General features: G+C 39.6%; 2 protein-coding genes across 3 annotated transcripts; both read left to right on the forward strand.

The window, feature by feature from the left end:
• The first annotated feature begins 22,041 nt into the window (after nt 1-22,041).
• Nucleotides 22,042-34,779, forward strand: LOC132987553 (protein FAM171B-like). The gene is made up of 8 exons (XM_061054665.1): nt 22,042-22,375; nt 28,190-28,423; nt 29,832-29,924; nt 30,118-30,276; nt 30,639-30,809; nt 31,942-32,058; nt 32,258-32,381; nt 33,440-34,779. Exons 1-8 carry the CDS (start codon nt 22,195-22,197, stop codon nt 34,341-34,343), a joined length of 1,983 nt encoding a protein of 660 aa, XP_060910648.1. The 5' UTR covers nt 22,042-22,194; the 3' UTR covers nt 34,344-34,779.
• A 2,791-nt stretch (nt 34,780-37,570) lies between these two features.
• On the forward strand, nt 37,571-40,897 carry LOC132987063 (uncharacterized). Of its 2 annotated transcripts, none has more exons than XR_009675576.1 (6): nt 37,571-37,727; nt 38,586-38,622; nt 38,855-38,977; nt 39,816-39,934; nt 40,033-40,067; nt 40,380-40,897. XR_009675576.1 is itself a non-coding variant. In XM_061053851.1 (6 exons), the coding sequence occupies exons 2-6, from the start codon at nt 38,589-38,591 to the stop codon at nt 40,665-40,667; spliced, it is 609 nt and encodes a 202-aa protein (XP_060909834.1). In that variant the 5' UTR covers nt 37,573-37,727; nt 38,586-38,588; the 3' UTR covers nt 40,668-40,897. The 2 variants fall into 2 exon arrangements, 1 of the variants encoding a protein (XP_060909834.1); XM_061053851.1 differs by having other exon boundaries at nt 37,573-37,727; nt 39,816-39,944.
• Nucleotides 40,898-72,089: the final 31,192 nt, after the last annotated feature.

A 72,089-nucleotide genomic window follows, 5' to 3' on the forward strand; every position in this document is an offset into this window, starting at 1 on the left:
CAGCGCAATAAATCGGATTTTCAGTGTAGCCAATAAAGGAGGTGACCTGCCTCAGTGCAATGTTTAGTTAATGGATTTTTAAAACGGGGACGTGCAGAGCAGTGGTGGAGGCAGTACCAGCAGACGTGTGGTGACATCAGAGCAACTGAAGGAGCATCAATCACCGGACAGTTCAGCTGCACTCTCTTCTACAGAGCATCTGTTTTACAAATGCAATCAAACTTACTTGTTCTAAATGGAAGATTACAAATGTTTTGTGTTCACAGGCAACATTTTGTTCATGAGATTTTCTTACACAGCAGAGAGTAAACAGTGGTTTGCATAAGTGTTACAATTAGATTAATAACTAAATTAGATTAAACACTCAGAGCCTGAGTCATGAAAGGATTGTGCCAGCTTTTGCGCCGGCTAAAACCTTGCAAGTGAGATAAAAAAACACCTTCTAATTCACAGAACACGCACAAAGGGTTAAATTCTCCCCTAACTGTGCTGCAGAGCAGACACCGTCTCTGTGTGCCAGTGTTGTTTATGCAAATAGAAATTAGCCATTATTATGCATTCATTGGTAAGAAACTGGCCCTTTCTACGCTTAATAATAAGCCCTATTGCAAAAAGCACCTCATTCAAAACTTCTGGCGCTAACAGCTACGCACAGATAGAAGAGCAAAAACCATCTGTTGAGACTAGGTGGTGATTGTGCCGCAGTATAAGAGATGACACCCCAAACTTTCCGGTGATCAGGGAACATTTCCTCCTCTGGATGACTTAAATATAAGCTGAGAGGAAAAGGCAGCAGATTTAGTAAATTAATAATATCTTGCAGCTATTTTTTCATCTAACATTGAATCAATTCATCAGTTTGATGTTTTACTGTCACATTACAACACATTTAATTGGTGTTAATACAACGCTCAGCTTGATAGACAAGATCTGGGCGGACAGATAACATTGCACCTTACCAGGGTTCAGTTGCTCAAGGCACACTCTTGTTATTCTTGGGATGACATTGCACCATCTCATTTACGACACAAGAGTGTTTTCTCTTCCTCCATTATGTATTTCTGTACACCCCAAAGCTGTTTGAGAATCATGTGTGCATGGAGTGTTTGTATGTCTTCGTCATATATCACAGACTTTGTATTTTAACCTTAAAGCTATGGCTGTTCCCGTAGAAGAACACCTTTTCTATAACACAAACTAAACTACTGAAATGCACAGCGATTGCATTTGAACATTCTTTTGAGACCCCTTCCCCTGTGTCTGACTACAAATGACAAAAATGGTGTATCACAGGATTCTCTCTTTTCCATATGCATCGTCATCATTAAGACACTGCAACATCTGTGTCCTGACCATGCATATAGAAAATTAAAGAAATGTACTGTTTGTTGCACCCTAGCTCCTGAAATTTGTGATTGTTTGTGCATTCAGGGGGTATTTCAGTTCTGATAGACCTGCACAGAGTACATTTCTGAGTCTATTTTTTCGCCATAAGAAGCATGCATCAATGGTTTAAAGAAGACTGTGATGTTATCTGTATGGTACTCTCACCCTCAGTTGTCTCATACTGGTTTTCCCTATAGGTGATCAAAAATATATTCACCTTTATTGATCCTATATGCAAAGCTTGTATCCTCTGAACACTGTCACATTTGCACCATGGCTACATCTACCATGTATTAGCCATTAGCTTTAGCATGTTTAGACCTATGATTAGCAGTGGAGAGAGTATGAGATGTTCAAAGGATGTATAAGTCTGTATAGGGTGTCTGACAGGAAATGCCATTCTCTCCCATCTTAAATGTCATCGCACCCAATCAAGGCCTCAATGCCATCTTTGGTATGGCGGACAAAAGAATCTGGTCACTGGAATGCTTTCAGTTCAGCATACTACACACACCAATAATGTGAACGAGGCTGAAGATGCCTCTGATTTCTTACAAAAAACAAGGTCACTCAACCTGTCATGACAAACAGAAAATTAAAGCAGCACATGAAGTAAAACACATTATGCCCCATTAAGAGTAACTAAACCCTAAAACCACTTTTGTCAACTATAAACCTCTATATTTGAGTATTAAGTAGTGTTATGGATCAATTCAAGTCCAAATCTCGACATTTGAGTACAAAGTATTGAAATTCTAAATATTGTGTTAGAAATGTGCATAGTGTCTGCCCTTCCGTTTGACAAAGTCTAACGGCTGTGTGGAGTGAATGCCTACGTCACCAAACCTATAAAAGCCTCGTCACCCGACTCAGCGAACTTTGGAGAGTCAATTATAATGGATTGAGTGCCAGACGTTGCTCTCCCGGTGCCGACAACAGGAGGACAGTCACAGCAGCTGCTGCTGCCAACTTGTGTGTGTGGGGCAAACACTGTATCATCTTGCGGCTGATAACGGCGCGAAGGAGTGAGTGGGTTTGGGCTTGAGTTTACTCGAAGTTGATACAGTGACATTCTAAATGCACTTTTTGAAATTCCAGGGTAGAGCAGTTCAACTTTAATAAAGGCCTGGTGGAGTTTTCTGAAGTTTTGCTGCAGATTGCTCAAAAGAAATAACATCATAACAACGGTTAAATTCATAGCCTTGAGGTTTCAGCATGGGAGGAATTTTTGATTCAGTGTTAACCTCAGTTGTCTCTTTGGTGTCCTTTTCTATTTAGAGCTTTGATGCATCCTTGTGTGTATCATGAATGTAGAAATTCCACTGGGTTATTACCTTTCAGGGTCATTTTGAGCCTTCTATGAGTGAGTTTTCCAAGTCTAGCTTTATGTATGGTATACATGATGTAGAGAGATAAACAGCATTACCATCACTTCTTGTACCATTCAATTTAACTCTTTCATTATATATGTACTCAGCAAAGAAAATAATAAGGTATGTTTAATGATACACAAACTCATTCAGAGTAAATACGGATGCAACACAAATCCAAAATCCAATCCCCTACATCAGGGATGGACAACTTTGGTCACAGCAAGGGCCACATTCATTTAATTCTCATTGCCAGGGGGCCAAATTGTAGAATACAAAAACGATTACAGTCAATTATGTCTCAAATGTAACTTAACATATACCAGGGATCAAATATTATTATGGACATATTTCTGGTTGTCATGATTTCATGGCAGATTTTGTCATATTTTCTTCATGTTTCCAATTAATTGATATGTAAAAATTGACCTGAGGGTTGATGGGGGCCACCAGTTGCCATATTTTAAAATATAATTAGATTAGCCATAAGGACAGACCACGTGTCAATCCTTAAAACCTGACTTTCAAATCTAAACAACTGTTACAAGTGGAATTTTAAGCAAATGTAGAGGACCAAATGGCATCAAAAAAATAATTTAACGAGCAAAAATACCAAAAAAGTAAAACAAGCCAAAACATGATTTTGCTTTTATCGAAGTGTTTTCTGTTTTCCTAGTCGTCTCCCCCCCCTTGTGTTTATTTCTCTTTCTTTCAGTCAGTGTGTGTATGTGGCAGGAGGCGTGGCTGATTCACTGTCTCTCCTCTGGAGCTGCAGCAGAGGCACACCTGTTCTCAATCACCCAGTAATCAGCTGCTCCATAAAAGACTGGTCAAGACTCCGCCACTCTGCCAGGTAATTACGTCTGTTTTTGATGTCCGGTTTTGCATTTCCTAACTGAGGTAATCAGACACAGAAAGGCAGGAAGTAACTCTGTGGGGGAGTTGAATAGACCCAAATGCAGACGGACAGGCAGGGCCAAGGTTTTTTTTTTGTTGCCAAAGTTGAAGAGACATGAGCTTACAAAATCATGTGACAGGCAAAGGTCAGAATTGGAGAAACAATCTGGACAGGACAACTTATCCAAAGGGGTAAGGCAGTCGAGCATCACCCCATGGATCAGGCTGAAGGTCAGGTAGACAGGCAGCCCTGTCCCTGTAAAATAAGTTTGTAAAAATACTTAATGGATTTCATGTTGACATTGTTTTGATAACATCGTTATGATTGTACTTTAAAACCATCATGTGTTCCTGAGAGAAGGGTTTGTGTCAATGGTGAATGCTTTATAAAGTTATATGATGTTCAATCTTCTTTTTGATTTAAACATTGCTCATATTATTATATATTGCCATTTCAGAGTCAAGTTTTTGATGGATGGACAGGTTGACAGACAAATGAGCATCATCACTAAATTTAAAATGACACTGCAACTAAAACCAAAGATATGAACTTTCCCCAAAGTGTTTAAATTTAGTAAAGAATATTTAAAACATATCACATAAGCTTTGGAGTTAAACACTTAGTTGTCAACGCAAAGTCTGAGGAAAAAAAACAAACCCAAATGGGCATATCCACATCCGTATCGCTTGAGGTAAGGGAGAAAATATGATTCTTGTGTTGCAGTTTAAGCATACTGACCCTTTGAAAAAACATATTTTTCATGTCTTTTTTTTTGCCAGCAAAGTTTGTGACACTTCAGTGATGCTAATTTGGTTGGGTGTGTAACCTTGGCCAGACAACGTTCTGTTTTATAATCAAACTATTATCAGATTGCAATCCATCCAACAGCTGTTGGCCTCTAAGAGGTGGCCTTGAGGATTTGAAGGCACCGTGCCTGCTTTGAATCACGCCAATGTCCATCAAATTAAGGCCACAGCAGAAACCAATCCCACTCTACCTCTCTCTCTCGACACACTCTGTTAGTGGCAGATCAGAGCACAAGGATCTGGAAATTGCATTTGAGGGGAAGGCAGGTCATCTGCTATCAGTGTGCTCCATATTCATATTTTATTATGATATGGCCGACCATAGACACTCTTTGTGACAGAGAATTGATTTGAGCTTTCGCTTCAGTGCATCCCAGTACAGCGCATTATTTTAAAGACATGATTGCAGCATTAGATTATCTGTGTGTCTGTATGCAAATTGGAAAATGGAAGACAGTTGAATAGAATGGCATTCAATTGTTCTGACTGCTGTGTTCAACAGAGCATGTGAGAGTATTTCTTAAAGCACTAAATAAGATAATCCCTCCTAACTCAAGTGTATCCAGTGTTAATTATGAGAAGTTTCAGAATATAAACCCGATCACAATCTCAAGCCGGATGCAAACCTTTTCCAAGAGTTCATTATTTATTTTTTGTCAAATTAATGTGAGTGTTCGGTTGGAAATGCCAGTCTGTTGGCAGGTGAGTCTACCACAGTAAACAGACAAAAGTTTGCTACTCCTTGATGAAAGACTCTTCTAATTCAGCTCTAGCTAACTTAGCTATCGTTCTGACCGAAGATGAGGCTGTTTGCCGTCACTTCTACTTTCTTCATACAGCTCAGAGAGGAGATACATCAGCATGGATCACAAGGTTATTTTCTGAGGTACAGCCGGGAGTCAATTGCATAACAATGGACCCAAAAGACCCAAACAACACATATACAGGGAAAATAAAATAGGAACATGTACAGAGCCTTGCGGTACTCCATGGGAAATTGCCACAGAGAGATTAAAAGGCCGCTTATTATTCCAGCAGAAGCTGATCTATGAGTTAGTAGTGATCGTGTTTGGCAAAAAATAATGTTACGAGTTTAGAGCCAACAGCGAAGCGCAGGATGGCATTTGTAAACAAAGAGGAAAATAGACCGGCAGTACTTTCTCTGGTCATAAATAGATTTTTGTTTGTGACAAATACCATTTTTGACATGGACTGGCCATCTCCTTTACTCTCTATCCAGTCTAAGATCCTTACCATCTATTATGACACCCTCTCTTTGTTTCTTAATCACCAAAAAAAATCACAACCCAGTGTGGTCTCTATGCCTGCTCCAATATTTCACTTATTGAACCACAGGTTGGATAAGTCAAAAATCCCCAGCGAAAATGATCATGATTGGTCTTACCTCTTCTCAGTCACCACAATGATTACTCCTAAGTGATGCTGTGACAGCGATATTGATTTACCCAGATATTCATCATCCAATCACTTCTTTGCTTCATGCAATCGGACCAGCTCATCCCCTTCAAGAACGTTAACAAAGCAGGGAGCAGGCTATTTTTAGATGTCCTGCTCGCACAGCAAAAGGGCATCTACAAGACATAAAGCCCTTTTTAAAAACGTGTTTATCCAATTTCTGTCATTTCTGTCATTTTGAATTTTCTATTTATTTTTCATTAAATATGCTCACATAAGTCTACGTAAATGGATGTGATTCTCCTATTGAACACTTCCCTAAGAATTATTTCTGCAGCAACAAGACTTCATACCACTGGAAATTCAAAAGCAAAGCGCACCATTAGATGCAAGTGCAGCAAAATGCAACATTTTTTTTCAGGATATATGTTCAATTGATGCCACCATCTTTTTAATGACCACTTACTATGGAAATATTTCAACAGCAAAATGCTGTATTCTGTGAAAAATTGCAAACAGAATTCTATAAATGAGACATATAGTGCAACAAAGCACAAGCTTAAAGGTAAATCAACTCTAGTGTTTGTCACATTGGATGCAGTGGTTGCAATACAGACTTAGGTGGGCGAATGACCACAAAAAATAAAAATAAATTATGTGGCTGTGAATCCTCATTTCTTCAAACCTTCAGCACTTTATTGCATGCATCCCGGCTGATGACTTGATCCTATGCTCTGAAGAAGATGATGCTCCCGGATGCTTGAAATCATATTACCTGGAAGGAGCGCTCTTGCAATATCGATTTAATCTGAGAGGCTACTATTTGTCATTTCAACTTAGGTAACACGTCTCGTTGGAGCTCATCTGGAATACAGATGTAAAAAGTGTGTTGCCATCATCACATTCAGTGCAAAAAAATCTAGCTAATAGTGCAGTGTACATGTACATGTAATGAGACATGGTTCCAGCAGGAGTAATAATCAGGGCACATAGCTGCAAGGATATCAAGTACTGACTAGATTATAAAAGGACACGTTGAGTCTCTTAAGAAAGTTAGTGCTGTTACAAATATGAAACTGTCACCTTTTTTTTTTTTTACTTCTAAGGGCTTCAATACCTCTAAGAATAAATGTTTTTGAAGAATAAGGCCTTGATATGAATATTTTTCTTCCAAAAAAACAACCCAATGAAAAGTCAAACCTCACATTGTTTTTTTCCTTGACACAGGCACTGTAGTTTTTAATCACCAAAAATGGGTTTTAATCATTGAATTTGATTCAAGGACATGAACTGAAATATAGCCAGACATTTTTTCCTAAAAAAATATCACTTGAAGCTGTATTTATTGATCTTCAAAAACAATGGATTAAATGACTGCATGTAAAAGGTAAAAGGATCCCTCATTGTCAAGAATCAAAAGAAAATAATAAACAATTAATTGTCTGCTGGACTGAAGAGCCTTTTATTGTTGAAGACCACAATAGATAGAAGTCCTTTGAAGGCCTTGGGCAGTCAAATTGAGGTTGAGTTTTTTTTTTGTCTCCTACTATTGTAAAGTGTCCTTGGGTTTCTTGAAAGGCACTATATAAATCCAAGCTCCAAAATTATTATTATTATTAACAGAGTTTGCAGTTTCCAAAAGAATGTTTTCGCTGTCTGCCAGCTCATTTATTTTGTGTTTTATAGACCACAACCTCATTTCTTGTTTTCTATCTAGTTCACTCTTTCTGTAGGGACTTGGACTGGGAAACGGGGGGTTCACCGGTTCAAGTGTTAGGTGAAAGTATGGAATTAGATTTGGTTTCTGGAGAAGTACCAGCTCACTTCCCAAGCACTGCTGAGATGCCCTTGAGCAAAGCACCAAACCCCAAACTGCTCTGGTGCTCTTTTGTGTGCAGACCTTCACTCTCCATTAGTGCCATTCATAGGTTCCTGTTTAAGTGTGTGTGTGTGTAATCATGGTTATGTGTTGTGTAGCATGAGTTCAAAACAGAGTTCATAAATTGAATTTCCCCTCTGGGATTAATAAAACATGGAAGCTGCTCTTGCTCTCAGTCTTCTGACTGACTGTACATGTATGCTATCTGCACAGCTCCGAATGGCAGACTATAAAAGCAGATACTTGCTTGCTAACACGGTGTAGAGTCTCTGAAATGACTGTTTACATTTTACCCTGGAGATGGTGGACAACAAAACAGAGCTTTAAAAATAGTGAGTAAATGACTTATATTCATTGTTTGTAAAGCTCTCACTGTCCAATTAACTGCTTCTTAGAGTTAGAAGCGTACATTTATAAAATGCTAAATATAACTATGGTATTTGCACTCCCGCTCCGAGAACCTTAAATTAATTATTGTTATTTGCAAAAGTCTTAATATCAGACGTGCTGTGTGGAGTGTTTGCATTGAAAGGCTGGAACAAAAGGGCCATTTGGGGCTCTGCTTGTGTATCCATTCACTGCTCCATAGCTGTCAGCTGCCTCATATTGATTTAATATGATCCCATGTTAGCCACAACAGGCGTGAAAACACATATTTTAATAACATCATGCACATTAATTTTGCACTCCATTAAAGCCTGTGATGCATAGCGAGCGGCTCGGCAGTTTGGAACATTTCCATCCTGAGCCGCACCTGCTGCTGACCCGTTTCTCTGCCCCATTTGGCATGTCGCCTATCATTTCCAGGGAATGAAACTACGAGATATGTGTCACAACAAAACTGCTGTGGTTTTGGGTCCAACCTTATAATACACACGGAAGGATTTATTGATTTGGCCCCTCAGCCTTGAAGAGATAAACAGAGGGAAGAACACTTACCTGGTGCCAAATTCTGACCAACAAAGAAATGAAGCAGGAAAGAGGAGCTTTGTCTGTTCTGCCCTGTTTTCCCTCTGGGAAGTTGAGCAGCTTGTGATACCTACACAGGCCAGCCATCGACCCCCGCTGGGTCTGTGGAGATTGTTCATCACAGAGTGGAATTAATCACACCTAGAGACTCTGACTTTGACTCTATTTCAGGTCAGGAGAGACCAAAAATAAAGACAGAACCTCCAGTAGCTATCTCTCTCATTTCACTTACTGTCTGAAAAAAGAAGCACAGGGAACCTTTCAGGATGTTCCGCATTAATAAGCCGTTATTTTTGCCATGGGTAAGCCTCTTTACACCATCCACTTATAGCAAAGAGGAAAACAACACATGAGTGTCTCTGGTTTACTGGGGATCATACAATGCATTGTGACATTCATTTAAATGTATTTCCGAATTAGGTGAATATTGGTAATGCTGCGACTCGACAAAATCCAGTAAGCTTATTTTGCTTTTTTTATCTGCCCTGGAAAAACATGCACAGACACTTGTCCTGGTTACTGAACTGTGGAGTTGAAGGCATTACAAGTCCAATCTCCAAGTGGAATTATTTATAGAGCTTATACTGCTGGCTCCGCTCACTCCATGTTGTCTAATGGCCTGATCAAGCAAACAACTCAATGGAAATGTCTCCACGACTAAACTCCATCGGGGTGCTGCCTACTGTAGTCTTCATTTTCGTTGGAAGAGAGCAGAATTAAGTGAAATAAAACCAAGCTACATACTCTTGGACTGAAGAATGAAACCGCTTCCTTGTGTGGCCAATGCGGAAGTGCAAAATCCTGCAGTTTGCCGAGGGTCCGCCTGAGGCTGGCTCCAAGAGCACCGGAAGTCACAGACAATACAAACAACATTCAAAAAAGCCAGTTTTTGCAGGTAAATGAACTGCAGAGTACATCTGTCACATCATGTCTGCAGCCTGGTACAAAAACGATATTGGTCTGATTAGTAATTGTACTCATGGGCACACACATCTGTTTCGATTTTATGCACGATACCTGTTATCCATAGTTAGGGGTGTAGCTGACCTGATTGACAGGTGAGTGCAGTATAATGGTATAACCCGCCTCAGCTCCAGCTCGAAGCCTGTCGTTAGGTTGACTTAGGCTGAGACAGGATTTCCAGCATGGCGACTGCTGCTGATGAGCCTCTGGAGCCCCCTGCCGTAACAGATGGGTGACGTCACTTAGGGTTCCTGACATAATAACCAACTTATCGGGAGAAACAAACATGTTTACAGCTTGGTAGGAAAAAAGGTGTTGGTCTCTGTAGCTGATTCCCTCATAAATGATAGCCACAGGTGATTTATTTTTCTGTAACTCACCCATTTTGCTTTAGAGCTAACAAACAGATTTGACAAAATATGTTCAGTTCACAATTCACTAAAAATATGAGACAATTAATGCTTTCAGACACAACATTTAACATTTAAGAGCTGTTTAGAAACAATTTTGGAGCATGAGGAAAAAGTCAATCAGCTGGTTGAGGATATCAAACAATGGGACACCTTTCTTCTGCCTTGTAACTCTATTTGTGAGATCTTCTATATGACACTCATGAAACTTACACTTTGTCAGTCTAGGAAACCTTCCTAGCTATAATAAACACTGTTTATTACAATCAACGCACAGGTAGACTAGTGGTTAGCGCGCGCCCCATGTATGGAGGATGGTCCTCAAGGTAGGTGGCCCGGGTTCGAATCTGACCTGTAGCTCCTTTCCCCGCACATCATTCCCCACTTTCTCTATCTACCCAATTCCTGACTCTATCCACTGTCCTGTCACTAAATAAAGTCATAGCAATACGTAAGGTCTTTTACCTGCTTTTTGTAACATAACAATGAGTAAGGTCTTTTTACCTGCTCTAGAGTAAGGTGTCTCGAGTTGTTGTTATGAGTTGACGCTATACAAATAAAAATTGATTGATTGATTGATAAAAAGCCCCCCAAAAAAACATTTAAAAAAACAACAACACTGTAATTAAATCCTTGTTTTCTTTTCATCTCTTGTTGATCACTTTGACATTTTGGCTCAAAGTTAGTCCTGGGTGTGCTGCTGATCTCGGACTCGGCAGGGTTTGTCTTTCCAGGACAGATTGTTGACAGGCTGACAGATTCCTGTGAATGGAAAATGGAAAGCGCAAATGGTACATTGGCCTGTGTCCCCACACTGGTGTGTCTCATGCCAGGTCACTCAACGAGACTCCATCTCCAGCTGAATTTTCCATTCTTTCGATGTTTTTCTGTTTTTACGCTTCGTATTTCAGAGCATTTCATGATTTTGTGATTATTTACATTTGAGTTAATTGCTTACATTTTGGTTTGTTGACAGCCTTGCCTCACAAATGAACACTGTTTATATTCTTAATTCCTTTTATCAATAAGCAGACCTGCTGTCTGGACTTTTCCTGCGTAACATTTTACTCCCTTGGCAAATTTTGGTCTTCACAAGTATTTGTTATTTGTTCCGATTGGTGCTTTGGATTGCATTATGCTTCTGTTTTTAGTCAGGTTTACGTTTTCAGACCTTTCTCATGCATTTGTATTCTTTAATTTGATAATGTTTATGTATTTATACCTCTGATCACCAGGCCAGCCCGCATAAATGGCTGACCCCTGAACGACCCAGTGAATGGGCCCTCCCAGGATATGATTTAAATCAATGTATGCACATTCGATCAGTACTGTTAGCGCTAGCCTCCTGGCTAACATTAGCTCCCTCCCTCTGCGTGGCTCCTATCAGCCTTTGGAGCTGAATGAAATAAGTTCTTGTTGGGGTGAAATGTTCTATCCAGCTCCTTCCTTCTTTCGTTTCTTGCATCCTAACTTTGTGCAGGTCCTCAAATGGCAACATAACTCGCATAACAGTAAAGTTCACTGGGCCTGCTGATGTCAGTACCTCTCATATATCATATCATTTTAAGAAGTGAGGGGTTTACATTTTGAAACAGGCTACATTTTGACTGAAGCAACAATACATAACGTGTGTTTTGTAGCTTTAAGAGGTCATGGTGAGTATTTAGGTGTATTTAGATGGGCCATGTTTTTTTGCTACCTCCATGGACCCTCCCCATGTGATTGGGCCCCAGAAAGCTTTCCCTTTAACCCCCTTATGGTCGGCCTTGCCGATCACGCAGGGGTTTTGTCGTATAATAGATATTATTTTTCTGTTTTGTTGTATGCAATTTGTCAGTGGGCCAATTTTGAGCTATCATACACCATTTGTAGTTATGTATAGTAGTTACCCCAGCTGTTTTCAGCAACATTTTACCTTGGGGATTATATATCTCATTGCATCTTACTACTTCTGAAGGGTAGCTGCATGACCCATTAGGATTACATCAGCACGGATGAGAGGTTTAAAGTGGAATAACCATGGTATCAATGGGAGAGCAATTGCGACAGTGTGATTGCAAAGTAGGAGTCATTAAAAACATATATGTCTGATGAAAAAAAAAAAGAGGTTGAATCGTTTGTCTTTGTTGATAGCTTTTTTCAGCTTTTGGTTGTCACGATGGCACTAGAAGAGAGGCCAATTGGAAAGATTGGATAGAGCAGAGAAACAGCTGAGTAGAAGGAATATTCTCACAGAAAGGTGGAGCAGGATTTTAACATCCTGACAATAACAGTGGAGCATTGCAATAAACCACAAAAATCAAAACTCCAAATGTGCTTGGAAAGTAGTCTTCAAGACACAATGGCTGTTTCATAAAACTCATCTGCCAATATCCATTCCAAAGCCATGAGAACTTGTGCTTTGGATACCTCATAGGTTGTGTTATAATACTTTTTTCCAAATCAATGTTAAAATCCATTACTACTGTGTATATGTTTCATGTACACAGTAGTTGGGTCGGACTGTCGTCATGAATGTCCGAAATATAACTTCAGCTCATGTAACAATGCACTCTAATTGCCTTTGAATTTAAGATATGAAATGTTAACCAGGGCTGCACGGGTTAGCGCTGTTGCCTCGAAGCAAGGAGGTTCCTGGTTTGAATCCCATCAGACATGAGCCTCTCTGTGTGGAGTTTGCATGTTCCCCCCGTGCATGCGTGGGTTCTCTCCAGGTAACCATTGGTTCAACCATTTTTTAGACCCATAGGAAGTTAAAATAATCACTTGAAAGATATTATTCCTCCAAAAGTCTCTCAGTTTGGTAGCTAGGAAAGTGGATAGAGTCAGAAACCAGGGAGAGAGAGTGGGGAACGACATGCGGTAAAGGAGCCACAGGTCGGATTCAAACCCAGGACGCCCCCTGCACATGGGACTCGTGCCCTATCTGCTAGTCTACCGGCTCCTCTAGGCTACCCCTGCCTGCAACTTGGTCATTTGTTCAAAACAATTAATATAATTAATTAATTGATATCTCTCTCTTTCTGCAACCCCAACAGTCACAGCAGATGGCTGTTCAACATCAGGAAGGAGATTTTTCTCCTTGCCACTGTAACTTTGCTAAATGTTGCTTAGCGCTGTGCTCATGATGGATTAGTGTTGGGTGGGTCTTTGTAAATAATATAACCTTACATAATCTTTTAGGGAAGCCAATCAAATTATCCCTCTTCAGCTAACCTTTTATTTCGCCTCACTGCCATTGGCAACTATAAGTGAGCATTCAGGATGTAAGCATTCAGCTTGTGTGACCTCGTGTGCTGGAAAGTTGCCCATGGAATTTATACTGCAGACTTGCTAAGAAGAAGTGAGACTCAACACTATAGAGCAGAGTCCATCCACTGACAAGAACTGAAAGCTCCAAATTAAGTTTCAGCCGGATCAGCAATCCTTTCAGACTACAGAACATTACAGACATTTAACCCAATCCTATATTTATCAAAATGTATTGTTTCAGACTTTTGTTTAAGACATTTACATAGGCTGTTCTCACTGGTGAGCAGCCCTCTCCTGGCAGCCCTGCAGCGTTCGGCCCCCCACCTGAGAGCTACCCAATCAGAACAAAGAGGGCATGTGAGGGTGGTGGCCCAAGTCCCAAGTTTTTCTGACGCCAGTATAAGATAAATACAGAGTTTATGAAAGCTGCAAATCATGCAAAAGCTACTCTATAGGTCTCACAGACTGACAACATGAAAGGTGGAAATAAGTATAATATAGTATCTTTAAGTGGATGGATGTTGCCTGAATTAAGGCCAGCAGACCCCTAATTTTATTTAAATAATAATTTCCTAAGAAATAGGTACATGTGCAAACTTGTGAAATAAAAAATATTATTACATTTCTTGATATATTACAGCTTGTATGGTACTTCGTTTATGTTTTTAAAAGTGATATTTCTCCTTAAGCAAAGCATTCAATTAAACATTGAAAGTGTATTTTTTTTTTAAATAACTTCTTCTTTTAATTAATTAAAGTATACAAAATATTCTTTAATATTTATTTGTTGGAAATATAACAACAGGGCTAAAGTAAAATTTTACTGCTGTGGCATGGGTAATAGGCTTCTGGAAACTGTGTGAGGTCTTGGCTGGTTACAGATTAAATACAGTAAGGAAACAGTCCCTGACTTCTCAAAGGCTTTATGGAAATGAAGCAGCTGTTTTTGATAATGCAATAGAATGAGATTCTGCATGCTGCTCTTGGGAACGCAGCTTTCCTAGATTTGCTTCTGCATCCATACCAATCTGGAGCTGATGCTCTCCACACCAACTCTATCAATCATTCAGAGAGCATATCAGCTCTGCAGCGAGGTAGTTTGGTCTAGGACTGCTTGAGCAGAGGCATTGGCAATACAAGGAAAAAAAACACCAACAATAAACGTCATGCTCAGCTTGTCTCCTTCTTCCCTGCTTATCTCCCAATGCAGTTCATTTCAGAAAAACAAACACAATTTGCAAAAGATTTAGTATTTGTTTCCTCCAGACTGAAAATAAGCAGTTTAACAAACAATCAACAGGAGTTTTAATCAGCAGAGGCCTCTGGGGGAGGGCTTTCATTTCTCAGGCTGGGACAATCTTAATACATACATCTCTACTGAGAATCAGTGCAAATTTACCATCTCTTGGAGCCTGCAGGGAGATTATTAGTTAATGTAAGAAGGGATGCTGAGTGCCTGTAATGAAGTTTGTGCACTGAATTTGCGATATTCTTCAGGGAAGAGACATTCAATCATTTCTGCTGTGCTGGTCAAATCCCTTCACCCAGCATACACTTTTATCCTAAACTTTGTTGCAGTACACTCGGCATGCACGATTTCACTTTCCGGAACAAAAAATGCTTCAATCCATGCTGCACTAAGTCAATAAATTATAAATCAGAGGAGGAAATCCTCCCCTTTTTTTACCCTGGAGCTCACATACCTTACCATCAGCCTGCCACAGGTTTAAAGTCGTGTCACGTCCTGGTGTCAGAGAACAGGATGTGATGGTGGTTATTGATGGAGGAGCACTGCTCTTTTACTTTGGGGAAACACCACTTTCTTGGCAGTCTAGTTGCAGAGTCAGCAAAAACGTTCCTACGTGCACGTCCACAGTCTGAGGTGGAGTCCAGGACATCCAGTTAAAGACGCTACTGCAGGCCAACCCCACAGATAAATATTTAATCTGTGGCAGCAGTAGGTAAGAGAGAGAATCATCTTTGGTGAATAAACAGGTTAATGATCAATTATATGATAATAAATTGCACTGTGCAACTGACACAAACATAATGACAAAAGATAAGAGTTTATATCTCTGTTTGTGGCGCTGTCAGGCTGCCCTTTTCCTCAGACAGACAGGGGACAGTTTGAGCTTTCAGTGTACACACAGGAATACTTCTTGAATGCAAGTCAATTCTCTCTTTCAGGGTATTTAAAGGTGTAGAGAGTATTATTGTAAAAGACAAACATTTAGGCGTACATACAGTGTGACACATAGAACTCTTTACCTGAACCATTCAGGTACAAAGTGTTGTGTTTTTTGTTGACACTGTATCCTTCCACCTGTTTGAAAGCACACGTGTGTTGTTGTGTTCATGCACAATATACAATATCGCTTCTCTGTCTCCTTCCGTTGTACTGAACTAAAGCCAGAAAGCCTCCTTGATTGGCATTATTTTTAGACAAAACACACAGAAGGTAGCTGGCTGGTTGAAGTATGGAATTGTCCCCTTCTGCTAAAGGCAGCACGGCTTAAACTTACTGATGAAAATGTCAACATGTTTCTGAATTTGCTTTTATTTGAGTTGAAAATAACAAATCTGGAAAAAAAAATACAGCTTTGTTAAAACTTGGCAAGTGTTGTGGCCCCAGGTTTGATCATGTAAACTTGAAACGTCCCCACCATCAGCTTATCTAATGCCAGCTTTACATTCATAAACATCTTTCTTGTCCATGTGTGTCCATGTTGAAGGTTAGTCTAAGATTTATGATTGGCCCGTGCAGTAGTTAAAAGGCATTGCCATAGCAACGCCTATTGTTTATCTACTTTTTAACAAAATTTTAGTGAAGTCAGAGACTGAGAGACTTTAATATGTTATTAACACAAAGTTAGACACAACTGAAAAACAGCCTCGGGTGAATTATACCCGATGGCGGTTTGTTTTTGTTCTTGGCATGTGAGGCACCTGTCTCTGAAGGCAAGGGCTTTATTCACCGTGTGACATTGTCTATCACTCTGTCATGTTTCCTGTTTCACACTCTCTCATCACTTTGTTGCCTCTGGTCCGTCTCCGGTATTTTAAAGAGAGCACAGCTGCACAGCCGGACATTAATCTGTTCCAGCGGCTGCAGACGTCACCTGGCAGACTGTCCTTTTCTTAAACATAGCGTTGATAGGCTATATTACCAGAAGATGTGTGAAACAAGTTAACATCTTCAAAAAATCCCTCACAAGTGATGTTAAAGGTCTTAAGGTTTGTTTAGTAAGGTGTGTTTTATGAAGCCTAACACTGACGCTTATATGACCAAAAAAAAAAAATCCTATTTCATCCTGCTTCTCTCCTTTTATCCATTTATAGAGCCTTACCCTCTGGCTTACATCAGTCGCCCTTCAAGTGCAACTGTAATGTAAAGAAAATATAGATTTTTGTGACCTTTTCACCCTTCTCATTGATAGACACCATTAGATGAAGCATAGAAGAGCTCAATACTCTTAAGAACCTTTTTATTCAAGTTTGAAGACACAGATATGATATAGGCGGGAGATGTACTTTCTTTTATTAACGCTGCATCTGTGCAGGTCAACACAGCGGCAGCAGGGTCTTCCATGCCAGAATGTTTTGAAGACGAGCTGATAGACCAAGTCTGCATTTTTCCACGTCTTTACAATGTGTTATTACCACTGCACTGCAACAAACGTGCCTATCTAAAATGCTGGCGACAGTATACGTTTTATTTTGGGGCAGCTGTGGCTCAGTAGTAGAGACCAGAGGTTCGATCCTCCTGCAGTCACATGTCAAAGTGTCCTTTGGCAAGAACCTGCACCCCAAGATTCTCTCGCTACTGCATCGATGAGTGTATGGGATTACTGTATCCTGACGGACAGTTTATATAGCAGCCTCTGTTGTAAAATGCTGTAAACGTGTAACGTGAAATGCGTTAAAAAAGTGCTTTGAGTACTCAGAACTCTAGAAAAGTGCTATACAAGCTCAAGTCCATTTACCATATAACCATCCATTTGGTCAAAAGGAGTGGGGTGAGTAATTGTCAATGGTGTGAACTGTCCACCAGTCGCCTGAGCTGGCTACAGAAATTTGTCATTCACAGATCTCTAAATGAATTAACTTAACCCGTAATCTCCTCCAGTGTCATAGATGTGTTTGAATTCAGGGGCTACATCCATAGACTGTAAATAATAGTGGATGAAACCTTAATCACGTCACCCATTGGTTACAGCAAGAGGCTTTGGAAGCCCCTCAATGGCGGTCTCCATGCTGGAAATCCTGTCTCAACCTAACTTTCAGTCAACCTAACGACAGGGTAAGAGCTTGAGCTGAGGCAGATTTAAGCCTCTTGACAAACCGTTACATCGTATCTGTCTGTCAATCAGCTCAGCCTGACCATGCACAAGTCGTATCCTTTCTAAAATCAAAACGGATGAGTTATAAACAAAAAAAAAATTGGCAACATCCTTCAGAGGGTGCGTTTGAAGACAGATTACGTAACAGAGGCGTGTTGAAGGCTCTTCAAATGCGTTCTACTTTCCACAGGTCCGTCCGTTGCATCTTCCCTGGCCAAACATATCCCCAGACTCATTGCACACCAATTCCAAAGAGCTAGCTGACTCTGAAGCGGCTGAGTAACACAGCCACAGACTGCTTTCAACTCTGTCAAATAGCGACCAATGCAAATGTTTAAAAACAAACCAAAAGGGGCCTTGAAACGTAAAAATGATCGCCCACATAACAGGTTAATTACCATGACTTTAGTTATCTTTGCTAGTTCCAGTGCAGCTGTCGAGGTTGCTCGGCGACAGGGGCAGCGCTTAGAACCAAAAGCTGGTGATGCACACGGTAAATCCTCCATAGACCAGACCATCTCATTTCAGATCTGCTTGAGCTGTCTACACAGGCTATGAAGGTTGGATTTTTTTGTAGGCTGGGTCTGAGGGATGCTACCCCTGAAATTAGACAGCTTCTGTCTGTTGTTTACATCCTGTATGTTCATACAGCCTGACCTCTTTGGCGCGCCCTCTAGAGGTATTCTTAAGTAACACACAAAGTACATAGACAAGTACATGAACAATTACATTCATGATGGAGCTGGTTGTGTACCTGAGCGCAAGGTTAAAAACCAACCAGCTGTATGTGGAAAGTGACATTAATTATTATTAAATATTAAATTGAATAATTTGCAGGGCACCTTTGACTGAGTGCTTAGTTTGCTCACCCAAAGTGCATTAGCTGTAATCATCGAAGTGTAGAGCCTGGGCCAAATCTTACCAGTGTCTCCTTTCTTGCATGTCATTCTCCTCTCTCTCTCTCTCTCTCTCTCGCTTCCCGATTTATGACTCTATTGTCCTGTTTCTCTGAAAAAGGCATAGAAAGGAAATCATTTACGTGTTAATATTTAGAAGCTTTCAGTGATTTTAAGACAGAGCTGATGCTATTTTTCGAAGGTAATGGGCTGCTAATTTTAATGATTATCCATGAACAAAATGTATATGTCCAAAGTGAATTATGGACAGAAAAGTCAAAAAGTTTTTTTTTTTTTTTTATCTCACTAGAACAGAAAAATATCTTTGCTTTATTAACAGAATCTAATAAACCAGGCAGCATTGTGTTAAGACAAACAGGGAGGAAGTGTGCGTGCTTAGATAAGATTAATTGAAGAAAGCAGCCAGGGATGGAGCTCGGAGCAGGCACAGATTTCCAGGGTGAAAGAGAACAGATTTCCAAAACAGTCCCCGTTGATGCAACTATTTATGTGGTGAAATGAACCATTACTGTATCTAATTTGTGGCAAATTGATCCTGGAGACTGAGGCTGTCATCCATCCTCCTGCTTGTGTGTTTAGTCTCCGATTTATACTTTGTCAGAGGGGAATAGAGCTGGGAGGACAAATGTGTCAGCTCAGTGCCTCTCTGAGGCCGCTGTCACAGAAGAGCTATGAGGTGGAGGAAGCCGGCCGAGGAAGGATTCACTCAGGGTTCTGGCGACAGGAAGCTCGGCGGGCGGACATCAGTGAGGAAGCCAACCTTCAGGTGTAACGTGAAGGAAATAAAGTGAAGCTGGCCATGAATGATATGAAGTGTTGAAAGGTCATTTTTTGGTGAGGTGGTTTGCAGACCACAAATATAAAAACACAAAGGATTTAAAAATAGACAGGAAATGTAGAATCATGTCAGACTGTTTATTATCAATGCACATACAACTAAAACGACACAAAGAATGGGTTGAAGCCCTGACCAACCTTTCACTCTGAAGCTTACAAAGCACTTATGTCTTCCCTAACATTAACCGTCTTTTTTTGCCTAATTCTAAAAAAAAACGACTTCTGATCTTTATGCTAGAAAGTAAGAGCTACCATCTGACCCTCAAGGCTACCATGTCTCCAGGTTGACTTCAGTGCAAGATGTTTTGAACTGGGTGAACAAAAAGACACTTGCATTATAGACCAGCGGAACAAAAATGTATTTTTTGCATATAGACTACACAGAACTCCATGGCTAAAGACGATCTGTTCAACCAGTACAGAAACCCATCCACATCAAAAACCTTTGGCTTTGAGCACATCTCCTCTTCCATCAGAAAAAAAGAAAACTAACCTCCTGGAGGTCTTTTGGAAACACTCTCAAGAGGATCTAGATTTTGCTTTTATTTAGGTAAGAGCTGTGTTTGCTGTAATCTCTAACCCATGTCACTGTTTGTATTCTCTATGATGCTCTGAATCAATTTTTGTGATAATAATATTTTTTCAATTAATATTGTGGACATCGACAACGTCAATCTGCAGGAGTTTTATACAGTATGTCTATTGTCTACACTATCTCTGGATCAATATGCCATATTCAAGTTGAAGTATCAACGCCACTATAAAAAGGCCTGTTATTCCATCGGGTCTGTAAGAATAGTCAGTATTTGTTTACAGATATTAACATTTTTTAAAAAGGACACAAACTACAAAATAAACTGCACAATGCTTTAATAGTCTACCAATACAGTTACAGTGGAACATAAAACTATTGATATCACAGTTTAGATCAATGTCAAACAGAAAATAGGACTTAGGATAGGATGTTAAACAATAAAACCTGGTGCTAATTTCCCCCTCACGTGTCAAACCACAAGAGTCAACTCATGTTTTAGTTTCAGACTGTTGGTCTGAATGTGAAGCTCGAGTTCACAGGGTTTTAAAGCGTAAACCATTCAGTTAACCCGCTCATAAAGTGTGTTCACATTACATGGTTACACTTTGATTTGATGCAGACAAATCAATATATGATCAGACAGGTGACAAATTAAAGAAAAAAAAGGCTGAATAAATGAGTAAAAAAAAGATAATGCATGCAGATGTTTCCACCGGGATCACAGGGGGTCACGGCATAGCTTGATTAGTATGAAAATAATTTCACTCACTCGATCTCAAATCAGCTGACACCTATCAGAAATGATGCAGCTTAATTGAAATTGTATTCATCCCTCAGGTCAAGTTTATCTAGCTGTTCTGGTCAAAGTATAGAGGAAGACGTTTAAAAAATAATGCTTTTAAATTTAAAATCTTTTCTTGATGATGAGGATCACAACATGAGAAAGAGGTAGACAGGAAACAAGTCCTGAGGGAGAACGTACATTTTCTCTGTTCTGTCCTTCAATGCAGGAGTTTAAACTGTGAATAATTATTCAATCAACACTTAAATCATTTGTCAGACTGAAAGAGAGGCAGAATGTACAGGCTAATTCATTTGTAAAGTATTTCGTTTTCATTGGACCTTGAAAATCAATTAGTAGCCGACACCACAACACAGTAAACAGACATCTTTGTGTCTAACACTTCTGCTGTAATCATGACTACTAGTATACTTAATGTGAACTGCTGCAGGTAGAAATACCACCAATTATACTGTAAACATCACCACGACTCATAATCACAAGTCCACCGAATACATCCCTTTAGTGTCTCTGTTTGTGTTCCTATGCTACATTACTACCATCTAGTGGTTGAAATCGGTAAGTGCATCTTTTGTGTTATAGCAAAGCAGTCTACAGAAAGTAAACTTAACTGTGATATGTGATGGTTTGCATGGACTTTAGTGATTAATTATGATTTAAATGTACTTTTTTTTTTATTGTGGACCCCAGGAGGAATATCTGAGCTCTATTTTTAACTAATGGTAATGGGGATCCAAACAAATAAACCAAGAAACAAATAGATAAATATACTCACTTGTGTTGTATTAGGCTAATTGTCGACAAGTGGCATGAGAAGTAGCCTACATTTGCTGATGCAATATGTTTAAATAAATCAATTGACAAAGACCTGCCTCATTATTATTTAAGTCGTTATTTCGGCATAACAACGCTGGTTTCCCCCTAAAAAAAACAAGTTTTTTCCTCAAGATATCGAGAAATCATCATTGTTATCATGGGAAAACCAAGCGTTGTTGTCCCGAGATAATAAGATAAATCAACAAATAATAAAATGTAATTTAACAGTATTATCGCCTATAGGCTGCTAAGCCTATACTGTTGCATGCATTCGCTACAACTATTGGCTACATTAGTTTGACATGTTTTTGTTGTCTGATTTATTATGATCGATAGAAAGATGATGAATTGATAAATTGATAGAAAGCTCTTCGGGCCTCACGAGGCGGCGTAAAGAATACAAAGGGGGCGGAGTTTCAGTGCCATGTTTGAAGAGCGGCTGACAGCGGAGGAGTTAGGATGGCAGTGCTGTGGGCATCTCTGTTTTTGTGGGCATCTCTGTTTTTGTCTTAAATTCTAGACCAAAACAAAAATCGGACATATAACCAATCAGAAACGAGCGGCACCGATCGATCAGCTCGTTTGGGTCTATTAAGTCATGCGCTTATTGATCTGTCTGTTATTGTCGCTGTTTTTGCGCAAGAATGGGAAAGTGTCTGCTGAGTTGTTCACCCCGAGCGGACACTCTCTGCATATCAATGACGACAACTTTTCAGGCCGGGATCACATGAAACAAGAGTCCATTCAGATCCAACAACAAGTTCTCGAGCCCGGTTCAGGTTAGTAGCTGTAAACCCAATCTACCTTTGGATGGGTGCTAAAACTCAAGAGTTATTGTTTGTGAGCCTTAAGTGTTAAATTGAAGCAGAATACTAGATGACTGTAGCTGGAATATAAAGATAAATGTTGCCTTTTTTTTTTTACATTAATCACCCTTCATTTTCAGTGTTTTTTTCCCCTAACAGATTATAGATGGCCTCATTTAGTCAGCCCAGACCATCTGTATGAGGATTTGCACTGAAATCTACTGATCTGTTCATGAGTCATAAGTGGTGTGGGAGCTCTCTGCTGTCACTTCATGAGGAACGGTTTCTCCATCTGTCTCCTTTTTGCTGCACCAATACACAAGAATGCACCCATTTATCAGCTTCTGTGTGCACTTTCTATTATATGATAGCACTGTATTTATTTTGAATATTTAGAGTTGGCATGTATTTTCACACAGGACACAAAAGCTTGCTTCAGCATCATTTTACTACAGTGGCTGTCAAGTGCAAAGCTTCAGCAGCGGCCCAAAAGAAAAATGAACACAATAAATGCTGCAAATAGACAAAACAACTGCATTACAAACAAACACGCTGCAAACAAAATTCAAAAACAGATATTGTGCAAATGTATGCATCAAGACAAATGCTGCAATTGCTGTCTTCAACAGAAGTGCTCAAGGCCTGTTAGGGTGCTCTGTGGACCGTTTATTATTGTCGTGAGAGAGCGAGGGACACGAGGGAGATAATTGATTGTTTAGATAGGAAAGTGGCATAGTTGGAAGACAGAGAGTACTGCAACTACAAGATCTGAAGTGAGTGTATGAGACAGCTGAGCAGGGGTCTCGTCAGGGCAGCGTCGGGATGCCGTGGAGCTAGCGCTAGCTGCAGGGCTAACACGTCCCCTGTGCTCAGATCTTGAAGCTGGGCAGTGTCAGTTCACTGCACTGCTAGCTGTGCGGCTACCTGAGGTCCTTTCTGGGGGAAGCTACACTTACCAGTGGTGTAGAGCGTCTGCCACAAGGGATCCTAATGATTAAAGCTCAGACTAGCACAGATTGGGTTTTGGAGTTGACAATGTTTTCTGAAAATTGCATTTGCATTGCAATGCATGTTTGTTTCCTTTGCAGCGCTTTTCAGTCGTTGCATTTGTATCCTCTCTGAATATGCTGCATGTTTTTCATAGTGTAAATAATTTCAGCCATTACCAAGCCTTTGCACTTGTCGGCCACCGTACTTTACACTCAAAATAGGCAGACTTTAAAACATGTGTGTAATATCACGTGTGTTGACACAACAGCAGACAATTGATCTCCTTTGTCTCCTGTTGGCTGTGTTAATTGTTGCAGTAAAAATATGTTCTCCATCTCCTTTCTGCAGAGTGCATCTTTCTGTGTCACACATGCACACACACACACACACACACACACACGATGCACAGATGCACCCACTTCCATGACAGCCTCCTTGTTTACAGCAGAGGGATGAAAAGGAGCTGAAAGAGGGATTTGTGACCCTGTTCACTTATCAACTGATTCATGACTAATTCATGCTGCTGTAGGAGTACATTACCATCCATCATCACATGATCCAGTTGTTGGCTGAAATGCACTCGAGCATGGTGTTGTCCCTAAGACTCTCGCAGCCTGCACGCTTGCCAACCCAACCCGTCCCCTTTAGCTCTTTTGTCCCTTCAGTACACAGAGTAAAAACTCACAGAGGAATTACTTCATCGTTCTAGTTATCCTTAATAACAAGGGAAGAAAATTAAATCTTCGTGTGACATCTTTTCTCGAACCAGATGGTCATTCGTCCCGTGCTGGGAACCACATTCTTGTTGTCTTCTTAATAATGGGCAAAGTTTAATCCTCCCCTGCCAAAGTTATTAAACCTCTAAATCTGCTGCTTTAATTTGACTACAAATAAACCATTTGTCATTTGGGTCTGAAGTCCATGTGTCCTTAAGTCACCCCCCCCCCCCCCCCCGCTCCGCCCTATAAGCATCTTTTGTCTCACTTCAAACTTGATACTGCTGACTCGCACTTAGAGAGACGATTTGGCCCACATGTCAGAGGGTGCACTTGTGTTTTTCCTCAATTGGTGGAATTTGTGGCCTAATTCCAACACACACACACACACACACACTTTTGTGTGGAGGCAGTGTGGGGGTAGGGGGGTGCGGCAGCAGAGATAAGTCTCTGTTGGACCATCTGTTTATGCTGCCTGTCGGTCTCGCAAAACTGACCAGTCAACATGTTTGTGTTCCTCTCTGTGACTGTTGATTTGTTATTAAATCTCTGGTGAAGTGAGGCTAATGTAACGCTGAATCTGACTTATATGTCAGCAAACAGCCGAAAAAAAAAAATCTGCCTTCCTGGGGCAGGCAGCCACATATTATTTAATGTTTTATCAGTAGAAATACCCTCAGAATGCTATACATACAAATATAAAGAAAACACCAAATACATTTTAAAGATATTTAAAAAATGCTTCACTCATTGGAAATCTTACTTCTTTAGTGGATACCAGTCTTTTTATGTGTCTGATAATACCAGTACTCCATCCACATCATCATGCACAGAATGGGATCTATTTCTCATCTGCCCCAGTGGCTCAGACGGCCCATTTCAATCCACTTCATAAACCTCTTTGTGGCTAGCGTCAGTCCTCCAAATGGGGAGATTATAGTAATCTCTCACGAAACACCTCCACTTCCAACGTAGTGACCCCCTTCTCTTATGGTCGGCCACTAAGGCAGAACACACTGCTCCCAAAAAAAACCCCTGTTGTCGCTCTGCGGTGGTTTAAGTGTCCCTGTGGGACGTTTCTAACTTTGCCAAGTGTGGATGTTTGTTTCATATTGTGGCTGAAATTGCAAGTTATCCCTGTCAGCTGCGGGGCGTTAGTCTGTTATTGATCAATGGGAATTGTAAGGGCCAATAATATGGGATGATCTAGTTTTGGCTCTTGCTTTAATGTTGTGAAAGCTGGTGGCATGATGCATGGCTTTATGTGTTGCGGTAAAGCTTTGGCAGATCTTACAGCCGGAGGATTAAAGCAATGAGACCAGCAACAAACTCAGCCACCACAGCAGTCAGTGCTGATTTGTCACCATTAGAGAAGCATGCTTAAGACATTATGACCGGATAGATTGCTGCTTTTGCAGCTTTTAGTAACTAATAAGAAATGTTATGGTCCCTCGTAGAAAAATAACTTCACTATTGTGCGACTTTAAGGTCTGACGATAACCAGGATGCTGAGATGGATCGCTCCCAAAACTCCCTTTCTAGCCTAGACTGGATGAGAAGTGTACAGTTCAGTAGAGGATATTTGTAACAGGGCAGTATAGGTGAAGGATAATACCCTGGCACTTGCCAGTATGGCTGAGATTTGCACCTTCTTCACAGTACTCTTTGTACAGTAGTGTCTTTAAATCAGTGCCCTGTTCAGTGGCTTCATTACTTATTGTTTTCAGGCAGCACTTGTGCTTAAACTTTGTCAACTTTCCTGTGCAGTCAAACATCATTTACAAACTGTTCTAGCCTCATGCTGTGCCGCTTCCACAGTTATCCCCAGGTGTGCACACATTATAACCTAAATCACTTTTATGTTCATCATCGGCATTCAGTTTCATATTCATTCCTGGGATCTTTTTCTCATCTGCCCCCAGTGGTTCAGATGGCCCATTTCCATCCACTTCATAAACGTCTTTGTGGCAAGCTTCATTTGGTGGCCGTGGCTCAGTTGGTAGAGTCAGTCGTCTCTCAACCTGAAGGTCGGGGGTTCACGTTGCTCTGGCTGCTTCGTTGGTGGCCTATGAATGTGTGTGAATGGACTAGTTAATACTGATTGGTACTTTACATAGCAGCCATCAGGGTGTGAATTGGAAGGTGTGACCTGCAGAGTTCTCAGAAGACTAGAACATTGCTTTACAAGCTCACGTCCAATATAGACTCTACCTTTTTTCCCCCACCAACTCCTGTGGTAAATACTCTGATCAGCCGTAACATTATGACTTATACACTCTACAGCAATCCAATTCAACATTTCTAACACAAATTATACTTTTAAAAAGCTTTTACATTTTCTGTTTTTATTGACCTGTGTAGTAGTCATACTAACCAGAATGTAATAGTAATTTTAAAGGTTAGAATTCTACTTCCTGTTTTTGGGACAGCAGTAGCTCAGTCTGTAGGGACCTTGGTTGGGAATCGGAGGGTCGCCGGCTCAAGTCCCAACACGGACCAAGTCCGGAAATTGGTCTGGTAGCTGGAGAGATGCCAGTCCACATCCTGAGCACTGCCGAGGTTCCCTTGAGCAAGTCACCGAACCCTAAAACTGCTCTGGAGCGCTCGCTGTGGGCAGCCCCCTCACTCTGAGACCTCTCCATTAATGCATGTCCATAGGATCCTGTTTGCGCATGTGTGTGTATTTCGGCCTGTGTTTGTGTAGCATGTTCATTAAACAGAGTGTAAAACTGAATTTCCCCTCACAGGATTAATAAAGGATAAATTATTATTTATTAATCAAGTTGCAGTGGACTGTGGATGGTCCTTAAAATGAAAGATGTTCCTTTTATTTTGCTCTCTCAGAGAAAAATATTAGATTGTAATTCTCCCCTTTCTGACCATTTCAACAAAAACAACAATCGTAGAAGCTTTGTCCAAGTAAAATCCATGGTCAAACTCTTGTTGTTCTCCGTATTGGATTGCATATGTGTTCATAATTGTATGGTTGATCAGTGCATGTTGCTCTTTAGCAACAACATGTTGAATTATATTCCAATAAATTCCATTTAGGTTGCTACTGTACGTTGTCTGCTGTATTTTGTTTATTTGAGTTTTTGTGTTGCTAATGATGTCTGATAGGAACAGAGCATGAGACTGAACCAAACAATAAAGTTTCATATGTAAAAACACAACAATTAGATGAAGACAATATGCTCTGTGGTGATGAGGGGGCATGCAGTGTTGTTGATAATTCTTTGTGACTGTCACTTTGAATGACACTTTTCACATTAACCGTTGTCTTTTGAGTAGTATTGTAACAAAGTATTGTTTGGTGCAGCTTTAATGCCGTGTGTCCCTCATTACTATGCAGCACTGACTCAGAGAAATGAAGTTTTGTTGTCATCAACTTACTGCTGGTTGTTGTTGCACATTGTCAAAGTGGCTAATTGGATTTGTGGATAAGGTGTCACATTATCATTAGGCACTAAATGGGATTCTCTTTGAGCTACCTTAAAGAAGGGCTCCCTTATGTGAGTCACACCATTGGAAAATATGTCCTGTTAGCTTTCTGCATACAAATGTAGCATTATTCTGGCTTGAATTCAGCCGTTTGCTTATTTTAATTTGCCAAATTCTTGCATCTCTGTTAAATGTGCTGGGCTTAAACGTTTGGTATCCTGGAGCGATCCTGCAAATAAACTTTTTTCCTGTTTTGTTGTTAATAAGGTCTCGTCCGGGTTAATTGGAAAACTTTGCTAACTCCATTCTGTTAAGACACTGAAGCATAATGCACAAAAATGTGTGTGACCATGATAACAGGTACTTGTACAAGTCTTTATAATGTTGTCCAAACAGCAAGAAATGTTGCCTTTGTTTAGCTTATAATGAAACATTTTGTCGAGAGTGTGTCTGAGAGGTTGTACATTCTGTGTTTTTATGTATTATATGAGATGTTTTTAACTTCCCATTCTTTATAGATCCAGGAAAAAAAATTAACTTGATTGAACTTAGAAATGCCAAACTGAAATCTGTTGTTTTGTAAATCTTTAAAAGCAGCTTTGCAAACTTTGTCTTACCTCCATCTTTATGTTCTCTCCAGGCTCTGCCTTTAACCTGAAGGTTCAGGTCAACAGTGCGCTGAGTCGTCAGTTCCTGCAGCAGGCTATGGTGGAGGTCTACATCAACTACACCAGGACCAGTGCAGCTCTGACAGGGGAGGATGGGGGCCTTTTGCTTTATATACCGTACCAGGAGGGGATGCCTCTGACAATCGTGGCCAGCAAAGATGGCTACATGCACACACTGCTGCCATATAAAGCCAGCAGAATGCCATGTAAGAGTGTGTGAATGTGATTAATGTTGATAGTTTTGCTGAATCTCAACAGATTTGAAGCTGAATCAAATAAAGAGAAACATCCCAGGTGATGTTTCTCTTCATTTATTCATTAAGTGACCACATGTTTATGAATGAAAGTCTACCTTTCATAATGATGTTGCTCTGTGACCCTGCCATTTTTTTTATTTAACCTTTAACCATTGAACCAGGAAAGTAACTTAATCGTTGAGATTAAAAATGTCTTTTTTAAGAGCGTCCTGGCCAAGACAGGCAGCAGCACAGTCAACAGAGTTCCACACAAACAATAAGCAGCCAAACATGCAAATACAAAAAAATACATTATCAGACATTAAAACACATTTTTAGGGTTTTTAGAGCTTGGCTGTGTGGGACTGTCAACAACCTGAAAGAGGCTCAGTTAGTCACAGTAGGCTGGGAAATCACCAGATACTGGCTGCAACCAGTTCCAATTAAAATCTCCTCGAGCTATTATTTCACAGTTCTGGCCTGTGGAGAGTTGAGCCAAACAATGACATTATTATCAGAGCTTTGCTTAAATGGCATTTTTTTGAACTGATACTTTTTTTAGAGGGGGAAAATTTTACCCAGATAGCGGCTATTATCAAAAATGTGTGTTCTGGAATGAAAATAGACCCTTTATGCTTTTATTTTGCAACTATATGACGTTCAAATGTCGTCAGGGGGCTCAGCTGTGAGGCTCTGCTGGACAAACTTTGATGTAATGACCATATCATAATTCTCCACCGTATGTTGCAACTTTTCATAGGTGCCCATTTTGAAAAATAAAACCCTGATACTGCTCGTGCTTGTAAATCCCATAACTTCAACCAGTCAACTGCTATATTGGTCCGGCTCTTTAAGGATATACTCTGAAAGATCAGCTGCATATCATGTGGTTGTTTGTGTGATAGTCGGACACAAAAGTGTATTTAAATATCTGTGAAATCAAGTCCTTCACAATCTGCATCCCAGGGCACAATAAACAGTATTAACACAGTCGAGAAAAAGACTTACCATCATGGGCGTCAGGGTTTTTCTTAACTTTGTAGCTGTCATTGTAAGGACAAGTTTGCTTTCACAGGTGGGCAATGTTCGTGCAGCATCTAGAAAAACAGTTAAGGATGATTTTTTGACACAAATCTGGAGTCTGGCTCTTCTTCTGTCATCGTTGAACAGCTGTAACCAAACAGCGTTTTGCATCTCTGATTACAGCAGACAACTGAAGCTTTGGCCCCATTCCACCTGTCTGTGACCGGTTGACCTGATGTGACATGATAAAACACTTTGTCACACTGCCCTCTAGTGGACAAACACGAGATTTTTGAGTTAACTACTTAATTTAAATTGTGCATTTCTGCCCTTTCTATTTCATTCATTTCTGCAGTATTTTCATCTTTGACGCTGTCTCTACCAAGGGTGAACCAGGGGAACATCTGGCTTTTCGATGATTCAGTCCTGATCACTGGAAAAACCTCTGGTACTTAAGGTTTTCTCTTTTCTTCCTTGCTCATTCTCTCTTTGCTCCTATCGCTGATTATCAAAGTATACACTTAAGGAAACACATTGTACTTATCAAAAAGAGCTGAGCTAAATGGAAAATACAGTCATCTTATAAAAACACATTTTCTGCTGTTAACTATTTTTTTCCTTCTTTGTACAATGTAAAGTAGATGCTTCATTGCAGCCTGTTGTCCAGTTTCCCAAAAGCCTGCTGAACCTGACAGAGAGCAGTAATGTCACCGCTGTTAAAGCCTACCTGACCGTTCCCAAGCTGCCATCACAGGATGACGCCTTCCTGAATACTATGGGCGTCATGAGCAGTAAATCAGGTACAGTGATAGTTATCTGACACTTATTATTTGACGTATTTCTTATTTTATTTTAAGTGTTTCGATATTTTTCCCTCCAAAATTGAAAAAGCCTTTTAGACAATATTTCCTGCTTCGATATTTCATTTGAAGGTTGCATATGCTTTGTAGAAGTGTAGAAGTGTATGTAAAATATGAATACTCTGGTTCCATCTAGTGGTGATATAAAAAAAGACACTGTGGTAGACGGGCTGACATCAAACTGGAGGTTAATGTGCTCATTAGTTACACTAGTTTTTACTGTGTTGTTTAATTTTCGACTAAGACGAAAGAAGAAACAATAAACTGATTCAAACTGTCTTTCACTCTCCTGATTTTTTCAGGATATGTCAGTGTGGACCTGAGTCCGGTGGCGGCCGTCAGTGTGCAGCTTTTCTCAGGAGACACAGAGTTACATGTGAGCGGACCCATACAGATCAGCCTCAGCCTTCCTGACAGCTGTGGGCTCCAGAGTTCAAACAGTGTCCCTGCATGGTTCTTTAACCACACCACTGGTGAGTGACGGTCACATTCAGGTACAGGTTTTCATCTTTGAGCGACAGTGAAGATTGTTTTTTTTGGGGATTTATCTTATTTTGTAAATGTAGATTAACAAAAGAAGATTAGTTGCCAATTTTAAAACTTTCCAAGAGAGGGCGCTGGTGGCCGAGGGGTTAGTTTGTGTGCCTTATGTACAGAGGCTGTAGTCCTTGAAACGGACGCTATTTAAGTGACAGCAGTCTCACTGTAGTGGGTCACATTTCTTGTTCTTCCAGTCAAATACTAGATGCGGTCGACAGTACATCCAGGTTTGGCAAGTCTATTAATTCTCATTGAATTGTTCTCTTGCCACCAAACACCACCATCACGCCCCGACAGTACATACAGCGTCCCTGAGTGGGCGGAGCCAAGTCTCTTCCCCCACGAGGTGGCAGGGTTTACTGTACAGTTATTCAGGGGAAGTTTGACTTCACGCCACCTGGACTTAAGACCCACATGACTCATCACTCACTCAGAAGACCCTTAACTGTGGTTCTTGTGCCCCACTAAGAGACAGTAGTTACAGAGAAATGCACAGGCACTGTGAGAGAAATTGATTCCAAAAAATATGAGAATCGCTACTTCTCAAAAGAAATAAGAACACGGTGTGAGATGATTCAGGGAAACCTTTTATACGGGATCACGGAGAGAAGACATTAGACATGGTTCTCTCCAGAAAGGTAGCTCAGAGTGACTTTAAATAGAGACAAACTCTCCTACTGTCTCCATTCATCAAAGAACATTTAAAACAAGAAACACTACACCAAGCAAACACTCCAGAAAGCAACCACACCCACATACAATCAACCGTAGAACATCTCCCTGAAGGCAACCACACCTTACACACAATGAAATCAAACATCAATAGAAGAGCATCTGCCTAAAGGAAAATTACAACTTTCTTAAAAGATGCTAATTACCAGTTGATAGGCCATAGAAAAATGAAGAGTTTCTGCTTTCAGTTACTCCTGTTATAAAAAAGAAGTTTGCCAAAATTCCCTGACAGCACACATTTACATTTACAAAACAGAAAGGAATGATGTAGTTTAAAAAAAAGAAGATTTCACATGAGCATCACTGATGTATTTTGTTGTTTGTTTACTGCAGGTGGATGGATGAGAAAAGGATTGGGGACGGTGGTGTCCGTGGAAGGGAAACTGATGTGGACCTTCACAGCTCCTCACCTTGGTTATTGGATTGCAGCACCTCTGTCAGCCAACAGAGGCAAGTGCTCTGCCAGCTTTGACGTTTAACTTTAAGAATACAATGGATTTGGCACGGGGAACTCGCTTAGGAATCAAAGATTAATTTCATTGCAAACATGTTGTCATACATATTGAACCTTGTTCATTGTTGTGTCTACAATGATTTTAATGGTGTGTGTATTTTGTATTTTTCACCCTCACCTCTTCTGCTGCTTTAGGTCTCTTTGGACTTACCATCCCCCTTGACTTCATCGTGCGTCATTCATTTCTCCTGATGGTTATTCTTGGAGGAGTTCTTTTTATTGTCATCTGCCTTCTGGTTGGATTATTGCTTTGTCGCAGGTAACGGAGGTTTTATTATTCACCTCAGCTCACACCTAGACATATAAACATGCTTACTGTGAGTAAATAAATAAATATTCTTTATGGTCTGTGACTGGAGGATTTAGTTACTTTTTCAAGTAATTTAAAGTTGTTTGGGTAGCTACTCTGTCAAAACACCTTTAAATTTACTCTGACTTTTTGAGCCTTAAAGGAGGCTCCGGTACAATCCTTCATGGCAGATTTTTTTTTTTTTTCATCTTTTAAATTAATTGATGTTTGAAATGGACTCACACTGAGAGAGGAGAGGGGCTGCATGTGGACCCGGGGCCGCCAGTCGCCCACCCCTGATGTGCAGTATTTCCACTTTTCCAAAACAGAGATATTGGCTTTAAATCTTGGTCACACTCTCTGTTTTTCAGAGCTCTGAAGCTTCATCGGTAGAGCTTACTGAGGGAGTTAGAAAAGTGCTTTAGGAGAAATCCGGGAGATTTTGTAGAGACAGATTTTAGGTTAAAGCCGAGCTGAGCAAACTAAAAAAAGTTAGGGCTTCATGGCAGGAGTTTTTTTTTTTCTCATTTTCAGGAGGAGTGCTTCTTAAAGATGTCTTACTTTAATATCAGTAAAACACCATTCAGTGAACAGACCAAAAGCAAAACAGATTTTCATCTCAAATATTTACAAGTTGACTCTGGGACTTTATTATTTTATGTGTTGTTATCAAATCTAATAGAATACTACACTTCCTGATACTCTAGGATATGACATGTTGTCGTATTTGAATTTCTAACATAACCTGGAGATTCAAATAACTTGGATCATTCAAAATCTGGCTCCATCTGCAGATTATCTTTTGAAAAAGGGTTTTGTAACACATTGTCTCACTATTTTATAACTCAAGGTGAAATAATTAAATGTAATGGAACAACATGTACAAGAATAAGATGCAAATTTGCACATGCCCGTGTTATTCATCTGCAGTAAAAGATTTACTGAAATTTTGTTCTGAGCTCAGCTTGAGCTAAAATGACCAACAGTCAGATGCACTGTTTAAGACAAATGTTCTGTCTCATCCACAGAAGTTCACCCAGTGAAAGTAAGACAAAGAAGATCCCTCTCGTGTTAAGAAAAGACCAAACCACCTCCACTTGTGACGATGATGTCATTGAGGTATCTTCAGGGGACCTCTGTCATCTACAGGACGGACTGAACCAATCCTTCACAGAGAGGGGGGATAACATGCACAATGCCGCTGTTATTTCTATGCACAATAGCAATGTCATAGCCAACCCTGGTGCTGTGGCCACTGCTGTGGAGTGCAACAAACTGGATCTGAACACCGCATCCCTGACAGAGAATTTGTTTTTCTACAACCAGCCTGTTGCCATTCTTCACGCTCCAGCGTTTTTCCATTTGGAGGAGCAGCCAGAGCAACCCCAATGGAGCAAGTCGGCCACTCTTCCCCGCTCGGGGGCTTCAAACGGCGCTGCAGCCGAGCCACCGAGGAAGGACAGCTTCACACAGACTCTGCCAAAAGGTCCCTCTGCCACCCAGAACCAAACTGCAGAAAATGAGGACCAGCTTGGGGTTTTAGAGGACTCTCAGGCTGCAGCCTCCAGCAGCCCATCCAGGAGTCACTTCAGCCTCCCAGAGTCAGCATCAGTCCCTAGAACATTAAGCAAAATGGTGGGCAGCAGACACTCAATGCATGCCTTTGCAGATCTTTCTAAAATCCCCACACTTCAGCCTCCTCGGGCCTGGTTTGTGTCTCTGGAGGGTAAACCTGCAGCTGAGATCCATTACTCTGTGTCAGAGCAACAGAGGAGGCAAAGGCCAGCGGAGAGCAGAGAAACCAGCTTAGATTCAGGAGTGGACATGAGCGAACTAAACCAGACGTCGGGGAGGAGGGCTGTAACGCTGGAGCGCAATAATACTTTTGTCAAAAGCACAAGCAGCAGTAAAAACACAACATCACAGAAGTAAAAAAAGAAAACATTTTAATGTTGACCCACCATTCCCAGTTTACAGTACAGTCCCCTTTCTTCCATCAGGCGGAGTTGTAACTATTGTATAAAAGTGTAGACAGTCAATCAGCGCATGTGGACTCACTAACAAGTCTCCTTACCCTCCAGCTTGAAACAATCTATTTCATCTCTTCTCCTGCCTCAACAGTCAGTGCTAACCAAAAAAATGTCAGTATCACTTTAAATGTCTATTGTTCCAGTTTCCCTTTTGTCCACTTTTTAAGGACAGATGCACTAATGCTTTGTTTTCCATCAGGATTAATGGAAGGACCACTGTGGCCACCTTAACAAGAGGATATTTGCTATTTTAATAATGTCATTCTATTTGTGTTCATATTCCACATGTATGACCATGAAGTGAAACACTTTGTTTCATTTTAATAAAAAAAAAAGAACCAACCTTTTTGCATTTTAGTAGCTTACTATGTTTATTATAAACAGTTTTAATCCATATTATGTTCAATATTTTGGATTTTTTTTCAATATGGGCAAAACAATTACATGAGTTCCAATAAAAGGAAAAAGGCATACATTGTGATATCGCAGTACCTGCCTCCCCAACCTGGGCAATATCTCTATAAGGTGAGAGCCAAATGAAAAAAAAAATGACGTGGAATGTCATGTATGAGGTGGAAGTAATAAAGCATATTATTTGGGGCGCTGGTAGCGTAGTAGTTAGTGAGCTTGTACGGAGGCCAGGGTCCTCCAAGCGGGCGACCCAGGTTTGAATCTGGCCTGTGGCTCCTTTCCCGCATGTTATTCCCCACCTTCTCTCTCTCCCGCCATACTACTCTATACCACTGTCCTATCTCTACAATAAAGGCACAACACACCTTACATTTTTTTTATTTTAATAAAAGTAGTCAAAATGAAAGCAATTGGTCTCTTCAGTTCCCAAACCCTCTGAGTGTTGTGAAGGACACAAGGTCATTGTGTAATAATACATTCAGCAAAGGGAAGGCCTATGAGGTAAACACTTTCTTATTTAACAGAAGAGGTGATTCTACCTAGCTGGCGTCGGATCCAAAATGGGAACATCATTTCCAAAAACAAGGACATTTCTCAGTTTCAACATTTGATCTGTTGTGTTTGTGCTGTTTTCTAATAAATATGGAGTTTCAATGTTTTGCATTACACATTGTTTTTATTTACATTTTACACAATATTTTTTGAAACAGGGTTGCTTGTATATTCTTTTTTTCATTTGTAAGTCTTGTATACTAATTTTAAATTCGAGTTTATGTGCATATCAATGTAAAGAAAAATGACCATAACCGCAGAGTGCACCAAACCTTTGACCTTTAGGCCTACTCTACTTCCGGATAAGAAAACTGCAACTTTTCAGGTGTATCCGGTGTATCCCAAAAGTGGCACATTGGAAACGCGAGGTTGAACATGTAAAACACTGAACTGTTAGGGTGCCAGGCAATGTCTCCCAATAACATTTCTGGACAATGAGAGATAGGCCTAAGACTAATGGACGTTATTATGTGAGTGGAGAGGCCTCGTCTGTGGAAGTCCACAGAGCAAACATCCGGGACATACAGACACTAGTAGCCTACAGGTGTTTCTATCCCTCTCAAGACCTCACTATGGTATCTACGGACGTATACAGTGTGAACTGATAATCTCCCCGTCACTGTATTAAGTTTGAAACACAGATATGTTTGTATTGGTCTGAGTCGTTTTAAAAAAACCCTCGATGAATATCATATGGTGGAGTCTATGGAACCAGTAACTGTTGGATATAATAACCAGTGAGAGAACAAGAAGGCCCAAAACAGTAAATGTTGTTTATGAATGAGTAGAGATGTGTCGCGGCACACTGATGTGTTTGCGGGGTCTGCTATTGGCATAATTGCTTGAAAAGACCTGTTTTGAAGAAGACAGACTTAGCACTTTGCAAATGTATGATTTAATATCAGAATGATGTGATTTTGCTCAGTATCTCCTCTAGTCTTTCAAACATCGTGACATTGTTTACTGTTGTGGGGCAGGCTTCATTTTTACGATCCAGGAAAGGATGAATTAATTAGGCAAGCTGAGACGTGTGTACCTGGCAGCCCTTGAATAACAGTCTCCAGCTTTCAGATAATATCACAGGATGAAACCACTGATTGATACCATTTTGACATTTTGAGAAGTGATAAGTGTAAGCTGTTAACATTAACACTGGAGTAATTCTGTATAATGATTTTCTTTTTTTAATTCAACCTTAATCTAAACAGGAGAGTGTCCTGGCCCCCATCAGGCAGCAGGACAGTTATCAAAGGTTTCTGACATATGAGTGGCCATACATAAACAACACATAATACTTGATTACAAGAGATGAAAAACTCCTGAAAGAACAAGGAACATGAGAGGATGATTCATGTCTGATCCCCACTGGGAGAGTTCAGTTGTTGCAGCAACACAAAGACAAAAATGAGTTAGTAAGCAAATACAATACAATACGATAAAATAAGAACAAATTGTAGACTGAAACAGCGAAGATTTGTCAGAAGAATATCCGCAGCCAGATCTAAGTCATTAACACTGATATCCTATATGAACCTGTCTGTGATAAAGACGTAAAGTACAGGCACTCTGCTCCTGTGGTGAAGCTATCTTCTTTTCAGAGATATTCTGCGGTCACATCATCTTACTTTGACTTGTCAGGAGTATAAAGAGTGTGAGCGCAGTATTTATGTGAGTTGCAGATGACCTGAGTGCAGTGCTGGAGGTGTGAATGAAAACAGCAACAACCTGAAGCCACTTGCTGCGATACATGTCTGCGCCTACTTCTTTTTCATGATTCAACACCAAGAATGATCAGCCAGCTTATTTCATTTTCCAAGGTGCTTACCTTTGCAATTGACTATTAAAAGTTGAATGTGGTGTGTTCAGAGTAAAATAACAGTATGATCCACATGTGTACAAATCCAGTTTGACTGGGATTTACTAAGAAAACATTGTCTGCACTTATTTCTTTGAGCATGCCATTTTCGTTTTTTGTGGGTAAGCCTACTTAAACTTTTATATATTTTTTTTTACGAGACTCTGGATCTGCAAGATATAGTAACATTAATCATGAATAGGTTGCAGCAGTGCAACAACATGTTTGCAATATTGTGCAATGTGCACCTTTACTGTGGCATGCTTCAGAGCTTCCTGTACACGTGTGACAACCAGATAGAGTAAGAGGAAGAGGGAGTGTATCTCTTCATCTGAGGTGTGTCTGAAGTCTGACAATTTGCCAGGAAGCGTTTAGTTTCTTTTTAGTGAAATTCTGAAGCTATACAACAACATATCATCTTTGGATCCATCTTTCCAACTATAATACGATAACCCACAGCTCATACAGGTAAGTCTTTATGTGGTGTGTGTTGTTTCATAAAGAGACTCCACATGTGGGTCATGTTTACCCGGTAAAAATGTTGTTTCCTTGTAGTTTTAGTCACTTTATGACTCAATATTTCTCATGTGTGTAAATGTGTTATATATATATGTGTACATTATGTTATGTTATGTATATGTGTAAATTATGTTTGATCTTAATGTGTAAATATTTCTATTCCTTCAAAAAGAAAACGTTTTGACAGTTAAGGTGGACTAAAGAGTGCAAGACGTGCTCACAAGTGATTCTCATTTTGTCATCAGGCGTAATAGGTGCAGAAAATCGAATCAAATGTATCACAGTAGAAAAAAGAAAACAATATGCAGTGTTTGCTCTAGGTTTACAGCACAAACACTTAAAGGAATCTTGGTGTTCATGCGTTACTTTTAATGACAGATGTCCTTTTTCTATCGGAAAGGTATCCTTAAATTACTTCTTTCCCTGATTTATGACTCGGTCCATTATCCTATCTCTACAATAAAGGCATAAAAAGCCCCAAAATAAATCTTAATAATAAATAAATAATAAATAATAAATAATAAATAATAAATAATAAATAATAAATAATAAATAATAAAAATAATAAATAATAATTAGGGCCGCCCCCCTAATATAATAGTAGGGGAAACACTGATATGTAATACCACCAGAGATAGTTTGCTTGATGTTATTAGAATTAAAACGACAGGATAACTGTTTAACTTTTGTTTCTGTAATAATTACAAAAACAAAAAATAATAATTACAGATTGGAGCGTTGAATCCACATGAAGCTTGCTGCTCTTCCTTCATGTTTCATTGTGCTGGTTTTTCTGTGTCGTTGCAGTTCATGGACAAAGTGATGGCAGCCTTTGGAACAGTTGGTATGTGGTTTTATTTTATCTGTGGAAACATTCAGAGACGTGTTAACGAGACGGAGAAAAGTTGAGATTAATTCTAAAACGATAAAATCTCCCTGAGCTTTAAATTTCCAAGGCAACTTCATCTCATTAATAGAAACTACCACATTGTTTCCTCACAGACGGTAAAGACTGATACAATTGGACTTAATGCCATCCTAACTGTATTTATGATCATTGTCATCCATATTTACAGTTTCACCCCCTCCTAAAATAGAATCAGATGACTGCAGTGTTGTCACTGCCAGAGATATAAACGTGAACGCAAAATCCCTCAAGATGAAGATTGAAACAGAGAGCGATCCAGAACAAAAGTCTGGTAAGTAGTAATATTTCTCAAGAATCAAATTGCTTTACTACATTAAAGGGTGTAGCTGTTCTCATTCCAAAACCATGAATTGATGTGATGATGATGATGATGATGATGATGATGATGATTAATTTATTTTCGTGTCATGCACACAAAGTGCCCAACCCTCATGGGCTTATAAGACACCGAAGAATTCAGTTGCAGTGGTTCACAAAAAATCATAACATTACAAAGTTGCCAGCTCCTGTCAAAGTTCAGTCTTAAACAATGTGTTCTGTCTTTTTTCCCAGGCTTTACAAACTAAATCTGCTATAACAAAGGTTCCTTTTATAAAACACAACTCAAGTTTTTCATAATTGTCTAACCAAAAGAAATCAACATAATTTAAAGACATTCTTTTAAAAAGAACATCCCTGATGTCAGCATACTGTACATCGGGCAGTAAAACAAAAAGTGAATCTCGTTTTCAATTTCTCCTAACTCACACAACAAACAAACTCGGTCTTCCTCTGGAATGGAATTAAACCTGCTGGTCTCTACAGCTAAAGGCAATGTTACTGAACGTAGTTGAGCGCAGAGGGATCTTTGTCTTTTAGTTAAATTAAATTTAGCAGAGGCTTCTACGCTGAAGCAATCCTTTATGAGACAGTATGTTCTTAGGTTTGGTTTGCACCATATAGCCACAGACCATTTCTCTTTGTACATTAGAAACATATTGTTTTTTATCTCCTGAATATCACAATTTAACTTATTTAGAAAAATAAAGGACATATTATCCTTATGGAATACTGACCATTTAACCAACATTGATTTAAATTAAATAAACATGTTTCATGTCCTTGTTTAGGGAATGCTGATAATGGAGCAGATTACGTTGCTCGGGGTGGCAGTGTAATATGTGTTGATAAAATAAGCGGCATTATTGACGGTGACTTTGATCTGTCAGTTTCTGTGAAGAAATCCAAAGTACGTGCAGGTACAGTTTCATATTCCTACAGATACAATCATGTGTTAAATGTTGATGGTGATGATGTCAGCTAACCCTAACTCTGCTCTTTACACAGGACAAGTAGATGAGACACTGGCACCTTCTTCTCAGGTACACACACACACACACACACACACACACACACACACACACACACACACACACACACACACACACACACACACACACACACACACACACACACACACACACACTATGGGGTGTGGTTTGTGTCAGCACATGCACATGATGGGCCAAAAAACAAACAAATACAAACAGAGAATTATTGAGAAAAAAAACAGTCACCACATGCAAACGTATGAACATCTATGGTATCCATGACTTTGTCCTAAGTACATTTTCTGTAATTTAATGACTCATTTGGTTCTAGTATACTTTGTTGAATAATCTGCTGGCTCTTAGGACCCTGCTGTGAAATTCATCATTGAGCACAAGGTGGCGCTCATCGACTGCCTGATGGCCGACCACTCGTTCATTCTGCAGCATGTGCATGCCAAAGGCATCGTCACGGACAGACAGTACTGTAATATGAAGCACACATCTCAGCCCGAACAGACTGTCACTGAACTAATTGATCAAATGATCGGTAAAGGTCAAGAATCTTGCTCTCGCTTTCTTCAACTTCTCAAAGAGCCTGATGTTCTCAGCACATATCCCCAGCTCCAAGAGATGACGAGCAAAATGAGATAATGATGATCGCAGTAATAAATCTGTTTTTAAGAAATCAGCTGTGATGTGTTTGAACTGTTGACAAATTATAAACCAACCAATAATTTAAATATTACCCTTCATGAAATATAACCCTCCTTTGCACATGAAAAGGTTGTTCTTTGAAGGAGTTACCTGACAAATCAAATGCCGGTGTTATCTGATGAAAGTTGAAAGTAAATGAGAAATAAAATTGAGCAGATAGGAACCATGTCTGGCTGTTGTCGTCTTTGTTATACGTCTTTAAGAGATAACTATAACATGCATTCAGTTCTCCTTGGATTATGCTGCCTATGAAAGGAAACATGTACATTATGTAGTTTAAAGGACTGATGTGACTTCTGTACCAGACATTGACATTTACTGTTCTTACTGTGCAGTGTAACCCTGTGTCTGTGTTTGTCTCACAGCTTGTCTGCTTATGTGTTGTCATTTCTTGTTTTTGTTTTTTCCATCCAAGACGAAGCTTGTACCCAAATGGACAATACAGATCATTTGTACTTCATTTGGGTTTTAAGATGAGATTAAGTAAGACAAGACTTTAGTGCCCATTTGCACTGAAATTTGTCTTGGGTTACACGCTCAGAAATCCTCACATCACTATCAAATCACATCACACCACGTGGTTAAATATCTTTTATCCTAATATTTGTTATTATATTAGGATAATATATATTATATTTTAAAATCTTTTTATACTTAGCTTGCACCGTGGTTCAGAGAGAAACGTTTTTTTGATTTTTCTGTATGTCCAGCACATGTTGGAAAAATTGACAATAAAGATGACTTTGACTTTTTTGACCTTGAAAGACAGACCCTAAAAAGCTACATTTAAATAAAATCACAGTGCTTCAGTGCTTAGATAATGTAAGGAGATTTGACTGGTGGTGTAGTGCAGCTACATTTATTTCTTCCTAACGTCATTGGCTTAATTTGTGTGATCTTCCCGGGACTTCAGGTAGCGGGTTGAAATGCTGACAACAATGGGCCACAGGATTTAGTTCCTTGACGAGTACTTAATGTTCTATTTAGTTCTGGGGACCATTGGTCGAAAAGGGGCTAATGAGTGGGAATGAGTGAGGATGGGGTGTGACCTGCTTCTGCTCTACTGTTTGTTCAGCAGTGATATGGAGTGAGGAATCAAATAGTGCTCCTCTTATAGTTTGGCACCCTAAAGCGTCTCCTAGAGGGCAGAAGAGACGTATGTTATTGTTTCATTCTCATGTTTAATTTTATTCCGTTTTTTTTTGTTTGTGGATGCTCTCTGTCTTTTTTTTGAGATTTTGATTTGATTGTTTGTTTTGATCGGTCATACAGTATTTGGTCATCTTACATCTCTAAATGTGCAGAAATGCAGGCTGCAGCATGTAGTCAACACAACCACTAGGTGTCACAATTGCACAAGTTAAAGTCTGTATACTACTATAATTAACAACATAATTCACACAGTTTACAAATAAATTTCTGAAATCCATACAAACACAATTGTAAATCCCATTGAGCTTTATTTATGATAAGTCATTTTGATTGAACTTTATTGGGTTCTTAGTCTCACTGCTCGGACGTAAGCCGGATGAAGACAGCTTTTAGATGGACCTTTTGACTTATTTGTGTTTTTCTGCAGTAGTTCAGTTAGAAATGTTATGACTGTTTAATTTGGCTTAACCTTTAATGGATACCACGCTGATGCAACTGCTTCTGCTCTTGTTTACATAAAGATATCGAACAGATGAATCAGAATATTTTGACTCACTCGCTGCCCCCTCAGCCTCTCGGCCTGGAAAAGAGGCTTTGTGCACGTGGCTGTGGACCAAGGAGCGGTGGATGTGTGGAGTAAGAGTGCAGAGGAAAGGTGGCTGAAGGGTCCCTCTGGAATGGAAATAGTCTGACGCACTTGGTAGATCATAAAACGGCAGCAGGATTAGCGCGGGCCTTTGGGGGACAGAGAATGACAAACACACTTACACCTTAACCAGAGCTGTGTGCATGATTCACTACCACAGATTTCACTACTATCTTTTATGGACATAATGTCTCCTGAGGCTGAGGCCCCCAACTGTGACAGTCTTCTCAGGGCAAAATAAAAATAATCCAAGGATTTAGGCTTTTTTCCCTGCTCCCCAAAGATTAATAGTAAACCCCATTTCTCTTCTTCTTTGGTTCTTCTCTGGATACTGTCAAACTTGAGATTCTAATCTTCTGAGATTTTAAATAGATTCATAACTTCCAAAAATCATGCTAATGCTAGCTCTTTAACTCAGTAGAACGCCAAATGGAGTCTCACAGATGACTGGAGTAGATCTAATTCAAAAATAGACTTTGAATCATGAATCGAGAATCACTTTGAATCGGAAAAATAGATTCTGAATCGAATCGTGACCCCAAGACTTGAAATCGAATCGTCGGACACCAAAAGAATCTCAGCCCTACCATCTAGGCTTTCTGCAGAGAATATAGGGGACCTCTGTTCCTGCTTATAGGTCCACAATGAAATATGATTTTGGGGGAAAATAAATTCCATCCTACATCTTATTGTACTAGCAGTAATTCTTGTGGCCTCGAGTACTCCACTCCTCATAGTTAATTGATTTTAATCTATGTATTAATTTAAGATAAAATGAGATCGGTTAATCCTTTAGTGATCCCCTGTGGGGGAAATTCAAGTGTTGCAGCCGTCAAAAAAGACAAGAAGAAGAAGAAGAGCATGCATATGAGTGCAAATAAAATCAGAATAGATAGGAATAAAATAAAAATACAAAATGTATCATATTTCATGATATTTGTTTCACTTCATTATTGTCATTTATTGCTTGTTGCTTGTTTTTCAAAGTGTTCAGAGTGCTTTGGTCTGATAAATGCATGCGATGCAGATGGTGTAAATTCTACGAGTAATAATATGTTTTAATAATCTGGATCTCAATATTAGTCAAACATTAGTGTGAATATGACAGCCACACTCCTAATCCAGCAGCCCTGGGAAGGCTACAGAGGAGCCCTTAGGTTCAGTTTTTCATACTCCATAGTTACACATTGGTTTCATTTTCAGCATTTTGAGTCTGTAACCGTGACCTACACAGACTCAGGTGAAGTGACACCACATGAAAACTCATTCATCAGACTTGACACTGCTCGCTCTGGAGTCTCGAGAGTTTAACGCAATTTAAATCACATATTCAGTCACACACCCCCTGTGACTTTTGAGCAGACTGGGTTGTGTAAAATACGAGTAGTTGAGAATTGAGATCACACCAAGAACTTACAGCTTTCGGACAAAACACAAATCAAGACTCAACGTACTGTAACTAACCATTGAGGCTTGTTTAATTTAACATTCTGTTACATTTTCCCAGAGTTGTCTTAAAGATAAATGGCCTCTGATTAAACGATGATTAAATGATTTTTTATTCTCCCTTCACTTTGTTTATAAATGCTTGCTGTAGCAGAAGCTCTAAATAAGGAGTTTTCCCAGGCCCTCCTCCGCTCTGCAGACGGTGCTGGTACATTATTCATTTCATGATGACACCCTCTTCATCAGGTGGAATTATACATTTCATACACTTAATACATTTCACAAAGACTTTCTGATGATGTAAAGTGCACCTATTCCCCAAACAACCACACTTTGTCATATTACATGGATTATTATTTGTAAAAAAATCTAGCACGTACTCGAATCTGCTGCTGACCAGGACCAAGTGTGTGAATGGAATAGTGTGGCACCAAATATCAGAATTCATCGCCATGCCCCATTGTTCCACTTTTCCCCTGCACTCCCAACACGGGGGACATTTTTCACATGCCACTGCACTGCCAAGCTTTCGAAACACGAACCCCCTGCCAGGCCAGACAGCGAATGCAACCCGACGGTGAAAAAGGGGGTATCTGTTACACAGGCAAGAGGCCAGCTCTACCGTTTGTATTAGCAGCAGGCTATTAGCAGGCATGCTTGTCCTGTTTATTTACAAGGCTCCAATCGTGTTAAAATTCCTGCTCAGTAGGAAAGATAAGGGTTCAAGTCTTTTTTGTGTTCTAACCATTTCATATCAAGACTGAGTATCAACATCACCATCGGAACAAAGACAGTCACACAACTGGTGTTCAGACTTTTCTTTAACTTCCTGTGCAGACTATTGCAACAGTTTACACTAATGAGAGGGTGTGTGCTTGGTTAGGATAACTAAGAGAACTAAACTACAGTGTTCAGAAAGTTCACTCTTAAAAAGAGCTAGCTTAAAGTTCAGATCACACAGATGTAGTGATAGTTCCTGTTCATTGTTCACGATTTTAGATTTTGAACCAAGTTAATCCGTTTCTTTGAAGCTGCACCGAGCCTCTTTTCAGGAGAGCCTCCTCTACTTCCATCCTGACTTCTATTCTTCATGACTTCATCATTCACTTAGTTTAACCCAAATTAAGGCTCTAAACTGTGCACTATCAAAATATCACTGTTTTGTTAATATTATAAGGATCTATCTATGTCTTCTATATATCTTAATTAAATTATAATCGTGTGCTTATCATACAGGGGCGAAGAACAACTTAAACTGAGGGAGGGAGAATAGGGAGATAGCACGGAAGCAGCGGAAGTAATGCAGGGTTATGTGTCTTGCCCAAGGATACATCGGACATGTTGGTCAGCTGGGGATCGAACCCACGACCCTCTGGTTGAAATGCGACGACTCTACCAACTGAGCCACAGCCACCCGTCATGAGTGAGTTCATCCGGGGCGGCAGTAGCTCAGTCCGTAGGGACTTGGGTTGGGAACCGGAGGGTTGCCGGCTCAAGTCCCGATGCGAACCATGATATGGAAGTTGGTTTGGTAGCTGGAGACTGAGAGGGGCCAGGACACTTCCTAAGCACTGGCAAGGTGCCCTTGAGCAATGCACCGAACCCCGAACTGCTCTGGTGCGCTCTCTGCTTAGCAGCTTGTAGCAGCCACACTCTGAGATCTCTCCACTAATGCATGTCCACAGGTCCTGTTTGTGCGTGTAAATCCGAATTTCCCCTCGGGGATTAATAAAGTATATCTAAAATTCACTAAATAACTACTCCGGTCATAAATAAAAAAAAATAAAACCAGGCATTGTTTGGGCCAGGGCAGCATGTTCGGGCACCTCAGAACGTAAGCAGTGGTAGACTCCAGTCTCCAGAGTGAACTTAACTCACGTTCTCGTTCAAAAGTTGCAATTTTCAATTACCTGTTTACAAAAATCTGAGCATTTTCAATGAATGGGCTCATTCAGGCACAACACTGCTAATCTACTGCTGATATACCTATAATTGAATTCAGACAACAAGCAAGACCTGTGTTGTTGGCCTTGTGGACCATCTTTTTGTCCCACAGTCAGTGAATGTTTGAACAAACTTCCCAAAGTGATATTTATACGAACACAGTAAGATGTACCCTTGTTGCATCAAAGCATGAAAGTTGTTAAGTGTTCTCATTTTAATTCACAGTCGTCTATACTAAGATAATTAGAAATGTTCGCAAAATCAACCAAACTGATTTGAACACAACTTAGTTATCCTGTGTTTTGCCTTTTTTGGGACACTTGTTAAAACCTACAACATTCACATCCATTACCTGCCAAAGGACTGCAGATGTAAATGGATAACTCTGGTGCAATACATCAAATGGTTACATTCACGTTTTAATTGCAAATGGTCCCTTATAAGTTAAATTGAATTGAATTGAATTGAATTGAATTTAGCTTGTTATTACTCTTTTTTTCTTATTTTCCCTATAATATACAGTAGATCAATCTATGTCCTTAAGTACACTTAGTTTGTTTTGGAATCACCCCAACATAACCTCCACACAGACACGGCACACCAGTCCCCCAGTTGTCTGAAAATAGCAGCGCTTGGCGTAAATGGGTGCAGAAATAGCCTTCACTTGAAAAGGGTCAGACATGGATACCCTGAGAGATTGTTGGCGCTCAAGTGTCATCTCACTTCCTTCATTTTGTTTGTGTCACACATGTATATAGTGCTGCAGGGCATATAGGTTCTCACTCTCAACGTACAGACTTGGGTATACACGTGTGCCTGTTTCCTGTGGCTGCACTTTTAGATTTGAGCTTATTCTGACCGCCTTTCAACAACTAAACATGGCTCACTCAAATGTGTTATCTTCCTTGTATTTTTAGAGGGGGCCAAAGACTCTTAAATGTATTCTTTTTTCATGAAGTCCTGAAGGACAAACACAAGTTCTTTGTAAAGAACATGCACCCTGTGGGTTATTACCTCTATCATACCACAGGTCTGTATTTCAATCGGCCAATCCTCTATTTCTTCATAGTTGGTCATATAAGTCCCTTTGAATAAGCCTCTAAAACCCAACAATAATTAATACATTAATGTTATCTCATAAAATAGAAATACAAAACTACAGATACTAAACAGAAGGTAGTAAATACAGCCAAGGAGGGAAATGACAGACCATTGGATGTGATTCATTAAATACTTAATGCTAGTTGGCTCAGTTCAACATGTGATAAGGGTTTGCAGTCAAGATGTTGAAATCTGAGGTCACTCTGGGAAACCTGAATCCTCGAGGCAAAACACAAACACAAAGGAATAAGCAAACCAGAAAACTCACAGCAGTGGGTATACATGCAAGTGTAATAAAAACCCTTTCACCTAAATGTGTCCCCATGCTTCTTAAAGCTAGCGTTGTCTATACTGCAATAAGCCCCTGTCACCACAATTGACACTTAAAGAGGCCCTATGGAAGGCAATACTTCCCCTTCATCCCACCTCTTTTTGCTGTTCTGTACCACTATTACTGTGCTGTGATTGGCTTGGAAAGCCACCTATGATCTTTTTCTGTACATATGCATCAACACAGCAAAGAATGGCGAGATATTTAGTGGCGGCAGTCGCTCAGTCTGCAGGGACTTGGGTTGGGAACCGGAGGGTTGCCTGTTCAAGTCCTGGTGTGGACCAAAGTATGGTAGTTGGTCTGTTACCTGGTTTGCCTAGTCACCTCTCGAGTACAGCTGAGGAGGATGCAGCTCATCATGTAAATGCTAACGTGCTAAATCGTAGCCGGTAATGTTTACCATGTTCACCAGCTTAGCTTAGCACAACATCAGCAACACCAACAAAGTACAGCTGAGGTTGATGCTGAAGCTGATCGACGTGTGAGATGTATGAAGTGGGTTCAGTTACAAACAAACCCTCGAGACATGATCATTTTGACTTGAAAAGATTAAGAAACACCATCATGATTACAATACACCCCTTTGTAAGCCTGAACACCTGTACCCAATTTAATAGCATCTTTCACAAGTTTTTGAGAGATTTTGCAAAAAGGCTAAATATTTTCTGGGAAAAGAGTCAAAGAACCAGTCATGATTTTCATCCTCACAGGACCATGAAAGCGTGTTAGAAGTTGCATGACAATCCATCTCATTGTTGTTGAGGTTTTCGTGATGGCACTGGACTGTGTCACTCACCAACAATACCATCCATGGCTGCTAGTGAGGCTGAAGACTTGTACAGCATGACAGAGTATCTATAACAATTAGATATTCATGTAATTGCACAACTTCTGGTCGTATTAGTGCTGTTTCAACATCTTTTCAAAAAAACAAAGGGAGTCTGATTTGTGGTGAACAATAGAAAGTGGGACATGTGTTCTGCAGACAGGGAGGATCAAAGATAGCTGGTGGTGTTTCTGTTTCAGCCTTTTAAAGCTGACTGAATTACCAGCAAACATTTGGCCTTGCACTGACTGAAGGCCAATGTTGCTTATAATGTTTGGCTGGAAGAGTTTCAATATTTGTTTGGCTTGGGGTGCAAAGGCAGAGCAGCTGTCTCTCATGCTGTTCTGGTTCCAACGTATGTCACAAGAACTGCTCAGTCAGGACTTTGTCTCCGTCTTGCCTTGATTAAATGCTCAACAGACAAACTGGTGTGTGGTATTAGTTTTGATGGTGTGTATGGTTCTACTCCACTCCCTTCTTTTGCTGTTTGCTTCATTTTAGTCAAAGAGTAGCAGATCCTGTTCCTATGTGTTTGTATCTTGAGTGTTTGTACTTCATAGTCTTTGTAAGGGCAGGGCTGATTGTATGCTATTGAAGTCTTGCATTCTTTATTAAATCTATTGCTTAATTAAAATGTCTCACTTTGACAGAATGATGAGAATAAATGGAATAAATCAGACATGACCTCAAAGTGCTCCTGTCAGCTTTTCTCACTCTTGACATAATTTTAAGAAACAACTATGAGATATGTTTTCAGTTTGTGACTAACTGCTTATCTTAGTGTAGTTTATATCAGCAAGAGAAATTAATAATCCAAATTACAAGATACATAGCTGAAAAGAGAGCAATTTTTGCTCGGTGGCAGTTCCTCAAGTGGCCAGTTAAAATGCCCAACTTCTTTAAAGCAGACATCTTTACAGCCTAGTCCAACAAGAAATGTTGGCGTCTATAGCCTCATTTTTGATTGACGGGGATCAATTTGGTTGCTTTCAGTGACAGATGGGCCATGGGCTGTTTCGTTGATGTCACCTTAGATCAGTGGTTCTCAAACTTTTTAGACTGCATACCACCTCCGAAAATATTTGGCTCTCCAAGTACCACCATTATGGTAGACGTTAAAATACACTGTAGGCCCATTTCTACACACATTTTATGCAGGAGGTTATTTATTATTGACTGTTGGCAGCCACACTATAGGACTACTAAGGGCTAGCGCTAGAACTGGCACTTAAACTCCACACAACACTGACATTTGCCCAAATCAAAACAAAAGTGCAGCACAATACAAATGACAACTTTATACCAACAACCTGTTTGAGAATATTTAGTCTCCAGTGTTTCCCACACAAAGACGATCCCTGGGCCCAAGTATATTTCCGACCTGTTCTCATTTAATTGCTCATTTATTCATAAAATTGCTGCGTGCCCGAGAGAGCGAGAGGGCCTACAGCTGCTTGCTGTTGTTTCAGGACTGAAATATAACGGAATATCGAGTGGAACTTTTCAAAACGCGAGGCGTACTCTCCTGTTGTTGTTCATGTCTGTGCACGCGCGAGCATAAATTGAGCAGATTAAAGTTGTTTGTTGCAAAAACTAGATTAATTTAGAGGGGAAAACACATTTGATATTAATACAAGACAGATAAGATAGGAGTACGACAAAAATAAAAAATGTCGTTTTATGCTGAACAGGTTTTTTTTTTATATTGTGGAGATTTCTTTGCGTACCACCACAGGGAGCCCGCGTACCATAGTTTGAGAACCACTGCCTTAGATAATTCAGTTTCTGCACCTACAACCACTCATCCATATTTGTGTTGTGTTGTTTGCTTATTGGACATTGAAAAAAAGCAAATATTGGATGATTAGTTGGCTTTCTTTGTCAACCGTATTATTGTACTCACAGTCCTTTCAATAAGTCTTGAGCCCTGTTTTTTGTTTCCTCAAGTCTATTTGTATTTCAAATGTATGTTAGCATTAATTAGTAGATACGTGTTTGTGTTTACGGTACCTGGCTTATTAGCTGCTTGTCATACATTGATTTATTTGTTGGAGTCAGTGTATGGGAGTCAGGAAAGGCCAACAACTGAAGTGATGAGAAGACGGCTTATTTTAAGTTTCCCGCTTTGGCTTTCCTAAAACCTTTAATATAAACTCATACAAAGGTAATTCTGAATCATCACTTATGGGCCTCCATACATGTGTACAGAGACCCTGTCCTCTACCTGAATTGTGATGTTTTGTTTTTGCTGACTCTGGACTTTTCTGGGCGGGAAGCTGGTGCGTTTCTCCCAGCCAATGACAGCGCACAGGTGAGTTTGGATACAATTTAGCGATTGGAAGTAATTCAAACCAGCGATTATGACAGACGCGGAAATAATGCCAAAGAAGAAAAATATATAATCATAGTGAGGCGAAATGTCAAGCAGATAAAGGCTGTTCCAAAATGAGGGTGAACCTTGTGTTGGCTTCTGTCTGCTGAGTTGGCTTGCTTTCTGTTGGACAGGCAGGTGCCAAACACCAGTGGTTAGCTTGTGCTAGCTTGTGGTTACTTGCAGTGTGGGTACAAGCAGTGAACGTACACACTAACCCTGCACTGAGTGTACGCTTCGGGGGGTGATGCAGGAAGAGGATCCCGGTATGAAAGGTTTTTCTTCCCAGCTTGTTTCTGCTGCCCTCATGAGGGCATAATCTGTTATTTATTGCCAAAATACACTTATTCTGCTACTATGCCTGACATAAACTTATTTAAATAAGGTTGGAATGGAAACTTGTCTTCACTCTGAGAGAGGTGAGTTTGAGGCATGAGGAAATGAGAAATGTAATTATGTGAGCATGTTAAGCCGACTCTGAAAATCAAACAGCCGACAGCACTTTGTAAAGGATTGAAAGAGTCATAACATTGGCGAGTCAAAGGCGGGACACACATGTTTGTTTTACTTGATTTTCTCATGCTCATCTGGCTGGAAAGGTCTGTCATCTGTTAAGTAATGCAAGTACATCATCAATGCCTTTCAACCAAGGCGACTGGGGCTTCAGCTGTACAAATAAGAGGAAGCGGGCTACACGCTGCGGTGGTGTGTTTGAGTTGCCATGTTTGTGGTGTGACACCTGTATGGAGGGCGATAAGGGTCAGAAAAGGAGAGCTCAAGGTTTGATTATAAGAACTGTGTTTGTTTCCTGGACATGTTCTGCTTGAAACACATCTGTTTTAGAGCTTTTTTTTAAGATAGAAGGAATTAGATAACGCCGGTGATGAAAGCTTTAATAAAAATTGCTTTAAAATTAAATTAAGTCTTTTGAAGGCAAGCCAGCACTGGTTTATCGGCAAAACAATAAGCATGCAGGAAGCATTTGGCTTTGATATTTTGGAAATGAATCTTTCCTCCAAGCTACAGAGTTGGGGCTGATCTGCAAATTGGTGGCTGGACATGGATGATAGTGTGTATGTGCAGCAGCTCCAAATTGGATAATATGAGTCTGAGGCAAAGTTTCAAATGTCAGTTTAATAGAGCCAAATAATATAGTTTGGGATATCAACGAGAGGTCATGGAGGTTATCTTTAACAGTATGGCCATACTGAAGTTATAATCACACAGTACCATTCTGTCTAATTCAGCTTTGATTTTCGATATACTGTTTGAGTGTTAAAGCTATAATTTAAATCAGTGAAAAAGGGGTGTGGTCTTTTTTTTAGCACCCAGTGTTTCCCCTACAATTCATGTGGGGTGGTGGCCCATCACCCCAAGGTGATCTCCCACCACCCCAAAAGAAAGGCCCAAAATACCTTATTTGAGGAATTTATGAGCACTCGTTGTATTTAATCAGAGCATGCACATTACGTCTTTTATCTTGTTTCCTTCCTTCCAAAAACAAGGAGCCAGGGATCAGGCCACCAGACACCGAGACCACCACCCCAAACAGATAAACCCGGGGGGAAACACTGGCACCACTGTGTCTGTTTCTTCTCAATTAGATTCCCATCAGATAAACAAGGGAGAATGCAGTTTAAATCAGCTCTTAAATCATGCAGTCATGCAGATTATCAAGCACGAAAAACAGTCATCATTATACAAGCTTGTGCAGTAGGTCTCTTTATATTCAGACGGCCAGATATGCAGATGAAGAGCATGAACTGGTAGCTAATGGTGTAACTTTACAAATAGAATTACATTAATACTCAGATATACATCCTGCATCACAATGTCAATTGGAAAAGGAGTGTTATTCTGAATCTACTGAATGGCAGCTACATTTGAACAATGGCGTGCATCTATGGCTCACTCCAAGTGTCCTTGGGCAAGACCCTGAACACCAAATACCTCTGGAGCCTTCAGTGTGTGAATGGGTATGGATGGGATTAATTAATTCAGAGGGGAACACTGCTTGCGAATAGGTGAATGTCATATAGTGTAATAACACTTCGAATGGTCAGAGGACTAGAAAAACGCTATGTATACAGGTCATTTACAATTTCCATTAAACCATTTTTTAAGCTTCAAAATGAACAAAAGTATTGAATTTGACTAAAAAGTGATGAAAAATATAACCAAATACGGGGGCGATTCCCCATTTATCTCTGATGTCAAGCTCAGGTTGGGGAAGCTCAAACTTTGTTATAACATTTAACTGCTATATTTTGGGATTTGAAGTTGTACAAAAATAGAGAACGTGGCATAAGGCTATTCACTTTTCATTGATTGGTCCATACTTCAAATTCAAATAGCAAAGTTCACAACTCATTGTGTTTATTGGCATACAAACAATTGAAGCTATCATTATATTTAGGTAGCTAACATTACTGCTCCTCGGAATGCCTTTTCCATGGTAATACAACACATTAAATCTGAACAGTAAGTTAAGAACTCTTTGAATACTAGTGATAGCTGTTGGTAAATTATAGTTAAAAGTTGTTTTGTGTTTTTCCACTGAAATATGGACTCCATATTTTTTCTAAGAATTGCAAATGGTGAATGGACTTTAGCTTTTATAAGCTTTTCTAGTCTTCTGACTACTCAAAGTGCTTTTACACCACAGGTCACACCTACCCATACACACACTGATGGCAGAGGCTGCTATGTAAAGTGACAATCAGAATTAACTATTCCAATTCACACACACCGCAGACGAAGCAGCGGGAGCAATTTGGGGTTAAGTGTCTGGGGATCCTGGACGACAGTAGTGCAGCATTTTGTCAGCATAAGAACTTCCAGACCTAGTAAATGAGCAAAATGCTTTCTGTGTGAATGTGGTTGATGGAAGAAACTTTTTGTTTATTTCAAGTTTTTCTTGCATTACTCACTTTCACTTGCTGTCATTACAGCTGCGTCACTGAACCTGCTTGCTGCTTGTTATAGTTGGTGTGGTTAACTTCTTAGCTTTATTGTGTATTAAGAATTGTCAGTGGTGAGTTTTTTTTAAACAGCCTAATGAGGAGTTCCCGACAGCTGGCTGACCTGGAGTCTCATTTATATACTGCTTTTATGCACAGTATTGTGCATGGATATGTATAAGTTCTTCCAACCCAAATGTGAGTCATAATTTTCTACTTCAGATGTGAGAGTGTGCATCAATATAGAAGCACTCCAAGTGCGAGAACAAACCCTTCACTGTAGTATTAATGAGCCTATGGCTGTGTCTGTCTGGGAGAGGAGGAACTCTACAACCACAAGGTTTTATCACCATCAGCTGAAAAAGAAGAGTTGGTCTGCTGCCCTTCCCTTATGCTTCTCTTTAAGTTTTCCGTTACAGTCTAACTCATGAAAAACATTACCAGTAACTTAATCTGTTCCATTTTCCCAATCGGTATCTTTCGTTTCTTTGACAGTCTGTGTCTCTGTGTGTAAAGCTAAGTCCTGTCACATTTAAGTCAGAGGAGATGTGTTCATATCATCATTTACATAGACCATTGGTACTTATCGATGGAAAGTCTCTGATTTTGTATTTTTAAATAAGCATGAGCACAACCATACAGTAGTACATGGTGTTAATAACTGTTGATAGCACACATCTTTGTTGCACTATATACGTTTATTTTATGATCACCAATGCAGCAGTTTTATGTGAGATTAAACGTCACATTATAATTTGGAAAACACTGATTGGCCCTTTATACTGTCATTCACTTTGGACTCTATGTGGTTGGCTTTAAACACATTATTTACAGGGTTCAATGTTGGGGTGTTTAAGTAAATACTTTCTACGTTGCTGAAGTGAACAATTCTGCATCGATGCAGTGACAGAAAATAATCATTTATTGCATAATGATGTTGCTTGTAGATTTTACAGACGTAACTGGAACTATGTAATGCATTTATTTTAGTGACATTGATTCCTAAAGCACCTACTGAATAATGAAAAAAAAAAAAGTTCACATTTGTCTGACGTCATATCTTTGATGAAAAAGTAGCTATGTGCAGTAATATAGAAATGTGAGGGATTCCACCCATCGTGATGCATCGTGATATTGAATGGAATCGTTTACAGGATAATCTCGTAACAATATCCTAATCTAATCTAATCTAATCTAATCTAATCTAATCTAATCTAATCTAATCTAATCTAATCGCGGGACATTGGAAAAGCAAAACCCTTGTTCAATCTATAGCCTGTGTATTTAATTCAAGCTGATATTTTCCTAAAATGACAAGTAGAAACAAAACCATAAGCAGTGAGAGTAAAGTCCTTTTAAGTTATATGGATGGAGACTGTAATGCTTCTTGACATGACCCCTGTAGGAACTGAATATATTGAAACAAAGTACAAAAACAAGAGCTTTTGCATTTTAAAGCTCCTCTCTCAAACATTCAGCTCCCCAAAGACGAGTGGTGATGTGAGTTGTTGGTCCAGCTACACAGCTCATTTCACAATCTGACTCCCCTCTCCTGTCGGGCATCATCACTGAAACGCTAACAAATGGACGTTCTTATGTAACACTAATGTAAGCCAATGGTCCATGGTCATAAAGCATGTCAGCCTCCCAATGATATCATTCAGTCATACCAACCTGTCCCTTAGCATTAAATCAGTATTGCAGAAAGTGCTCTGTGGTTAACTGGGGTAAAATTACAGTCACTTTCCTGAAGGTAATATACAGGTACGCAGGGTAGTACAATGAATAGTGTGACAAAATAGCCACTGATATGCTGACTGTATTGTTGGCAATTTTGCAACCCTGAAATGTATCTCTCACCTCTGTCTCTCTCGACTCCCCTCTCCTCAGGACATCGCCGTCTCCCAGACTGAACTGTTATCTCTAGACAGCAGGGTGTTGCTTGAGGGGGGGAAAGAAATAAAAGGGAAAAAGATACAATCTGAGTACAAGCAAACCCCGAGTCGAGCATTTTTACTGCCCTGAGGCTCTTTTGTTTCCCTGCCAGAGACTATTTTCTTCTGGTATAGCCACAGCTGCCTCACAGGTGCCGCTGTGAATGTTGGACATATTGCAGCAATGAAGAGATAATAAGCTATGTCATTAAATTACATTAGTATTAAATTAAGGGGTAATCTATAGAAAACTACAGCGGAAACCTTTTCATTTCTTACATGACTGTTTATCTGACATTCACATTTGAACACAGAAGCAATGCCAAAAACTCAAAATCTGTAAAATCATGTACAGGTAAAGGCATTTTCTGAACTCACCCTTTCACATGTGTCTCAAAAAGTGTTAGATTGTCAGTGCCAGATGTGTTGTCAACTAGTGGAAATACTCACTTTGGTTAAGATGAGGGTTGGTGCCTACAAAGAGTATGCAGGAGAAGAGCGACTTGTCCCCTATTAAATGTCTGAATTGTTGATACTATTACTATTTAGACATATCTTAAATACATTATGGAAGCCTTCAGTGCCCTCAGGCTATTCACTTTTCACTGATTGGTCCATACTTCAAATTCAAACAGCAAAGTTCACAACTCATTGTGTTTATTGGCATACAAACAATTGAAGCTATTATTATATTTAGGTAGCTAACATTACTGCTCCTCGGAATGCCTTTTCCATGGTAATACAACACATTCAATCTGAACAGTAAGTTAAGAACTCTTTGAATACTAGTGATAGCTGTTGGTAAATTATAGTTAAAAGTTGTTTTGTGTTTTTCCACTGAAATATGGACTCCATATTTTTTCTAAGAATTGCAAATGGTGAATGGACTTTAGCTTTTATAAGCTTTTCTAGTCTTCTGACTACTCAAAGTGCTTTTACACCACAGGTCACACCTACCCATACACACACTGATGGCAGAGGCTGCTATGTAAAGTGACAATCAGAATTAACTATTCCAATTCACACACACCGCAGACGAAGCAGCGGGAGCAATTTGGGGTTAAGTGTCTGGGGATCCTGGACGACAGTAGTGCAGCATTTTGTCAGCATAAGAACTTCCAGACCTAGTAAATGAGCAAAATGCTTTCTGTGTGAATGTGGTTGATGGAAGAAACTTTTTGTTTATTTCAAGTTTTTCTTGCATTACTCACTTTCACTTGCTGTCATTACAGCTGCGTCACTGAACCTGCTTGCTGCTTTTTATAGTTGGTGTGGTTAACTTCTTAGCTTTATTGTGTATTAAGAATTGTCAGTGGTGAGTTTTTTTTAAACAGCCTAATGAGGAGTTCCCGACAGCTGGTTGACCTGGAGTCTCATTTATATGGTTGGTGTTGGTGTTGTTGGTGCCTACAAAGAGTATGCAGGAGAAGAGCGACTTGTCCCCTATTAAATGTCTGAATTGTTGATACTATTACTATTTAGACATTTCTTAAATACATTATGGAAGCCCTCAGTGGACATTCATCCATACATTTAATTTATTCTCTTTTCTAGTACTGACCAATATGACATTTATCTCCTTTTCTCGGGATAACAAAGCTGTTTTCCGTTACAACAGATACATTTATGTCTTAATTTCAAATAATAAAGCTTGTTTTCTTGGGATAACAGGATAATTATCTGGGGATAGAGAGAATAAAAAAAATAGGTCAGACCACAACACGCCATGTGGCCATTACCCACACTAATAAAGTTAGTTGAGTGCTTAGTTTTTGGCTTTTCCAACTCTGGGGATTTGACATTAAACATGTTAAGACCTTGTGTAAACAACCGGATTTACTCGCTATCACAGGAAAACTGAGTATATAAAATGTATGGATGCATGTTCGCTTAGGGCTTCCATATATCATCACCTTCTCTGTCAGACAGCACCCAGTCTATGTTAAACGGGGCTTGCAGGGTGTTGTCAAAGTCTGGATCTGCTGATTTGTATGTTTGGTCTTTAATCCTAAAAGGGATGCATGAAAGAATACAGACATTAGAGGAGTGGCTTGCATATTTTAGGACACATTTATTAACCATTTGTCAAGTGTACATTCTAATAAATGCCTTATTTCAGTATCTCTACAAAACATTCGATGACTGTATGTCAACTGTTTCCCGGGTTTTTTAAAATTTATATAGACATCTAATATTTGACCAATTACATATAAGAAAGGCCACTTTAAAGAATCCATCATAGAACGCTAGAGAGGACTCAGCTTGATATATTCCAAACATGTTTGCCTTCATGGCACATTATGGTGTATTGGCTCTCATGTGATGCATTTGCCATCAGAACCAGATGGATTCACATCCCATGAAAAAGGTCCTCACAGTCTAGTGCAAGTCTTCAAATTAGGTAGGCTAGATTAGTCTATCAAACTGAATCTAATAGAATAAGCACATGCTTTCTAATTAGCTGGTGACAAGCAGCAGAAATGTTTTTTAAATGTCCTCAATCTTTTGTAGCAGAGAGGGTCTGTCTTTGTATGAAGGGTTTAGTGCCAGTCCACAACCAGAGCTCTGCTGCTTCAGAGGTTGAGGCTACTGCAGCCAATTTAAATCAGAATTAGCATTAAAAAAGGGGAATATAGGGTGTGATCTTATCTATTCATTCGGCATCCATTTATCAGAGGACCTGATTTATAGGTAATTGCGCCTTAAGCCAAAGACTATTATGTTTATTGATCTGGTGTGGTGTCAGACTGTTTGATCTTGGAGGATTGATTATGGAGCTGCAGGGAGCAAAGTAGTTTGTTTTCCTGTGCGCTCCTAATGGAGGCAATGAGACATAGATCTAAATCTCCTGATATTTGCACAAGGAGTGAAGGCACATACAAACAAATACTGCATATCAGGTTTTTGCAAGCTGGAGGATTGTGTTTATGTTGATAACAGCTCCAGCGCTTGTGGAGCCAAGAGGTCAATGTCATGCCAGGATGTTCAACCTCACACAATTTTTTTTTTAGCTCCTGCAGCAACATGTTTGATGTGTCCTTGGGCAAGACACTTAATCCCAAATTGCTCATGCTGCTTTGTCTGTGGCGTATGAATGTGTATGAATGCGATTAGTTACTTCTGATGGTCATTTTACATAGAAACCACTACCATTACTGTGTTAATGGATAAGTGTGACATGTGGTGTAAAAGTGCTTTGAGTAGTCAGAAGACTAGAAAAGTGCTATACAAGCTCAAGTCCATTAACTATTTACCAATACTTTCATTTGGATTCCTAAAACTTACATTTATAAAAATGCTTTATTTTTCTAGAGCCTTGTCTGTTTTTCTTTTCGACTTATCACAAGTGTTTTTTTCCCGTATAAAATGTCAAACAGGACATATGAAATTCAGATATCCTATTTAGCGAACAAGTTGTATCATGTGAAATTCTGTGCTGGACCTGATTCTGTTCATACTGTGGAGGCCACTCAGAGCCTGCAGTGTGTAATGTGTTTCCTCCCCAACCCAAAGGCCTCACAGGAAGAGAGCATGACAAAGGTTCAACCAACACATGCAAGCAGGTCAGCCGTTGTCCTGGAAACAGAGCACACTGGCTGTGCTTTTGGCTGTAAAGGTTTCAGGTGCTGACATTTACTTAAAAAAAAAAAAAAAAAAATTGGCTCTCTGTTTTTAGAAAATGGTCGAGAGTGATAATGTGTCGGAAACACTCAGCACTAGTAATACAAATTTTGATAATGTTCTAAAAACAGATTCTGAGATTGAATAGACTTAAAATGACCCGGTGAAAAGCTGGGGAAGAAAAATGTATCTTCTCTATCTATCTATCTCCTATAGGAAGAATCCATTATTTATGGTATATCTCTGTGGTTTAGTGTTTTCCCCTTGAGATGCATAGATTTTTTTTCCCTCTGTGAGAATTTTCTGGGGTAACATCTGGACATCATTTCATGGAGCTCGGTTTTGAAGACGGGACCTGCTGCCCTTTCTGAGATACAGATGAATGGCAAATGAAAGGAGAACTCCTTAAGAGATGGGAACCATTTTTTTTGCAGTGCAGTGGCTTTGTATTGAGCTATGTAGCCACTTTCACACATGAGATCCTCATGTTTTCATTAAGGTCCTTATTTTATTCAGCGGGAGTGTGTCAGTGTAGGAGGAGGTGCAGAGTTCAAACAACAGCTCACATTGACTTCATGCAGACTTTTTTCTTCAGGGCTCCCTTCAGTGCACCGCTTTCAGTCTGTTTTTTAGAACAGTGTTATTCACTGATTTAGTTAGGATTGTTCTGATATCTTCTATATTCATTCTAAAGAAATATTTCATATAATTCTGTTAAATCCCACAAGAAGTATATAAAGAAATCTACATTTTGTTGAACATTTTAATAGGGCTGTGAATATTTGGGTGTCTCAAGATTCAATTCTGATTCTTGGGGTCACAATTCGATTCGGAATCTATTTTTCGATTCAAAACGATTCTGGATTCATGATTCATGATTCATGATTCAAAGTCTACTTTTGAATGAGTACATACTTCAGGATCTACTCCAGTCATCTGTGAGACTGGCTGAATTCCTTGCTGCTCCATTTGGCATTCTACTAAGCTGCTAGTTAAAGAGCTAGCCTTAGCACTTAGCAGGGAGTGACTGATTAGCCAAAAAAAAAAAAAAAAAAGAAGATTTTTGGAAGTTATGAATCTATTTCAAATCTCAGAAGATAAGAATCTCGATTTTTATATAAATCAATTTTTCCCCACCTCTACATTTTATTGTATTGTTTGTTTGTTTGAACAAACAAACAATCTGAGGTTCTGAGGTCTAAGATTGATTTTCTTGCCCAGATGAATGAAAAAAATCAACACCACTTTCAACATGTATAGGGTAAATTTGAAGCCGGGGCCAGTGGCTAATTAGCTTAGCTTAGCACAAAGATGGGAAAGCTGCTATCTTGGATTTGTCCAAAGGTTGTCTGGTCCAACCACCACCCAGATAAAACTTCTTACATGTTATATCATCCATGGAACAATCACCTCAACTTAATGGACTCCATAGTTACGTCTCCAGAAGTCCTTCAGAAGATTTTTTTAATCAAAGAAAGGAATTATTTTACTCATGCAAGATTCTTTTTTTTTCATGTCACAGCAAAGATGTGCCCTAGTTAAAAATATAGACAATAAAATACCACTTGAATAATATGTCTGATTGAAGTGCTTTTAGGGCTTGAAGTCTAACATTGTATTAGTGCTAATGGTGGATGATGAGAAGAGGGTTTTAAGCCATGCATAATGGGCCTAGCTGAGAATATAATGTTATTTGAAGAATACCCTGAAAGCCTCTTCTCCGCCATTTGACAGAGTATCATTTGCTTAACAATCCCGTCAGCAGACAGTTGGCACCATGACCGTTTCCTTCCTCCATTAACTTCTTTCCTTTCTTCTTTCTCTCAACTGATGTTGTCTGCAACATACGTTAACAATGTCAGTTTGTTTGTTTACCCTGTCTTTAAAGGGGAATGCTGAAACTCATCCTGTGGGCTGACGCTGTCTTCCAAACACCCTCACAAATATTTAAGACCATTTCCTGCATCTTATGTATTCTCAAAGGGTAAAAGTGTGAGTCTTCAACCTCTAAATTCCACTGCCAACAAAAAAGCAGACAGAGAGTCTGTCTGAGACAGTCTCTTTCACCTAAAGAGGGGACAAAAGAACAGGAAACACTAACTTCCACACTTTCTATTTCTATTGTTCTATCTGATTTTCCCTTTTGGCTGTTTGGGGACAAGCCTGGTCATTCATAATACAGCATCACCCTGAGCACTCACTGTACCTTTCGCCCTGTCTTGAGAAGGAGCAGACTGGGCAGAATGCTTGATATTTGTGGGAGAGGAAGAATAAGGGAAGACAATTACTTCAATAAAAGCGAAAACAAAGTTTTTGGGAAAGTTTTTGATTATCAGCTCCATCAACAGCCTTTTGCTTAAAAGAAGGCTGCCCAGTTCAGTAAGTGATAGTACATTTGTCAGGTCTGTCTGGGGGTTTGAAAATTAAGCCATCCTGCAAGTGGCTGCAACGGTGAATTAGTTTTGGACAATCAATAATCAACACATGGTTAATGTTGAGAAATAATGAATTTGGTTAGGGTTATTTGTGCCCAATTACATCAAAGTGTGTAGGAGTCTTGTAGACTTGATTCTCCAGAAATTCAACATAAAATCAAGGACACATCGACATGTGACTGTATGTGCTGGGGTTTGAACCCCCGACCCTGTAGATGAAAGACACCCGACTCTACCACTTTTTGACGACCGATTGTAAATTTTTCATTCCAGTGTTATGTGTGCCAAATCTATTAAGGGCGAGGAATTGATGTAGGAGCAGGCTGAAAATGATTTTGCTTTGAGGTTGGAAGTTGCGCAGCTGAGCTAAGAACACGTTTCCTTAATTCAACCTGCCAACCAAAGCCACAGTATCTGGCTTTGTTCTTTTTAAGTCATCTTCCTCTTCAGGACTGAAAGGTTTTATATTTTAGGACTTCCTTTCTGTTCCTAAATATTTCCAGAGACATCTGTTTTTGGAGTGAGTGGATGCACCTGTTGGTGTCCAGCATGGATCGGAGGAAGTTGCCTTTTTTTTTTTTTTTTTTTAAAGTACTGCTGATATTAACAACAGAGCCAAGATATTTGAACTGTGAGAGGCAGTGATTTCCTCCAAAATATTTCCTAAAACATTGGACCAATCTTCCACTGGGATATTATGCTATATTTGAGAATTTATGTCAACACAACATAATATCAGAGCTGTCAGAATGAGATAAGTTCAGATTTTGACTTTAGACAAAATGCTGATGGAAAAGAAAAACCCTATAACCTTTACTTTTCTAGTTTTAAGTCTGGAGACATTAGTTCAGCTCAAACAAGAAACCCAAGATTAAAGACAATTATTTAACATATCCACTAATGATTAAGTCACCCAGTCTTAATTTACTAATATGAAATCTATAATTCATTTAGCAGAGGCTTTTGTCCAAAGCCATGTACATCAGAGAGAGTAAGCAAGGATTCTGTTTCAGCATGCAAACAGGATATGAAGCACATACATAGAACTAAATACTAATGTGTACTGTATCATGCTGTACTCAGTGGGTTAGAGGCCTTTTTTCCACACATTTGACAAGGTGTTTTTGTACAAACACAATCGCTGTGTATTTATTTATGCATTGTCAGTTACAATGTCTGCCATGATGTTTATTGCAACACAACAGTGTTCTGCCACAATGCACAAATCAAAAGAATCTGTTCATTATTTGGGATGGCCATGTGAAATTATCTGTTGACTGGACTAAACAATAACAGCTGTAAGAATAGTTGGAAGGGCGGTGAGAGTTCACTGCTGCGCAATAACTGAAATGAGCCAAGTGCAGACAGCTGGGGGACTGTCAGCTCTGAGGTCAGAGGTCACAGACAGACCAACGGAAATATAGAGAAAGGCCTATGGACACAATACAAGCACAAACTGAAAATATGTGCCAAGTTGACAGTTTCTACAGTAGTTAATTGGGGCTGAAGTGTGGCAGGAGTGTTTTTAAAACATTAAGAATTGGCATCAAAGTATGTTTTAATGAGGTATGCAAAATGCTATAGAGCCAGACCAAAACAAAGTTCTCCTTCATTATGTCTTAGTACAGTGTTATTGTTTGCACAAAAACACAATATTAGTGACCCAGTTTATGAATGTATTCAGTTAGGCATTGCGAAAGCACGCCATGTAGAGAAACAGCGGGAGCTCAACACACATGGACATGCACACACACAGGGCTGTTGGCCCCTCCTGGCTCTGCTGATCCCGTCGCACCCCTGTATCACCTCTGTTATTACCGCCAATGGAGGTACAGAGGTGGGATCACTTTGTCCTCCCGTTAAGCCTCTGTTATATTTATATTGAAGGATAGACGTCTATGGGGCATAAATACTGTGCTTTGAACTGGCAGTCTGAATAAGGCTATAGACGCGGCTGCACTGGGCCCTTCTCACAAAGGGAGGGGAAAAATTCAGGAACCTCTTGTGAGCAGGGCCCAGAACAGCTGTGAACTTTCCCAAGGGACAAGGGACATTAAGAGGTACATTGTCATTTCTACCTCTGGGACCAGGATCTAAATAAAGCCTGGAAACTTTTTTCAACTCCCTTAAAGATCCCTGATAAGAGGGAAGTGCTTCCTGGAAATTCTCCCTTAATGCATCAGGCATGGCAGATTGGACGCTTTAAATTATAACCTCGGACGTACACCTCTAGCATCATTTCTGAGGTCACCCCTTTTAAAGTAAAGTTTTTATTTGCTCAAGGAGACCAGGGTATGATTTCCATTTGAAACCAATTGGTGGTCCTTTAGAGGCTCCACACCCAAATTTATGAACTTGCATTGCCAGGAAAATCAACCGATGCAAGAAAAAGCCCCAAATGTCTGTTAACCCTCCTTCCAAAACTAGGTTTTTGGATTACTAGTTTGAGCTGCTCAGAGAAAACTTTGTAGTTTCCCTCCAATCTTAATTTCCAACTTGATCTGAATTAAAATAACTACACCTACTCTAATACTATACAATTTCAAAAAAATATCTTTAATATATGAATTTCATTTCTGTATTTTTACTCCATTGCAATTTGATTATCAGTGTCATTGAACAAAGCAGGCTTCCAATAGTTAAGGGACAGTAATGGGAGGCTACTGTTCCATGAAAAGGAGAAAGTAGTGTGGGTGGGGGTAGGGGGCAGAATTCCTCCAAATCAAGGGCACAGGAACATTTTCAACACATGCAGGAAGTTTCCAGAGGCCATCCCCAATGCAGGCACACCACTTAGGCTGTTAATTCCCTTTAATACCTCCACCAACTCCCATTTCCTTTCAACATTTGCTGTGAGTTTGTTTAAGAGGTTGGGTTGGTTCGCTGGATCTGGTTTCACAGGACACTCAGAGCAACACTCCATGAGGGATTTGGGATCCAGTTCATCTCTGGGGTAGATGTCATGCATAGTCCAAGACTGAAACTGAAAATGTTGAAAATGAGAGGTCTATGTGATCCAGACTGTTGTACTGGCACTCCTTTTTGGACAGTTATATTACTGCACGTTTAAACAGCCATGGGAGAACTTGGGCAGTATTTTGTGAAGCCTTCTATTCTATCACTGATACCTTGTGGGTATGTGAGCAACACATAATGCGCTCCACATTGCACCAGGTGACGCACACATTTGATTTCAGTATGACGTTCACTTGGTTGTGTGTCGGTGTCTCTTAGTTTGTCTTAGCTCCACCTTATCCTCCCTGCCCATCCTGCCCATCGCCTTGAGGACACACAATGTTCTCATCTTCACCCACCACACCTATGTTTTACAGCCAAAGTGTATTCATCTTTCAAGAGCCTTACTGCGGCAGAACAGTTTATATTTTCCACTTCAGGCTCGCCCATGTCTTTTTTTTTTAAGCCATCCAGTTCATGAATCTTTTACTTTTTCCAAGTTTTACCCCATTGCAAAAAAGTCGCAGGCAATGAGTACTGTAAGACTCTAGAACTAAATAGGAAGGAAAATGTGTTTAAATTTATAAAACAGATTTAAAAGAAAGTTGTTTTTTTACTGTTCTAATATATAAGTAAGACTGGAAGAATTGGAACTGGAAGAGAATGGCATGGGACATCTAGATCATAGACCTAAAGGAAACCCATTCAAATGGTGTCTGTCCTTGATGTCTTTTATTCTGTTACTTTTACCTGGACTTATAGTCCATTGTAGGGATGTTCCTTATAACCAATTTTACTGTAGATGAAATGCAAATTTAAATTCAGACTATACTTGACTCTTCTGAAGTTAAGAGAATACTCAAAAACCTGAGTACAATTACTTGAACATGGCTAAACATGATCAGAGCATCTGCAGGTAAACAATATACAATTGGTTGGCCAATTTTGGCTAACATTAGCAGTGCTAGCACCACCAGCCTCCGGTCCCCCTTGCAGGTTAATGTCGTCACGCCTGTGTTGGATACGCATTGCTCTGGTCAAGTGGTTATATACTGCTTTAACCTGACACATCCTACTTACAGCTTTATCACCATTATCTAAATCAAAATACAGCCGAACCAATCCACACTATGAGATACCATCAGTCCACTATGCTGGTCTTACATCCAGGTAGTAAAGCAGTATCGCTGTACAGCAGTAGCCATTAATAGAAGCTACAGCCCTAACTAGTGGAAGTGGCTGCTTCGGCACAACATTTCACTGGCATTGATCTGACTGACGGGTGGGCATATTGTAGCTGTTTGTAGAGGATAGATTGGGCTGGTCTGGAGCTCGGGCCGAGAATCTAACCTCTAGCTGTTTGTTCCAAAGCTTAAGGTCCGTTACTAGGTTGACCTAAAGTTAGTTTGAGACAGTATTTTCTATATGGGCTTCAAAAGTCTGCTTCAGAATCCAATGGCCGATGTCATTAAGTTCATGGTAGAAACCTTTTATTAATAAAAATATGTTGGGGAAATAACAAGAGATCAGACAAATATATTCTTGATCCTTTAAAATATCTACGCAATTTAAATATAAGCAAAGTCCTGAATATTAGAAAATGTAGTATCGGACCCACACAGAGAAAAGTATTTCTCAGATCTTGTCTATTTATTGTAGCTGTCAGATCAAGATTGTAACAAAAAAAATCAGCAAAGTGTCGTTGCAGGAAACAGATTGTGACAAACACAATGATGCTTACTGTAAATCTTATCATAACAATTATTTGTGAAACAAAAAGGCATGAATTGAGTCATTGTCTTTTGTATGTGACAAAAAGTTTAGATGAACATAGTGGGGCAAGGCTGCCAAGAACAAAGCTGATGTCATGAGAATGGGAGATTTTGCCCTTTGCCATGTGTCCTTTGGCAAGACACTTAACCCCAAGTTGCTCCAATATGCATTAAACTATGAGATCGGGTCTAATGAGAACAATGTAACAATACGCTGAAGCCCAAGTCTCCCTTCACTTTGATTTGAACCGGTCATCGATCATTTCTTGTTGTGTTTAGAATTAAGGTGGCATTGTCGAGGTCATAATGATCTGGAGTAATACCTGCAAAACTCACTATGTTTGTTAGTATGCTGCTTACTTAAATGACAAACAAACTCAACATTACAGATGTTTTCTGCTGGTACATTTCTTGTGAACATCTGAACTCCAACACCTATGTGCCTAAGTACAGCTTGTTGGAGCCACATGGCTGTTCAGGCTTTGTGGTTGACATTAAAAAAAATATCAAAACTTAAACTTTTCACATCTGCTTCAGGTCAACCTGACGGATGGTGGATGCGGTCTGCAAAGCAGGTGCTGAGTTTAGCATGGCCCATGGACATCTCTGCATGCGGCTCCTTTTAAAGTTAACAGCAGGGTAATAAGATGAGGCAGCTGGTTAAACTCCAGATGAGCCTGACTGTAGCCTCAGGTCCTCCAAAAGTTTTTTTAGCTGTTTTGTTGGCAGTAGATAAAAGACAAATGATCTGGTCTTTGCCTTTTGGGTTTGTCATTTTTAAAACACCGTGCAGGAGGAACGCATTCAAGCTAAATATCTGATTCTTCCACTTCATCTTTTTAGACTTCATAGATAGTTATCTGTAATTATTTGCCTTTTGTATTTTTTTCTTTTTTTTGCATTGCATCTCTGATTCATTTACATTTTTGCTTTGATGCTAAAACACTTTGAAACTGTTGGTAAAGTGCAGCATCCATTAAAACAACAATGATGTCAAAAGTGTTGATTATCAATTGAAAATGCATGCATATATGTATTTCAATTCACTAAACTCTACATTAGCAATCTATTCGCTAGATAATATTTCAGCAAGAAGAAGCATCGAAAAGGTTGAACTATTGTACAGAAATGACATACCACTAAATATTCCTCCTTACAACGCTCCTGATAGAAAACATCTTAATGCATGAAACAGTCGGATGCATCTGATGACTTATTAAGTTACAAATAAAACGTTTTTTTTTTTTTTCATGGGCTTGATAATGCACATGAAGTTATACAAAACCAGAAATACATTTTTTGGACATCATTTCATAGTTTGAGCATGAGCATAGAGTGGGGGAGGCCGGACTTTTCCTGAAACCCATCAGAACCTGTGTGTTGAGTACTTGAAATCGTGGGCAGGCTGAGTTGCCTTTATTTTGCACAATGCAGCAGTGTGAGAGCAAATTCAGTTTTTTCAGCAAGTTGACTGTCACTTTAAGTGGGCTCAGAGGTCATGTTAGTCATTGTTATGATGACTCATTCATGCTGCAGTGCTGAAACAAACGGGAAAAGAACTCTGCGTCAGATACTTCACTACAATAGATATCTATTTTTGATGTCTTCTATGGGCTCAGGTGAAAAAATTCAGGGATGCTCACGCTTATAAAGCATCCAGTCAGTCATGTTGAAAAAATGAAAAGATCTTGACTCAGAGAATTCCAACTTGTTCTTTCTTGAGCCTTCAATCATATCACATGGCTGGTCAGTAGACTGTGATCAGTTTCAGATGGAAATGCAGACCTTTAAGCTGAGTAGCCTTCATCAGACTTGTGGGGGATGTATGTCAACAGATCGCCATGACAACAGAGGTAACTCCATCCATAATTGCTCTAGGAAAGTCTAGAAAGTGGAAATTGAGTTAGGCTTTCTTGATCGCAAGATCCCTTTGATCACTGAGAATGACCTCTTCATCCAAGACAAGCATCGTGTGCACATCTGCTTTATCATTTCTAAATGCTTAAATACAAAGAACAATTTGAACGCTTGTAGTGCAGGATGTTGCACATTTTTTTTTTATGTATAATGTCATCACCAATAAAGTCTGCATTATTTATTCATTCAATGCTGCCTTCATGTGTTCCTCGAAAATATGGTATTTACATTATTAACAAGTGCATGACAACATGAATCGCCCTCCAAAGTAATAATGTTTTGATGATACCCAAATTGCAGAGTTTTGGCATTTACGTGACGTTTCAGGGCAGCAAAAATTGTTGAAAGCTTGAAACAGTGTCAACAATTGACAGCTAAAAAAATATATATTTTATTCTATCTTTGTTCTTATTTACTAGCTCTCATTTATTTGTAGTAGTTGCACATCTTAGTACATGCATCTATGAAGAGCAATCAAGCTACTTTTAACCACAAAGTATGCAACATTGATAACGTTTACCTGATCTTCTGTGTTCATCTTCATTTTGTGTTAAAGCACAAATGAGGCCTGTGCTTCTTGCTTTTGATAATTAAACATCAGCCTGAAAAAACTAATTAACTTCTTACGTCCCTTTTTTGTTGCTTTTTCAAGACCAGAGCCCTTGAATTCATGTACAGTATGTCGTCATTTCGACTACACAACTGGGAAGTACGATGTTACAGAGGAGCATGTGAAGGAAGCATAAGACCTAAAACCAAACCCAGGGATTGCACACACACACAAAATAAAACGTGTTATATAATTATGTGTCTCCCTGGTGTAAATCAGATGGTGTCCCTTAAGGGACAAACCACTTAAGATGAAAGCTGTTTTGGCAGTAAGTAGTGACATACTACTTAAAGGGAACTAGAGGGTACTTGAAAATGTTATGATAAGCTGTCTATGAGGGGAACTAATAGGTTCTTTATCTGTTTTAAATAAATCCGTTAAACAAACTTTGCTGAGCATGTCTTGAGTATATTTGAGTTGCATCATTATTCTTTTTGTCTTTAGGTTCTGAAATCAAACTGATGAAATTCAAAAAGGATTGAGTTTGGGGTTAGATAAGGCTTTTCATGCACAGCACTACTCCTGACCAAACGCTGTAAAAACAAGCTCTGAAGACATATGAACACCTCTTCTGTGTATTTCTAAAAGCCCTTCCCCGTCAGCATGTATATTTTTAAGACTCCACCTTTCTGCTTCACTTAAATATGGAGAATTATTTGCAAACACGTCACTGCCACAGGTTTCCAGATAATCCATGATGCATTTGAAATGAACCAAAACTGAGTCAACCTGAACCTTCTTCTGGTCTGAGGTTTCAGAGCAGTAATAAACTTTGAATTATTTTTGCAGTCAGCCCTCTGTTGCAAAGCCCGGCAGCACTCCCACACTTAAGTCAACATTAATTCAATATCATTTCCTTAATTGCATTCATTTACGTGCAGAGGGCAAACAAGAGAGCAGGGATTTGGTAAACAATCCTTCCTCTGTTGACAGAAATTCTTATCACGGGATGTGCAGCAGATTTAACAAGATATGTGTTGTTTGGGAAGAGGAAAAGACGCTGCAATTCACTGAAGCGGTGGGTTTAATCGTAAACATTACATTCCGACGGTGCTTTTTCAAACAATTCATTCATGACATCTGCTCTGCAGGTTTCAATTTGTTACTTCCACATTGTTTTGGAATATATTTTCATTGTATTACAGGTCACCCTTCAACGTTATTTTTATATTTAAGACATGCAGTTACATGAAGAATTTACACCTCCTGTTCAGCCTCACATGTCAGCTTGGGGTCACAAGGTTGCAAGACAAATATGAGGGGGTGTCACGAGATGATTAACACGATAGGAAAGAAGAAGACAAAACATTTCTGCTAATCAGAATTTACGTTTATTTTTTCTGGCATTCCTCAACATTTCCGTTTTCCCTCGTGAAATACTGCAGACTTTGTTTGTCTTCTTTGACAGCACTGCGAACCTTAAAAATATGAAATCTGCATTTATCCTTCATTTCAACTTTAGATTGTGTGACATGCAACACATTTGATGTGAAGACAAAGAACACAACAATAAAGTTCATCTCTGTAAGTTAAAGCCCCTGTGAGAGGTGATTGTTAACTGGCTATGAAACTGGCTGAAATAAATAGTGATGTCTTTTTATGACCTAAGAAAGCAAATGGGACCATCAGTGATACGACTGATTATTTCTATAATCTATTTTGCATGCAAAACCGATATATCGGCAGATATCTTTGTTATTTCTGTAAAGATAGATATCGATATACTGATTTATTCTGGAAAAGATATAGAGTGTAAGGTAGACAAGATGGTCACTCAACTGGAAAGTAACTGTGCATACGCGTCACCACATGACACTCTGGAGAGTGATAATAATTGTTGTAATCCATATATCACTCTGTGCTGGTGAAAGAGAACCGCTAGTTGAATACAACGAAATCAAATGCTATTTGACTTGTGAATAAATCTAGTAATATCTGCGCATGTCAGTGATGCGCTTTAAATTACAAGGATTGAAATGCTAATTATTTAAGCCTGTTAATAGCAATTTCCTAATGTCTTAGCATAAAGCTAACAAGCTGTATGTCTCGGTCCATCTGTGAGAAATTGTGCCCCCACTGGAGAATATTGCACCGGCCACTCCTGGTTCTACATAATGCTTGATTAGCTGACTGCTGCACACACTCATCGCAGTTCATTATTATGACACAGCAGTGTTTTAATACGACCTGCTCTTACACTGGATCTTTTAAGACCTGCTGCTGCTCTGACCTCTAACGGAACTGCCAATCACTTATACTGGTTCACTGCTTTTAATATTCCAAACTGCAGTGAGTCAGAAATGATCTCTGAAGGTGCTGCCATTCATTTGTACAGGAAACCTTTATTAGTGTCTTGTGGTTAGCTGGGACTGCACTGGATCTGCAAAATCCTCCGAATGCATGGCCCATGTATCAAAGGCTTCATTCTGATTGGTCAATAGCTTGCTTGTGTCAATGGGAGGAGCATATACTGGAATATGTTTTTAGTCATAGTTACTCAGAAAACAGATTGCTAAACATTTATTAGGCATGCTCATGTGAGGATGAATAAAATTGCATGAATTGTGCAACCTTTAGTTTTGGCTTATTTGTGGTCTATTTGCATTATTCTTCTACATTTTTAGACTTGCAGCTATACAAGTAAAAATGAATATAGACGCTATCTTCAGAAAAGAACACACAAAGCAACCTTCTACTTCATGACATTTAATTGTCAATAAACACCAAAAAAATACATTAAAGTTGTACTCCCCCTAAAAACACTTCTCATAACATGTAATGCCTTGAAAAAAAAACTAAGCCAGCAGTGAAAAAAACACACACCACAGAAATGAATCTCTAGAAAGAGTGCTACGTCAATAGTTTTTAATATTTCATCATGGAAAGTTACCAGCAGATCAACCAAAAAAACATTTCCCCGATGAACTACTCAAGTTATTTCCCTGTAATAAAAAGTTTAGAGCTTATGAAAATCAAACATCCGAGTAATAACGAGAACAAACAGACGGACATGTAAGAGTAAAAACAGAGCAAAGACAGGAAAATGTTGACTTATCTCATGACAGACGGTTATGGACTGAGCTACAGAGCCATTAATGCAGTTTTTTTTTTGCCTGCAGCACCTCTTTCTGTACAACACAGTTCTGCATCTTTCCACTCGGTATCCTTAGTGTAAAAACACCCTCAGTCAGCTGTGTGTTGTTGCTGAGCTCACAGCGCTCTCAAATGAGAACAGTTTAACTTTGGGAAGGCTTTAACTCTTGTCAGTGTCACTTTTCCCTTTCAGACCAGTCAAAATCAAGAAGGGTTGGGATTAGGATCTTAACATAGTCAACCAC

The sequence above is a fragment of the Labrus mixtus genome, chromosome 13 (genome assembly GCF_963584025.1).
Source record: "Labrus mixtus chromosome 13, fLabMix1.1, whole genome shotgun sequence".
Lineage (NCBI taxonomy): Eukaryota > Metazoa > Chordata > Actinopteri > Labriformes > Labridae > Labrus > Labrus mixtus.

Excerpts from the sequence above, each read along its gene's own strand:
- LOC132987553 (XM_061054665.1), top strand. The coding sequence starts at position 22,195 with ATGCGCTTATTGATCTGTCTGTTATTGTCGCTGTTTTTGCGCAAGAAT. Across the intron at positions 28,424-29,831 it reads TAAAGCCAGCAGAATGCCAT|TATTTTCATCTTTGACGCTG; the intron begins GTAAGAGTGTGT and ends TCATTTCTGCAG. Across the intron at positions 32,059-32,257 it reads ACCTCTGTCAGCCAACAGAG|GTCTCTTTGGACTTACCATC; the intron begins GCAAGTGCTCTG and ends CTGCTGCTTTAG.
- LOC132987063 (XM_061053851.1), top strand. The coding sequence starts at position 38,589 with ATGGACAAAGTGATGGCAGCCTTTGGAACAGTTG. Across the intron at positions 39,945-40,032 it reads GAAATCCAAAGTACGTGCAG|GACAAGTAGATGAGACACTG; the intron begins GTACAGTTTCAT and ends CTCTTTACACAG. Across the intron at positions 40,068-40,379 it reads CACTGGCACCTTCTTCTCAG|GACCCTGCTGTGAAATTCAT; the intron begins GTACACACACAC and ends GCTGGCTCTTAG.